Genomic DNA, 72,089 nt, shown 5'->3' on the forward strand with positions numbered 1-72,089 from the left:
TATAAATGAACCTTTGACATTTCATAATTTGAATGCCTTTGTGGAAGTATACTAGGATGGAGTTAAGGGAAAGTAACATTTTGTGTTCAAGTCTACTTTTTTGCCAGGCTCCTGAAGACGCTTCTAACCTCCCAGGCAATAAAACCTATCATAGGGTTGATAATAGGTGGTACATTCTTTTCTCTTTGAAAGTCTTCCCTGGACTGGGTATTGTAAATGGGATATCTATTATGATTGTTGTGCATGACATCTAACTATGGACACACACACACACATAGCTCCTTTGTCATTTTTAAAAAAGATTTTATTTATTCGAGAGAGAGACAGAGATAGAGCATGAGCAGGGAGGAGGAGGAGAAGCAGGCTTCCCACTGAGCAGGGAGCCCGACGTGGGGCTCAATCCCAGGACCCTGAGATCAGGACCTGAGCCGAAGGCAGACGCTTAACTGACTGAGCTACCCATGTGCCCCTCCTTTGTCATTTTTCTGAAGCTCTTCATCCTCAGCAGTCAGAAACTCCTCTTACCACTAACTCCCCAACTAAGCAAACAAAAAAAGATTGCTTTCTCCAACTTCTTCTCAGGTTTGCTGTGAATCAGAGAATCTGATAGAATTGCATTTTGCCTACACACCTAGCAACGTGCCAATGATTTCTGAACGCTGATCACTCTTTAATTTCATGATGTTTTGACCTAAAGCTAACATCAGCCACCTGGGAAGAGCTATTATTTAAACAAACATCACTCAGCCAATTGTGACCAAGGCATTGGATCATACTGAACTGCAAGATTTCTTCCAAGGATAAAAGAAAATGAGAAATCACAATAGTAAGGGACATACTTTGAGACCCAGCTTAGTTTTCTGAAAGGAGAAAAGGAAAGGCATTTATTTGAAACTCTGGGGCCTTAGGGTAGTTCACCAGAGCACACTAAGCCTTAGGAATTATGTCTAATTTATCTTAGAGCAGGCAGAACTCACAGCTTAAAAATTCAAAGCAAAGATAGCTCTATTCTCAATATATATAAAACAACTGAATGTGGGGATGACCTAAAGGATATTAGGCTGCACATAATCATGCATTCTGGTGCACTGTGGTATTAACTTGAAAAATAGAGAGCTTTGGGTTTTGTGGAAGGAAATAGAAGTTGGGATGTAAAATGAAACAAAGAAGGAGATGCCCTTGGAAATATGAATTGCTATAAAATGAAAGCAGTGTCTAATCAAATAAGTGCCTTCTACAGATAGACTATCCCTCACATCTGCTTATCTTGGCTATCTATCTCTTATCAGGAAAAAAAAAAAAAAAGAAAGTGGGTCAGGGAATTATACCAAAGCGATCTCTTTCAGCTGGACAAGCTTTAAAAGAAAAAAAATGGTCTCTTGCTTTTTTTCTAGTGCCTCTCAGTGGGTATCTTTTTTTTTTTTTTTAATATGCATCTACGAGCCATTTCCCCGCTATATACCTACTTGAATTTCATTCTGGTCTGTGTTCTACTCATGCTGTGTGTCTCATGCATCCATGCAAATTGGTGCCCAAACCAGGCATGTTATAAGTGCTGGAGTCCTGAAGCAGATTGGCCCTACCATTTATTCACTGATGGCTGGCACTAACACATATCCTCTTCTCAGTTTGATGGTAAAGCCGGGTTGAAAGTGAGGAGGAGACTGTTTTGCTTCCAAAAGGATTTGAGTATTGAAATGTTGTGCTTGGAACAAAAGTTTCCCCCTTTCTAGGACAATACACATGGATCTTTCCAGACATTGTTGGGGGGGGGGGGAGAGATGGGGAGATGTAGAGGCAATGTAAGAGAGTGGAGGAAGAACTGGGATTCAGGGGTTTAGGAAACCCAGAATCTTAGACTGTTTCTCACTGAATCTAGGACTTTGGCAACAATCCCTCTGAGCCTCAATTTTCCCATTCGCATAATAGTAATAATAGTAGCAGTTGAGAGGCAAGGTGGTATAGGGGGCAAGTGAACACATCCCAGCGAAAGGTTGCCGGGATTCAAATTCTGGCTCTGCTGTTATTACCTAAAACAGTCTGTGCCTCAGTTTCTTTCTTTTTTTCTTCTTTATTTTACATTTAGCTGAAGCTTGAACTCTTGCTGGTTGCAGAATGTATCATTGTACTTATTAAGAAATTAATAAACTTTAGTTTTTAGAGAAGTTTTAGGTTCACAGCAAAATTGGCGAAAGTACAGAGTTCTCATTTACCCCCTGGTCCCATACATACACACGCTCAGCCTCCCCCACTAACAACATTCCCCACCAGACTGGGACGTTTGTTACAATCAGTAAACCTATATTGACATATCATAATCACCCAAAGACCACATTTTACATTTGGGGTTCATTTTTGATATTGTACAGTCTATGGGTTTGGACAAATGTGTAATGACATTTATCCACAATTATAGTGTAATAACAGGATAGTTTCACTGCCCTAAAAATCCACTGTGCTCTCTTTATGCCTGTCTCCTTGCTAACCCCTGGCAACCACTGATCTTTTCACCATCTCCATAGTCTTGCCTTTTCCAGAATGTCATGTATTTGGATTCGCACAGTATGTAGCCTTTTCAGATTGGCTTCTTTCAATTAGTAGTATGCATTAAGTTTCCTCCATGTCTTCTCATGGCTTGATAGCTCATTTTTTTCTTTAGCACTGAATAATATTCTATTGTCTGGACATACTACAGTTTATCCATTTACCTTTTGAAGGACATTTTGATTGCTTCCAAGTTTTGGCAATAAATAATAATTTGGCAATTTATTAAAAATAAAAACCTGCCACAAACATCCATGTACAGGTTTTTGTGTGGATATAAGTTTCAAATTCATTTGGATAGATACTGAGGACCAATCATATGTTGAGTATTTTTAGCTATTTTTTTAAACAGTGTATCAAGTGCGAGTTTTAGCAGATTTTGTCTTTTTTTTTAAATATTTTTTTATTATGTTAGTCACCATACAGTACATCCCTGGTTTTTGATGTAAAGTTCGGTGATTCATTAGTTGCGTATAACACCCAGTGCACCATGCAATACGTGCCCTCCCTACCACCCGTCACCAACCTATCCCATTCCCCCACCCCCCTCCCCTCTGAAGACCATGAGAGACTATGGACTCTGAGAAACAAACTGAGGGCTTTAGATTTTGTCTTTTAAGGGATTGGTTTGTTTCATTTAGGTTATCAGGTTCCGGCGTAGAGTTGTCCATAATATCCTTTTATCTTCTTTTTAATGTCCATGAGATCTTTAAATGTCCTTTATCTTTGAGTGATGTCTCCTCTTTCATTTCTGATACTAGTAATTTGTGTCTACTCTCTTTTTTTCTTAGTTAGCCTGGCTCGAGGCTTATCGATTTTATTGATATTTTCAAAGAAACAGTTCTTGGTTTTGTTGATTTTCTTTATCGATTTCAGTTTCATTGATTTCTGCTTGAATTTTTGTTATTTCTTCTGCTTACTTTGGATTTAATTTGCTCTTTCTGGTTTTCTAAGGTGGAAGCTTAGGATTACTGATTTTAGATCTTTATGCTTTTGCAATATATGCATTTGATGCTATAGATAACCCTTAAAGCACTGTTTTCACTGTGTCCCACAAACTTTGATAAGTTGTATTTTCACTTTTATTTAATGCAAAATATTTTAAAATTTCTCTTGATTTCTTCTTTGAATCATGTGTTAATTAGAAGTGTATTGCTAATCTCCAAGTATTTTGGTATTTTCCAGCTATCTTTCTGTTACTGATTTTACTTTAATTCCATTGTGGTCTGAGAGCACACATTATATGATTTCTATTCTTTTAAACTTATTAAGGTACATTTTAAATTTATTGAGGTGCATTTTATGGCATATAATGTGGTCTATCTTGGTGAATGTTCCATGTGAGCCAGAGAAGAATTTGTACTCTGCTACTGTTGAATGAAGTCATCTATAGATGTCAATGAAATCCAGTTGATTGATGGTGCTGTTGAGTTCAACTATCTTTACTGATATTCTGCCTGCTGTATCTGTTTCTGATGGAGGAATGTTGAAGTCTCCACCTGCAATAGTGGATTTATCTATTTCTCCTTGCAGTTTTATCTGTTTTGCCCATGTGTTTTGATGCTCTGTTGTTAGTGCATACACATTGTCTTCTTACAGTACTGACCTTTTAATCATTATGAAATGCCCCTCTTTATCCCTGATAACTTTCCTTGCTCTAAAGTCTGCTTTGTCTGAAATTAATATAGCCACTCCTTTCTTTTGAGTAGGTTAGCATGGCATATCTTTCTCCATTCCTTTATATTTCATCTATATGTTGTTTATTTAAATATTTAATAATTTTAATTATATTAAATAAATATATTAATTATATTAAAGAAATAATATTTGATATATTATTTATTTATTTTTGAGAGAGAACGTGCTCATGCATGTGAGTGGTGGGGGGAGGCAGAGGGTGAGGGAGAGAGAGAATCTTAAGCAGGCTCCATGCTCAGTGGGGGGCCTGATGTGGGGCATGATTCCATGACCCTGAGATCATGACCCGAGCCAAAATCAAGAGTTGGTTGCTTAACTGACTGAGCCATCCAGGCGTTCCTGTGTTATTATATTTAAAGTAAGTTTCTTGTAGATGACATATAGTTGAATCCTGTTTTTTTGATCTACTCTGACAATCTCTGTCTTTTAATTGGTGTATTTAGACCATTGATGTTTAAAGTGATTATTGATGTAGTTGTATTGCTATCTACAATATTTGTTACTCTGTTGCCCTTATTTTTTGTTCCTGTTTTTGCCTTCCATACATTTTCTGCCTTTTGTGGTTTTAACTGAGCATTTTATATGATTTCATTTTGTCTCATTTTTTAGTATATCTACTAAATTTACTTTTATAGTGGCTGCTCTAGAGTTTGCAGTATACAAGTACAGTGAATCCATGTTCACTTTATTTTTTAATTTAATTGTATTTTTAAAGGTTTTATTTTTAACTTATCTCTGCATGCAGCATGGGGCTTGAACTCACAACCCTGAGATCAAGAGTCACATGCTCCACTGACAGAGCCAGCCAGGTGGCCCCAAGTCCACTTTAAAGTAATACTATACCACTTCATGGATAGTGCAAGTACCTTATAATAGCAAAGAATCCTAATTCCTCCCTCCCATCTCTTGAATCATTACTGTCATTCATTTCACTTATACATACATATAAGTAAGCATACATACATACATGTAAGCATATATAATCGCATACATTGTTGCCATTATATTTTGAGCAAATAATCTTAGAGCAATTAAGAATAAGAAAAATAAGTTTTTGCTTCTCTTATTTATTCTTTGATGTTCTTCCTTTCTTTATGTAGGTCCAAGTTTCTGACCTATACAATTTTCCTTTTCTCTGAGAAACTTTTTCTTTTTTTAGCATAGTTGACATAAAACATTACGCTAGTTTCACGTGTATAGCATAGTGATGCTATACATGCTGTGCTGTGCTCACTGCAGGTGTAGCTACCATCTATCTCAATACATTGTATTGTAGTGTCATTGACCATATTCCTTATGCTGTGACTTTTATTCCTGTGACTTACTCATTCTATAACGGGAAGCACTTTTAACATTTCTTGCAAGGTGGGTCTACTGGCAACAAATTCTCCTCATTTTTGTCTTAGAAAGTCTTTGTTTCTCCTTCACTTTTGAAGGATAATTTCAAATGGTACAGAGTTTTAGGTTGGTGGGTTTTTGTCTTCATACTTTATGTATTTCGTTTCGCTCTCTTGATTGAATGGTTTATGAGAAGTCAGATATAATTCTTATCCTTGTTTCTCTATTGGTAACATCTTTTTTCCTCTGGCTTCTTCTGAGATTTTTTTTTCTTTATCTTTGAATTTCTGCAGTTTGAATGTGATATGCTTAGGTGCAGTGATTTTTTTTTTTTTGGTTGTGTTTTGTTTTGTGTGTGTTTTTGTGTTTTGTGGGGTTGTTTTTTTTTTTTTTTTTGCATTTATCCTGCTTGGTGTTCTCTGAGCTTCTTGGTTCTGTGGTTTTGTGGCCAACATGTGCCTCAGTTAATCCATCTGCGAAGTAGGGATTATAATAGCTACTTCATGTCGTGGGAATTAAGGTTAATTCAATATGTGACAAGCACTTAGAAGAGTACCTGGAATGTAGTTAGTACTATGTAAGTGTTAGCTAATATTTAATCAACACTTGCTAAGCAACAGGCCAAGTGCTTTTCATACAGGATCTCATTTTTTCCTCACAGCAATCCTATCCTCAGGAGGTACCTATTATTACCCCTGTTTTACAGATGAGGAGATAGAGGCTTGTCTGCGATCACACAGATTGTTAAGTGGCTGGTCTGTAAGTCCTACGGAGGTCTGTCTGGCTGCCAAAACCATGCCTTAAATTACCAAGGAACAGCACCTCAGAAGAGGGTTGGATTTTGGTTAATCTCTGTGGTCCCTTACATAACTAAAACTCTATTGTATGCAGTTTGAAATAATGCCAGAATAATAATGTGGTAAAGTGTACAGGCTTGGGAGCTGGAAAGCCTGTGTTTAAGCAAGTCAGGCACACCCTGTGTTTCCCTGCTGTGGCATGAGGCTAATCCACCTACCTTTCCTATCAAATTGTTTTGAGGTTTGAATGGGCTACTGTCTGTAAAACATTTTGCACAGTGCTTTGTAACTGGTACTGGCATATTGTAGGTGCTCAAAAAAGTTAGATAATAAAATAATTGTTATTTTAAAATCTTCTCTACTAGTTATAGTATTGGAAAAAGTCATGAAATGTCTTGATTTAGAGGCCCCCAAGCTATCCAGGAAGGAGGGCATATGGTAGGAAGCTGTTGATGTGGAACTGGGCTAGAAGAGGTCAGACTAGCTGACATAATAGAACCCAGGCCTTGGGCTGCGCAGAAGTCTTCCTGGGCAAGAAGCTGAGATGACTCTGGTACGCGGAGGTTTTATTTCTAATGCTGGCACACATAAGAGAACTGGGACAGTCTCGGGCATTGTGGCAGGGCTCTTATTTATGGTCAGTCTCCTTCAGGGGAAGGATTAAGTTGGAGGGAGTATTCCCAACATGGTTGGTCCTGATTAGAGAAGGAGCAGATGACCTTTAATCTGGACATCAGCCATGCCAGTATTAGGACTACCTGTTTTCTGAGCTTTTCAGAGTAAAAGGGCTGGCCCACTGATATGACTTCGGTGTGACATTTCTTTGAACTGGGTGAAGGGATCTATGCTTGTTAGAATTAGAGGTGACACCTGCTCTGGGGACCATACCTATGGGACATGATAAAGTGGGCAAAATTCCTGTGACTCACATTTCACTGTGTGTGTGTGTGTGTGTGTGTGTGTATGTGTGTGTGTGTCTACAATTCTGGTACTGCTATTTCATTTTCCTCTGAGGAAACGGAGGGATTAAAAGTAGCGATTCTCCTCCCTTGCTTTGGCTGCCTGAGGAGCCCTCCCTCCAAAACCGTGAATTGTAATCTCAAAGCTCCTTGCCAGCTTCCTTCAGTAATCCCTGCTCATCACACATTATAGTCTACAGAGTCACTGATATGGTTTTCAGATATCTTCCCTCAGTTGGCATGGACAGAGGGCATATTATGAGCCTGGCGCTGTGTTATGATCTGAGGATACAGAAAAGAATGATATAAGGTCCTGGACCTCAGAGAGTTGAGAGCACTTAGGGTGATGGGACCTTTAAACAAATAAGTACAACACTGTGTATTGGGCTATCAGAAAAGTGTCTTCGTTTGGCTTTCCCCCAAAACAGGCTGTGGGAAAAGGATTTGCGTGTAAGTAGTTTATTTGGGAAGCGATCCCAGGAAGCGCTGGTAGAAGAGATCAGTGAATTGAGGAAGGGAACAGAAGAAAGCCTATCCAGGTAGTTACTACTATAGGTAACTCGGGTTCAACCTCCCCAGGGAGCTCTGGGCGCATAAAATATGCCTTGCTCTCCCCACCAAGAGGCCACACAGCTAGGCCAGTTAGCCATCACATCTCTCTCCGTCAGTGTTTGAAGACTGCCTCAAGGGAGATTACCTCCTTAGCACTACTCCACTGGGCCAAATACACTCTACTCTGGTGGGCAGATATATGGCCTCAGGTGCAGCCACTGGTGTTTAAAGTAAGCAGCCTTCCATGTAGAGGCAAAGGCTAAAGAGATGTGGCAAGGGCAACATCTGCTAAAAGAAGTATATTGGGCTTACAGTGAGTGCACACCGGGTTAGCCATTCCTGGCTTAGGTGATCAACAAAGACTTCAGAGAGAAGAGCTTTCCAGGCTGAAACAAAGGCATGGAGTGTTTGGAAGAATGTGATGAATTCAGTATGGCTGGCACTGGTGTCATAGGGGAGAGAGTGTTGGGTGTGGGAAAGTACTAGGCATAGGTGAGGATCAGCTCCAGTACTCCCCATGCCAAACTGCATTCCAGACTCGCTGGAGATGCATGGACACCCCAGAAGGGCTTTAAGAAGGCTTGTGACCCAGCCATGCTTGCTTTTTAGGAAGATCAGTCTGGCTGTGGTAGCCAGAACAGGTGGCTACTCCTTCCCCTTTGCTTCCTGGGGTTTCGTGTGTATTTCCTATTGCTCTGAGCATCAGCCCAGCCGAAGCAGTTCAAATCACACAGTTGGTGGTTTTCCCAACACTCTCATAATCAGCCTTATTATGTGCCTTCAGAGGTGGGTGATGCCTGTCTTTGGGGGTCTGGGTCACAGCCCCATGGGGTTCCTCTTCCAGGCTTCTAGGCTCTGATAACCCCAGTCTCTCCCTTCCATTACCCAACATCGCTGGGGTGGCCTCCGATTCCTACAGCTCCCATCTTTGTGTTATCTCAGCATCCCCTGTCTGCCTTTTGAGTCCAATACTCATTTCAGCAATTTTACCCACCTCCAATCCCTGGTTTAGCTCTGCAGAACTAACTGTGCTGCTTGTCTTTCTTCCTGGCCCAGGACCGATGCAGAGAGGCATAGACAACAGAGTATCTTGGGAGCGAGCTTAGCTGAGAGACCATGAGTTTGTAGTTTACACACTTGTTTGATTTTCCCCAAAGCTCTTGAGAGCCAAGGAATAGGCATGGAGAAGGCATGTGGTTGGGGTGATCTGTCCTTGATGGTTTGAAGAGGAGAATGTTCAAGAGGGCACATAAGCATCAGAGCCAGATGGACCAGATAATACCAACAGCAGTAGCCACGATGATAATAGAGAAACCTATGATTTTGCCTTTACTGTGTGCCAGGCATTATTGTAAGTGCTTTACATGTACTGTTAACTTAATCCTCATGACAACCCTAGGAAGTAGGTATGTACTTTTATTCTCCATTTCACAAATGAAGCCACCAAGGCACCAAGAGGCTAAGTAATGGGCCTAAGGTCAGATAACTAGTAAGGGACAAAGTTGATGTATGAACCTGGGCAGTTTCTCCCCTGTGGTTGGGGCTCATGGTCATTACAAGGGGTAATTTTCCTGCCTTACTGTTCTGTGAATCCACAGAAATATGACTTAATGTCTCCATGAAAATCTGTGGCTTAATGGTAAGGCTTTAGTGATGATGACACCTTTCTGAGAAGCCCTTGCAGAAAGTCAGAGAAAGTTGGGCTTAATCTATGAAGCTGAAGCTAAGAGAAAGCCAGAAGAGAAGGCATGGACTCCTAGGGCGTGGAGCTCCCCTTCTGCAGAGGCACGGATGGAAACGAGACAGAGGAGCTGAGGGTTTATCATTCTCTGAAAGCTTAATTAGGTCATTGGTGAGGACAGAATATTAAAAAAATCCCATCAGCTGAAGACCTATGGGATTTAATTTCCTCATTCCTGCTCCTTAGTCTTAGAATAAATGAAGCCTTTTCCTAGTTACAAAATGATGTTGAAAAATGATTGATTGTCCTAATGAGGAAAGAGAACAGCTGCCTGAACAGCAGATGTAACTTTTATAATCATTTCCTCCTCATTGGTTTTCTCCCTAATGACCCCGGCCCTGATGATAGTATTTAAGAAGGAGGGTGTGTGATGGGAAGAGGACTGGAATGATCAGGAAGCTTGGGTAAAGAGGGAAATGGTTGGCCTGACCCTCCTGATTGGCTGCATTTCTAACAAGCCCAAAGTCATGGCTGTTCTTCAGGCTGGTTAAAGGTGACAGAACCAGAGTCTGTGGCAACACGAAGTGCCAGGATTGAGGGCCAGACCTGACAGAAAAGCCACCCACAACTTTCACGTGTACTGAAATCTGTTGTAGCTTCACTGAGGCCCTAGGGTGAACCGGCATTTAGCAGCAAGTCGGCAAAGACACTGAAATGTGATAGCATATGCAGCGAGCCTGGTGGTTTGGAACATGGGTCCTGGCTGTAAATCCTGCATTCAGATCCCACATTCAAATCCCGACTCTACCACTTACCAGCTGTGTGACCAGCTGTACCTCTTTCCAGCTGTGTGACCTAGAGCCAATTTCTTAATCCCTCTGTGCCTTGGTTTCTAGCTGTGTGAACTTGGGCAAGTTTCTTAACCTCTCTGTGCCTCAGTTTGCTGATCTTTAAAATAAGGATGATAAGAATACCTGTTTCATGGGGTTGTTGAGGGGAATAAATAAACGTTTGTAAAGCACTCAGAACAGTGCCTGGTATGTAGCAGGTCTATTTATAGGTTTCTTAAATAACAGAAATGGCCTGCCATTCGCAAAAATGTGTCAGCCACATTTTTCTGCCATCTGCAAAAGTGTGATTCAGCAGTTGGTTTTCAATGCCTTCTACATTTTGGGATCTCTTTCTCTCTCCCTTCACCTTAGTGGCATGGGGACTCCCATTCCACTGTTCTTTTATTCCATACAAATATTCTACACAAATCTCAGTGGGGGCTAAAACCCCCAATTTGTGGTGAGATGCTAGTGACTCATAAACTTCATCATGTTCCTCTTCTAGGCCTTGAATCAAGGGGCTCATGGCATTTCGGGTACTGGCCGAAAGTGGTGGACCTCTCAGTGCCACTTCATACCCATTTTGATGACCAGTTTTCTGTGGACTTTCCTGCTACTCCCCACCACAGCTCAGAATTCCAGAACTTTTGGTTCTCCCATATGGAACCCCAGACCCACACTACCACATCCTGTCCAGGCACTCCCCAAAGCAGCTGTTTGTTTGGCCAATGGGCATAACCATTATTGGTTCTGGATATATTAGACCAGACCTGCGTGGTAATACCCTTGTCCATATTACAGGAGAGCTGTCCTAAATTTTGGTTTGGTTCAAGTAGATATAATTATCCCTAATGCTGTTGTTGTTTTAGATTTTATTTATTTATTTGACAGAGAGGGAGGGAGAAAGAGAGAGCACAAGTAGGGGCAGAGGCAGAGGGAGAGGGAGAAGCAGAGTCCCCACTGAGCAGGGAGCCCGACGCGGGGCTTCATCCCAGGACCCTGGGATCATGACCTGAGCTGAAGGCAGACACCCAACCAACTGAGCCACCCAGCACCCTAATTATCCCTAATGTTAAAGAGCAAAATTTCTTTTAGTTTTCAAAGCATTTGTCTTCATTTCTTTTTGCCTTATGATAGCTCCATTTTGCAAGTGGGAAAAATCAGTTTTGGCTTGGAAACTATGTTAAAATGGGTTCAAAAATATGGGAAGTTAATACCCCACATAGAGGAAGAGCCCAGTGGCAGGGTAGTGATCAGGCTTGGGTCTATCTCCTGAGAATCTCTCAGCTTTCCTCCACAGGGTGACTTGATTCTTGGGCTGCTAGAGGATACTGCAGCACCCCTGGGGGCTCAGATCCACACCCCAAAAAACCCAAGGAAGACAGGAACTGGCTCTCTTTTAAGAAGTGCCCCTAAAGTGTCGTTTCTGCCTCATTAGCCCAAAACTGGTTGTACACCAACCTCTGAATAATCCAGGAAGCTGGGAGAATACCGTGTGCTAACAGGCTGTCCAATCGCGGTCAAAGGGGCTGTAATTACATTTAGCCCAATTAGCCCCACCAGTAGTATTGGGGATCAGTCAACTTCCTTTCACGGGTGTAGGTGGGCTGGGGAGGAGAGACACCTAAACGGAAGTCTGCGGTATTGTCAGGAAGTGGGCATTGTCAGGAGAGTATTGTTAACATACAGTGTTATATTAGTTTTGGGTGTACAATATAGTGATTCAGCAAGTCTGTAAGTCACTCAGTGCTCATCAGGACATGTGCACTCCTTAATCCCCATCACCTCTTTTACCTGTCTTCCCCATCCACCTCTTCTGTGGTAACCATCAGTTTGTTCTCTATAGTTGAGAGTCTATTTCTTGGTTTGTTTCTCTCTCCTTTTTTCCCCTCTTTGTTTTGTTCTTCAGTTTCCACATATGAGTGAAATCATACGGTATTTTTCTTTCTCTGACTGACTGACTTTGCTAAGCATTATACTCTCTAGCTCCATCCATGTCATTGCAAATGGCAAGATTTCATTATTTTTTATGGCTGAGTAATATTTCTCTGTGTGTCTGTGTATGTGTATCTCCACATCTTCTTTACCCATTCATCTATTGATGGACACTTGGGCTGCTTCCATAATTTGGCTACTGCAAATAATGCTGCAATAAACATAGGGGTGCATGTAACCCTTTGAATTAGTATTTTTATATTCTTTGTGTACATACCCAGTAGTGAATTACAGAATCGATCATATGGTAATTCTATTTTTAATTTTTTGGGGAACCTCCATGCTGTCTTCCACAGTGGCCACACCAGTTTGCATTTCCACCAACAGTGCATGAGTGTTTGTATTTCTCCACATCCTCACCAACACTTGTTGTTTCTTGTGTTGTTGATTTTAGCCATTCCGAGAGGTGTGAAGTGCTATCTCATTGTGGCTTTGATTTGCATTTCCCTGGTGATGAATGATGTTAAGCATCTTTTCATGTGTCTGTTGGCTATCTGTATGTCTTCTTTGGCGAAATGTCTCTTCATGTCTTCTCCCCATTTTTTAATTGGATTATTTGTTTTTTGGGTGTTGTGTAAGTTCTTTCTATAATATGGATACTAACCCTTTGTCAGATATGCCATTTGCAAGTATCTTCTCCCAAATTGTAGGTTGTGTTTTAGTTAGGTTTATTCCTAGGTATCTTATTATTTTTGGTGCAGTTGTAAATGGGTTTGTTTTCTTAATTTCTCTTTCTGCTGCTTCATTATTGGTGTACAGAAATGCAATGGGTTTCTGTATATTGATTTTGTATCCTGTGACTTTACTGAATTCATTTATCAGTTCTAGTAGTTTTTGGGTGGAGCCTTCCGGGTTTTCTATATAGAGTATCATGTCATGTGCTTATAGTAAAAGTTTTACTTCTTCCTTACCAATTTTGATGCCATTTATTTGTTCTTGTTGTTGTTGTTTGATTGCTGTGGCTAGTTCTTCCAGTACTGTGTTGAATGAAAGTGGTAACAGTGGACATCCTTTTCTTGTTCCTGACCTTAGGGGAATAGCTCTCAGTTTTTCCCCATTAAGGATAATGTTAGCTGTGAGTTTTTCATATATGGCCTTTATTATGTTGAGATATGTTCTGTCTAAACCTACTTTGTTGAGAGTTTTTTTTTTTATCATGATTGGATGTTGTACTTTGTCAAATGATTTTTCTGCATCTTTTGAAATGATCATATATTTCTTACCCTTTCTTTTATTGATGTAATACATCACGTTGATTGATTGGCAAATTTTGAACCACCCTTGCATCCCAGGAATAAATCCTATTTAATATTTTGTTGAGGATTTTGGCATCTATGTCCATCTGAGATATTGGCCTTTATCTGGTTTTGATATCAGGGTAATGCTGGCCTCATGGAATGACTTTGGAAGTTTTCCGTCTTCTATTTTTTGGAATAATTTGAGAAGAATAGGTATTAACTCTTCTTTAAATGTTTGGTAGAATTCACCTGTGGAGCTGTCTGGCCCTGGATTTTTGTTTGTTGGGACTTTTTTGATTACTGATTCAATTTCATTGCTGGTAATTGGTCTGTGCACATTTTCTATTTCTTCCTGATTCAGTTTTGGTAGGCTATATGTTTCTAGGAATTTATCCATTTTTTTCTAGGTTGTCCAGTTTGTTGGCATATAGTTTTTCATAATATTCTCTTGCAGTTGTATTTCTCTGGTGTTGGTTGTTGTTTCTCCTCTCTCATTTGTGATTTTATTTTTTGAGTCCTTTCTCCTTTTTTTCCTTGATATGTCTGGCTAGAGGTTTATTCATTTTATTGATGTTTTTGAAGATCAGGCTCCTGGTTTCACTGATCTGTTCTATAGTTAGTTTTAGTTTCTATTAAATTTGTTTCTGGTCTAATCTTTGTTATTTCCTTCCTTCTGATGGTTTTATGTGTTTGTTGTTCTTTTTCTAGCTCCTTTAGATGTAAGGTTAGGCTGTTTATTTGTGATTTTTCTTTCTTTTTCAGGTAGGCCTGTATTGCTATAAACTTCCCTCTTAGACTGCTTTTGCTGCATCCCAAAGGTTTTGGACCATTGTGTTTTCATTTTCATTTGTTTCTATGTACTTTTCTTCTTTTATTTCCTGGTTGCCATTCATTGTTTAGTAGCATGTTATTTAACCTCCATGTATTTGTGTTCTTTCCAGATTTTTTCTTGTGGTCGACTTCTTGTTTCATAGGATTGGGGTCAGAGAAGATGCACGGTATGCCTTTGATCTTCTTGAATTTGTTGAGGTTTGTTTTGTGGGCAAATACATGATCTATTCTGGAGAATCTTCTGTGTACACTTGAAAAGAATGTGTTTTCTGCTATTTTAGGAGTTCTGAGTATATCTAATAAATCCCTTTGGTCCGGTGTGTCATTCAAAGCCACTGTTGCCTTGATACTCTGTTTAGATGATCTGTTCATTGATCAAGGGTCCGCTACTATTATTGTATTACTATCAATTAGTTCTTATATATTTGTTATTAGCTTTTTATGTATTTGAGTGCTCCTGTGTTGGGTGCATAAATATTTATAATTGTTATGTCTTCTTGTTGATTAATGATTATATAGTGTCCTCCTTTTCTCTTGGTACAGTCTTTGTTTAATTAAAAAAAATTTTTTTAAGTTTTTTATTTAAGTAATCTCTACACCCCATGTGGGACTCAAACTCACAACCCTGAGATCTAGAGTCGTGTGCTCTTTCGACTGAGTCAGCCAGGTACCCCTACAGTCTTTATTTTATTTTAATTAATTAATTTTTAAAGTAGGCTCCAATGCAGGGCTTGAACTCCTGACACAGAGATCAAGACCTGAGCTGAGATCAAGAGATGGACAGTTAACCGACTGAGCCACCCAGGGGCCCCTACAGTCTTTGTTTTGTCTGATCTCTATTTTGTCTGATGTAAGCATTGCCATTCCAGCTTTCTTTTCATATCCATTTGCATGATAAATATTTCTCCATCTCCTCACTTTCAGTCTGCATGTGTCTTTAGGTCTGAAGTGAGTCTCTTGCAGGCAGTATATAGATGGGTCTTGTTTTTTTTTTTTATCCATTCCATCACCCTGTGTATTTTGATTGAAGCATTTAGTCCATTTACATTCAAAGTAATTATTGACAGGTATATATTTATTGCCATTTTATTTGTTTTGTGTTTGTTTTTATGGATCTTCTCTATTCCTTTCTTTCCTTACTCTCTTCTTTCACCATAAGTTGGCTTTCTTTAGTGATATACTTGAATTGCTTTTTCTTTATTTTTTGCATATCTATTACTGGTTTTTGATTCATGGTTACCATTAGGTCTGTATATGACATCTTCTGCATATAGCAGTCTTTCTTATGTTGATGGTCACTTAAGTTTGAACCCATTTTTACTTCTCTCTTCCCCATGTTTTAGGTATATGGCGTCATACTTTTTAAAAAAATTTTTTATTATGTTATATTAGTCACCATACAGTACATCATTAGTTTTTGATGTAGTGTTCCATGATTCATTATTTACATATAATAACCAGTGCTCCATGCAATATGTGCTCTCCTTAAAACCCATCACTGGGCTAGCTCATCCCCCCACCCCCCCTCCCCTCTGAAACCCTCAGTTTTTTCCCAGAGTCCACAGTCTCTCGTGGTTCATTCCCCCTTCTGTTTAACCCCCTTCATTCTTCCCTTCCTTCTTGTACTGATCTCCCTGCTATTTCTTATGTTCCATAAATGAGTGAAACCATATGATAATTGTCTTTCTCTGCTTGACTTATTTCACTTAGCATTATCTCCTCCAGTCCTGTACATGTTGCTGCAAATGTTAGGTAATTGTTCTTTCTGATGGCTGAGTAATATTCCATTGTATATATGGACCACATCTTCTTTATCCATTGGTCTGTTGAAGGGCATCTCGGCTCCTTCCACAATTTAACTATTGTGGATAATGCTGCTATGAACATTGGGGTGCATATGGCCCTTCTCTTCACTACGTCTGTATCTTTGGGGTAAATACCCAGTAGTGCAATGGCTGGGTCATAGGGTAGCTCAATTTTTAACTTTTTAAGGGACCTCCACACTGTTTTCCAAAGTGGCTGTGCCAACTCGCATTCCCACCAACACTGTAAGAGGGTTCCCCTTTCTCCACATCCTCTCCAACATTTGCTGTTTCTTGCCTTGTCCATTTTTGCCATTCTAACTGGCGTAAGGTGGTATCTCAGTGTGGTTTTGATTTGAATTTCCCTGATGGCCAATGATTTTGAACATTTTTTTCGTGTGTCTGTTAGCCATTTGTATGTCTTCATTGGAAAAGTGTCTGTTCATATCTTCTGCCCATTTTTTGATTTGATTATTTGTTTCTCGTGTATTTAGTTTGAGAAGTTCTTTGTAGATCTTGGATACCAGTCTTTTATCTGTAGTATCATTTGCAAATATCTTCTCCCATTCCGTGGGCTGCCTCTTAGTTTTTCTGACTGTTTCCTTGGCTGTGCAGAAGCTTTTAATATTGATGAAGTCCCACAAGTTCATTTTATCTTTTGTTTCTGTTGCCTTTGGAGATGTGTCATGGAAAAAGTTGCTGTGACCGATGTTATAGAGGTTGCTGCCTATGCTCTCCTCTAGGATTTTGATGGATTCCTGTCTCACATCGAGATCTTTCATCCATTTGGAGTTTATCTTTGTGTATGGTGTGAGAGAGTGGTCAAGTTTCATTCTTTGGCATGTAGCTGTCCAATTTTCCCAGCGCCATTTATTGAAGAGACTTTCTTTTTTCCACTGAATGTTTTTTCCTGCTTTGTCAAAAATTAGTTGCCTGAAGAGCCAAGGGTCCATTTCTGGGTTCTCTATTCTGTTCCATTGGTCTATATGTCTGTTTTTGTGCCAGTACCTCTTTAAAGGCAGGGACTCAGCTTCTTATTGCCCTCTGGACTCTCACAGAGCTGAGCCTGATAATTTTGAAAGTTCTAGGCTTTAAGTCCCACTGGATGTAAGAACTCACAAAATTTGGCCTGTCTGATTTTCAAAGCCAGAAGCTATGGGATTTATTCCCCCCCCCCCACCCCAGGTGTGATAGTCTGTTTCTCACCCCTCTCCATGCCTGGGGCTCCCTCCCTCCAGTAGCCAGTCCCATGGAGTTAAGCTCCCCACTGCATCTCTGACCCTTCTTACCCTTTTAGATGTGGCCTCTTCTGTACATTTAGTTGTGGAGTTTGTTCTGCTGGTCTTTGGGTTGTTTTCTGGGTTATTTACACAGATATGAGCATATCTAGTTGTATCCATGGGACAAGGTGAGTTTAGGGTCCTCCTACTCCACCATCTTCCTTGCAAGTATCTTTTTCTCTGCTTTAAACTTAGAAACTTTGTTACCATATTGGTATGATTTAAGCATTTGTTTTAAAATTTGTGTTTCTTTTTTAATCATTAAGCCATTGAGAGATTATTTTTGTGGTATGAGCGAGGGGAGATAAGAATATAACTTTGGGGGGCATCTGGGTGGCTCAGTCATTAAGTGTCTGCCTTCGGCTCAGGGCGTGATCCTGGTGTTCTGGGATCGAGCCCCACATCAGGCTCCTCTGCTGGGAGCCTGCTTCTTCCTCTCCCGCTCCCCCTGCTTGTGGTCCCTCTCTCACTGGCTGTCTCTCTCTCTGTCAAATAAATAAATAAAATCTTAAAAAAAAAGAATTTAACTTTGGGGCTTTTTTTTTTTCTGATTTAGTCAACCCGTTGACCTGGGATAGTTTATTTAATTAATAACCCTTTAGTTCACCACTGATTAGTATGATCACTTTTGTTACATACCAGATTCTTATATGTATTTGTCTATCACCGTTCACTATAGCTTTAGGTGGGGTATGTTTAGATATAGATAAGGCCTCACTTCTTTTGATATGCAAAGTATTAACAAGGACTGACCAGACTCTACTGGACTCAAGTGTTTTCTAGAGAACAGAAACGGAATTGGTTTTCTACTAGCAAGTGAGATGGCACCTACAGTTCTCTTTGTGGAGGGGCTGGAAGCTAGATTGACCTATAGGCTTCTGGAGTTCCCAGGCAATTTAGTTAAAAGACAAAGATACTGCACATCTCACTAAACTGGGTCGGGGGGGAGTAGGATAATGGGGAATGACATGCGAAAGTTATTATTTCAAGATAACAAAGTCTAACCTCTTAGGAGTCTCTCTCTCCCTCTGCCACTCCCTCCCCTCTCTCTCCTTCTCTAAAATAAAAACAAAAACAAAACAAAACTTTTGCTGTATTAGCTAGGGAGATTCTAGATGCTATAAAAAGTATGCCCCCCAATTGTAGTGGCTTAACACAATAGAATTTGTTCTTGCATTCCTAACTATTCAAGGAAAAGTTCCTGGTCAGCAGATGGCGTTCCATGCAGTCATTCAGGGACCCAGGCTCCTTGCATCTTGTGTCCTTGCTGTCCCCAGGGCATCAGACTTAACTGTTCAGTCCTTTGCATTTAGCTAGTAGCCAAGTGGAAGAAAAGAAGATAGAAAGGCACACCTGCTTCATAATCCCCTGGGTTCAGAAGGGGCACACATCACTTCTGTTCACTTTCCTTTGTCAAAAACTAGCTATATTGCTCCACCTAGATGCTGGAAATACAGTATCTGGCTGAGAAGCCATTTCCTAGCAACAGTTCTATACCATGGAAGGGAGTGTATGATTTTTATTGTACAATTACCTGTCTCTGCCACATTTACTAAGCAAATTTTCAGGTATGTAATCCATGGGGTAGATGAGGAATTGTTATAATACAGAATGTCTCAACCTCTGCACTATTGACATTTTGGACTGAATGATTCTTTGTTGTGGGGGCTTGCCCTGTGCATTTTAGGATGTTTAGTAGCATGTCTAATCTCTTCTCATTGGATGCCAGTAGCATGCCTCTTGTTGTTACTGTTTTCTATTCATTGCCTTTGTTCTTTATTTGCTTGGTCTTCCACTTTTTTTCTGTCTTCTCTGGTTTTAATTGAGCATTCATATGATTCCATTTTCTCTCCTCTCAGTATATCAGCTATAATTTTTTTAAAGAACTTTTATTTAGTGGCTGCTCTAGAGCTTTCAGCATACATCCATAACTATTTCTAGTCCACTTTCAAATAACACTGTACTGCTTCATGGGTAGTGCGAGTCCCTTAGAGCAGAGTACTCCATTTCATCTGCCCAGTCCCTTGTAGCATTGCTCTCATTTATTTCACATATCCATAAGCTATATTTGCTAAGTATGTTGTTGCAATTATTATTTTGAACAAAGTGTTATCTGTTAGGTCAATTAAGAATTTAAAAAATAAAAGGTTTTATTTTACCTTTATTTATTCCTTCTGTGGCATCCTTTCTTTCCTTATGTAGATCTGACTTTCTGACCTATATCATTTTCCTTCTCTCTGAAGAACATCTTTTAACAATTCTTGCAAGACAGGTCTACTGGCTGTAAATTCCCTTAATTTTGTTTGTCTGGGAAAGCCTTTATTTCTCCTTCACTTTTGAAGGAAAGTTTTACTGGATACAGAAATCTAGGTTGGTGGGTTTTTTCGTTCAACACATTAAATATTTCACTCTGCTTTCTTCTTACTTGCATGATTTCTGAAGAAAAGTCAGATGCAATTCTTATCTTTGCTCCTCTATAAGTAAGGTGTTTTTTTTCTTTGTCTTCTTTCAGTATTTTTCTTTGTCTTTGATTTTCTGAAGTTTAAAAATGTATTTTGCTTGGTGTTCTCTGAATGCCTGGATCTGTGATTTTGGTGTCTGTCATTAATTTTAGAAAATTCTCAGTCATTATTATTTCAGATATTTCTTTTGTTTCTTCCTCTGTTTCTTCTCCCTCTGGTATTCCAGTATGTATATGGGACACTTTTGTAATTATCCCATAGTTCTGTTCTGTCTTTTCATTTTTTTCTCTTTGCATTTCAGTTTTAGAAGTTTCTGTTGATATATCTTCAAGCTCACTGATTCCTTCTTCAGCCATGTCTAACCTGTTGCTGAGCCCATCAAAGGCATTCTTCTTTCCTTGTAGTGTTTTTATCTCCAGCATTTCCTTTTGATTCTTAGAATTTCCATGTCTCTGCTTATATTATCTGTCTGCTTCTCTGTGTCGTCTACTGTTTCCATTAGAGCTCTTGGTATATTAATTCTAGTAGCTTTAAGTTCCCAGTCTAATAATTACAATATCTCTACCATATCTGAGTCTGGTTCTGATGCTTGGTTTATCTCTTCAGCCTGTGAGTTCTGCCTTTTGGTATGTCTTGTAATTTTTTGAAGAAAGCCAGACATGATATAATGGGTAAAAGGAACTGAGGTAAATAGGCCACTAACGTGAGGTTTTATGTTTTATCTGGCTAGGAGTTAGACTGTGTTTACTGTTTGCTGTAGCTGTAGCTGAAAAGGCTAAAATTTTCTCTGGTGTCCTTATTTTTGTACCACTGTTGCCTTTGGGTTTCCCTAGAGACTTCTTAAATAAGCTCTGAGATGTGCAGTTCTCTCAGTTGTATTCCTCTTATTATAGAAGAACCCTACTAATGTGGTGGTAAGGTGTCGGGAGTGAGACACATTTTATAATGCCATGATTAGGTCTTGGTCTTTTAGTGAGCTTGTGCCCCTGGGCTGTGACCTCCACAAGTGCTTTTCATCCCTCCCCACCCTTAGGTGAGACAGGAGGGGTAGAGGGGGCTAAAGTTGGGTGTTTCCCTTCTCCCAGGTCACATAAGCTCTAGTAGAACTCCAATTGGTTATGCTCTGACAAAATAGTTTTTCTTGAGGGTAGGACTTGTTAAGAAAAACAGAATGCTCTGGGCATATTTTTAAATGACCACTTTTCCCCTCCCCCTGCTAGAAGCAAATGGAGACCCCCCCCCCCCCCCGCTGCAGTGTTAACCGTGAGAACCTGATATGGCTCCTGAAGGTAAAACTCACAAAACTGTGGGCTCACCTTAGGGCTGGGCCCCCCCGGCATTTTAATTTAAACAACCTTGTCCGTACTTTGCCACCAACGTTTTATCAATTAAAGTGTATATTTTCCTGCCCTGGTACTGGTTCCAATAGTGGTTTCTGCTCCTGATAGTAAGCTGTGATTCTTTGTATCTGTCAGTTTGTTTCTCTGAATTTTTGGGTTTGCACTGTGACTTCAATTTTTGGATGGACTTAAGAGAAGTTGTTGATTTTCGGTTTCTTCAGGTTTTTTTTTTTCTTTTTTTTTAAAGATTTTATTTATTTATTTAACACAGATAGAGACAGCCAGCGAGAGAGGGAACACAAGCAGGGGGAGTGGGAGAGGAAGAAACAGGCTCATAGCAGAGGAGCCTGATGTGGGGCTCGATCCCACAACACCGGGATCATGCCCTGAGCCGAAGGCAGACGCTTAACCGCTGTGCCACCCAGGCGCCCCAGTTTTTTTTTTTTTCTTACTGTGACGATGGGAGTAGTGACTTCCAAGATCCTTACATGCTGGACAAAACCCAGAAATTTGCCATCCCCCAACTTGTGACATAAAAACTGCCAGGTTTTTTTTTCTGGAGAGAAATCGATCACCCTCAGTTGTGAATCATTGCTATAACACTATGTAGAATACTACATATAATGATATTTAATAATATATTTTGGTGGGAGAGAGCACTGTGGTTTCTCTTGGTGCATGGCATGGGGCTCTGACAGAGATTGGCTACATGCTCACCCAACCCATATGCTCTTCTTGGGCACTCAGTTAACTGCATTTCTCAACTCTTTCATCTCTATGTGGGGCCATGTCATCAGTTCTGGCTAGCTGAATGTGGGTGGAAGTTCTGTACATCACTTCTAAGTCTGGCCCCTAAATCATACCATGTGATCATTTGTATTCAGTCACTTTATTCATCAGCCAGCCAAATTCAGAGGAACCTAAGCATGTAGGAAGGATGGACTTATAAGGTAAGAGTCTGTACCCCTGAATCACTGCTTGAAGGAAAGCCACCTGGGAGAACCTGTCAACTAGAACACCCATGCTGGATTTTGTGTGAGAAGTAAGATATGTTAGAATTTGGAATTAATTACTGCAGCATAGTCTTGCTTAACCTTACTAGTTCAGGGGCTCAGAACACTTGATACTAAAGAATATGGCAACTCCAACTGCTGTTCAACATAGTACTGGAAGTCCTAGTCTCAACAATCAGACAACAAAAAGAAATAAAAGGCATCCAAATCGGCAAAGAAGAAGTGACACTTTCACTCTTTGCAGATGACATGATACTCTGTGTAGGAAATCTGAAAGCCCCCCCCCACACCAAAATTGCTGGAACCGATGCCAGAATTCAGCAAAGTCACAGGATATAAAAACAATGCACAGAAGTCTGTTGCATTTCTATACACCAACAATGAAGCAGCAGAAAGAGAAATCAAGGAATCAATCCCAATTACAATTGCACCAAAAGCTATAAGATACCTACAAGTAAACCTAATCAAGGAGGTAAAAATGTGTACTCTGAAAACTATAGATCACTTATGAAAGAAATTGAGGAAGATGCAAAGAAATGGAAAAACATTCCATGCTCATGGATCAGAAGAACAAATATTTTTAATATGTCTATACTATGCAAACCAATCTACACATTCAGTGCAATCCCTGTCAAAATAACACCAGCATTTTTCACAGAGCTGGAACAAACAATTCTAAAATTTGTTTGGAACCAGGAAAGACCCCAAATAGCCACAGTAATGTTGAAAAAGAAAACCAAAGCTGGAGGCATCACTATTCCGGACTTCAAGCTCTATTACAAAGCTGTAATCATCAAGACAGTATAGTCCTAGCACAAAAACAGACACAAAGATCCATGGAATAGAACGGAGAACCCAGAAATTGACCCTCAACTCTGTCATCAACTAATCTTCAACAAAGCAGGAAAGAATATACAATGGAGAAAAAGACAGTCTCTTCAACAAATGGTGCTGGGAATATTGGACAGCCACATGCAGAAGAATGAAGCTGGACCACTTTCTTATACCATACACAAAAATAAATTCAAAATGGATGAAAATCTGAATATGAGATAGGAGTCCATCAAAATCCTAGAGAAGAACACAGGCAGCAATGTCTTTGACCTTGGCCGCAGCAACTTCTTGCTAGACACATCTCCAGAGGCAAGGAAAACAAAAGCAAAAATGAACTACTGGGACTTCATCAGGATAAAAAGCTTTTGCACAGCAAAGGAAACAGTCAACAAAACTAAAAGACAACCTACGAAATGGGAGAAGATATTTGCAAATGACTTATCAGATAAAGGGCTGGTATCCAAAACCCATAGAGAACTTAGCAAACTCAACACCCAAAAAAACAAAAAAATCCAGTCAAGAAATGAGTAGAAGACATGAACAGACATTTTTCCAAAAAAGACATACAAATGGCTAATAGACACATGAAAAAATGCTCAACATCACTCAGCATCAGGGAAATACAAATCAAAACCACAATGAGATACCACCTCACACCTGTCAGAATGGTTACAGTGAACAACTCAGGAAACAACAGATGTTGGCGAGGACACAGAGAAAGGGGAACTCTCCTACACTGTTGGTGGGAATACAAACTGGTGCAGCAACTCTGGAAACCAGGATGGAAGTTCCTCAAAAAGTTAAAAATAGAGCTACCCTATGACCCAGCAATTATACTACTTGGTATTTATCCAAAGGATACAAACATAGTGCTCCAAAGGCACACCTGCTCCCCAATGTTTATAGCAGCAATGTCCACAATAGCCAAACTGTGGAAAGAGCCCCGCTGTCCATCGACAGATGAATGGATAAAGAAGAATAGAATAGTCCATATTGTGGAATATTGCTCAGCCATCAAAAAGAATGAAATCTTGCCTTTTGCCACAATGTGGATGGAACTAGAGGGTATTTTGCTAAGTGAAATGAGTCAGAGAAAGACAAATACTATATGATTCCACTCATACGTAGAATTTAAGAAACAAAACAGATGGAGAAAGGGAAAGGGAAGGAAAAAGAAGGTAAAACCAGAGGGAGGCAAACCATAAGAGACTCTTAACTCTAGGAAACAAACTGTGGGTTGCTGGAGGGGGAGGGAAAGGCAAATGTGAAAAAATGTGGACTAAAGAAGTGTTCTCCAAAGTGATGAGGTAGGTTTTCTAAGAATATGTCCTCCACTCAAAGTCAGGTACCTTGATTTATAAATCTGCACACAGAAGAACTTGACCAACAAAAAGGAGAAAGAATGTCCTTCCTTTCAGGCTTTTTTTTTCCTGTGTAGCTGAAGATTTAAATTTATCTGTCATTTGTGATTTAACATTCCTTCACATGATTTAAGTAAAAGGCAGGTGCTATTCTTTTTTTTTTTTTTTAAGATTTATTTATTTATTTATTTGACAGAGATAGAGACAGCCAGCGAGAGAGGGAACACAAGCAGGGGGAGTGGGAGAGGAAGAAGCAGGCTCATAGCAGAGGAGCCCGATGTGGGACTCGATTCCAGAACGCTGGGATCACGCCCTGAGCTGAAGGCAGACGCTTAACCACTGTGCCACCCAGGCGCCCCGGCAGGTGCTATTCTAAAAGACAAAATCAAAAAAACCCAAAGCATAAAACCAGTTCTTCCTTTTTTTCTTAAAGAATTTGATATTAGATGGAAAGAAATTCTTAAAACCTAGAGCTATCTTTTTGTGCATATCACAAGTCTACCCACTTTTTCTTCTAGAATGAATTTTCCTTGCGTTGTGTCTATTCAGGCAGGCAAAGACACTGTAACAGACCATATATATAGTTCTCCTGATCAAATGTGCATGGATTATAGAATGTGCCCGTTATGGAGTGCACTTTGTGTGAACTTTAAACTCATTTCAGTCCCCAGGTTTTATTATTGTTTTTTTCTCCATATAATTTTCTCTAAGTTTCTACTCTGTTCAGGGAACAACTGAGAAGGAATGTGCAGGTAAAATTAAAACCTGCCACTTCCCATATAAAATACGTAATTGGTACAACACAGTTTGGCATTTTTAAAGGCAGCAACTTCAAATTCTCTTAAGTAGTCTAAGAAAAAACAAGGATTAATTTAACCCTGTGACCTCCAACCCTTCACATTCCACAGGATTTTTATTCTAATTAATGGGAAGGATTAAACATCTGGATGTTTGGCCTCCATCTAACATCTGCCATTCAGTTGACTTAGTTTATTATCTGCATATGTCTGAATGAGTTCCTGAATCTCATTCTTCAACTTCTATGAAAAGCAACCAAAATAAAAAATCTCTTCTGGCTCCTGCCTTGAAAAAGAATGTACTGGTCAGCATTATCAGAATCAGACTATGGGGAAGTATGGTGCACACTGCCTTATAGCTAGATACCTGCATTCGTAGGTGTCTAACCGACACGCTGGAGCCTTACAGAAACTCCAAAGAACTGAGGACTGTTGAAGGATTGGAGTTTGCTGATATGTTTTTTGAAATTGTAATTATTTACAATACATAGTTTTACAGTAGTGGGAATAAATGCACATTGTTAATTGATATACATAAACCCTGATGCCTGTCCCTGCATTTCCTCAGCTCTTCCAGATTTCTGGAGTTGCCTTTTCTTTATTTAAATTCAATTTTGTTAACATGTAGTGTATTATTAGGTTCAGGGGTAGAATTCAGTGATTCATCAGTTGTATATAACATCCAGTGCTCATTACATCACATGCCCTCCTAAACGCCCGTCACCCAGTTACCCCTTCCCCTCCCCTCCCTCCCCCTCCAGCAACCCTCAGTTTGTTTCCTAGAGTTAAGAGTCTCTTATGGTTTGCCTCCCTCTGGTTTTACCTTCTTTTTCCTTCCCTTTCTCCATCTGTTTTGTTTCTTAAATTCTACGTATGAGTGGAATCATATGGTATTTGTCTTTCTCTGACTCATTTCACTTAGCAAAATACCCTCTAGTTCCATCCACATTGTGGCAAAAGGCAAGATTTCATTCTTTTTGATGGCTGAGCAATATTCCACAATATGGACTATTCTATTCTTCTTTATCCATTCATCTGTCGATGGACAGCGGGGCTCTTTCCACAGTTTGGCTATTGTGGACATTGCTGCTATAAACATTGGGGAGCAGGTGTGCCTTTGGAGCACTATGTTTGTATCCTTTGGATAAATACCAAGTAGTATAATTGCTGGGTCATAGGGTAGCTCTATTTTTAACTTTTTGAGGAACTTCCATCCTGGTTTCCAGACTTGCTGCACCAGTTTGTATTCCCACCAACAGTGTAGGAGGGTTCCCCTTTCTCTGTGTCCTCGCCAACATCTGTTGTTTCCTGAGTTGTTCACTGTAACCATTCTGACAGGTGTGAGGTGGTATCTCATTGTGGTTTTGATTTGTATTTCCCTGATGCTCAGGTTTGTTCAAGCTCTGTGAAAAATGCTGGTGTTATTTTAATAGAGATTGCATTGAATGTGTAGATTGGTTTGGGTAGCATAGACGTTTTAACAATATTTGTTCTTCCAATCCATGAACATGGAATAATGGGTTGATATCTGAAATGTGTTAAGAACTCATACAACTCAAAATAATCCAATGAAAAATGGGCAGAGGACCTGAATAGACATTTTTGCTTTACTTTTAATTAGAAAAAATATTGTATTAAAATATTTATTTTGATTACTGAGCTTTTTATTTTTTTATTTTTTATTTTTATTTATTTTTTATAATTTTTATTTTGTTATATTAGTCACCATACAGTACATCCCCAGTTTTTGATGCAGTGTTCCATGATTCATTATTTGCATATAACACCCAGTGCACCATGTAATATGTCCCCTCCTTAATACCCATTACCGGCCTCTCCCAGTCCCCCACCCCCGTCCCCTCTGAAGCCCTCAGTTTGGTTCCCAGAGTCCACAGTCTCTTGTGGTTCATTTCCCCTTCTGTTTAACCCCCTTCATTCTTCCCTTCATTCTTGTACTGATCTCCCTGCTATTTCTTATGTTCCATAAATAAGTGAAACCATATGATAATTGTCCTTCTCTGCTTGACTTATTTCACTTAGCATAATCTCCTCCAGTCCCGTCCATGTTGCTGCAAATGTTGGGTAATCGTTCTTTCTGATGGCTTAGTAATATTCCATTATATATATCGACCGCATCTTCTTAATCCAGTCATCTGTTGAAGGGCATCTCAGCTCCTTTCACAATTTAGCTGTTGTGGACAATGCTGCTATGAACTTTGGGGTGCATATGGCCCTTCTCTTCACTACATCTGTATCTTTGGGGTAAATACCCAGTAGTGCAATGGCTGGGTCATAGGGTAGCTCAATTTTTAACTTTTTGAGGGACCTCCACACTGTTTTCCAAAGTGGCTGTAGCAACTGGCATTCCCACCAACAGTGTAAGAGGGATCCCCTTTCTCCACATCCTCTCCAACATTTGTTGTTTCTTGCCTTGTCAATTTTTGCCATTCTAACAGGTGTAAGGTGGTATCTTAGTGTGGTTTTGATTTGAATTTCCCTGATGGCGAATGATTTTGAACATTTTTTCATGTGTCTGTTAGCCATTTGTATTTCTTCATTGGAAAAGTGTCTGTTCATATCTTCTGCCCATTTTTTTATTTGATTATTTGTTTCTCGCGTATTTAGTTTGAGACGTTCTTTGTAGCTCTTGGATACTAGTCTTTTATCTGTAGTTTCATTTGCAATATCTTCTCCCATTCTGTGGGCTGCCTCTTAGTTTTTTTGACTGTTTCCTTGGCTTTTCAGAAGATTTTATCTTGATGAAGTCCCACAAGTTCATTTTTTCTTTTGTTTCTCTTGCCTTTGGAGATGTGTCATGAAAAATTTGCTGTGGCCTATGTCGTAGAGGTTGCTGCCTATGTTCTCCTCTAGGATTTTGATGGATTCCTGTCTCACATCGAGGTCTTTCATCCATTTGGAGTTTATCTTTGTGTATGGTGTGAGAGAGTGGTCAAGTTTCATTCTTTTGCATATAGCTGTCCAATTTTCCCAGCACCATTTATTGAAGAGACGGTCTTTTTTCCACTGGATGTTTTTTCCTGCTTTGTCAAAGATTAGTTGCCTGAAGAGCCGAGGGTCCATTTCTGGGTTCTCTATTCTGTTCCATTGGTCTATGTGTCTGTTTTTGTGCCAGTACCATGCTGTCTTTGTGATCACAGCTTTGTAGTATAGCTTGAAATCAGGCAATGTGATGCCCCCAGCTTTGTTTTTCCTTTTCAACAATTCCTTGGTGATTCAGGGCCTTTTCTGGTTCCACACAAATTTAAGGGTTGTTTGTTCCAGTTCTTTGAAAAATGTCATTGGTATTTTGATTGGGATGGCATTGAAAGTGTAGATTGCTCTGGGTAGCATAGACTTTTTTTTTTTTTTAGATTTTATTTATTTATTTGACAGAGACAGCCAGCGAGAGAGGGAACACAAGCAGGGAGAGTGGGAGAGGAAGAAGCAGGCTCCTAGTGGAGGAGCCCCATATGGGGCTCGATCCCAGAACGCTGGGATCACGCCCTGAGCCAAAGGCAGACGCTTTAACGACTGTGCCACCCAGGCACCCCAGCATAGACATTTTAACTATGTTTATTCTTCTGATCCATGAGCATGGAATATTTTTCCATCTTTTTCTGTCTTCTTCAATGTCTTTCAGGAGTGATTTGTAGTTTCTAGACTATAGGTCCTTTATGTCTCTGGTTAAGTTAATTCCAAGATAACGTATGATTTTTGGTGCTATTGTAAATGGAATGGATTCCCTAATTTCTCTTTCTTCAGTCTCATTGTTCGTGTATAGAAATGCAACTGATTTCTGAGCATTGATTTTGTATCCTGCCACATTACTGAATTGTTCTATAAGTTCTAGTAGTTTGGGGGTGGAGTCTTTTGGGTTTTCCATATAGAGTATCATGTCATCTATGAAGAGAGACAGTTTGACTTCTTCTTTGCCGATTTGGATACCTTCTATCCCTTTTTGTTCTGATTGCTGTTGCAAGGACTTCTAGTACTATGTTGAATAATAGTGGCGAGAGTGGGCATCCCTGTCGTGTTCCTGATCTTAAGGGAAAGGCTTTCAGCTTTTCCCCATTGAGAATGATATTTGCTGTAGGCTTTTCATAGGTGGTTTTTATGAAAGTGAGGAATGTACCCTCTATCCCTACACTCTGAAGGGTTTTAATCAGGAAAGGATGCTGTGTTTTGTCACATGCCTTTTCTGCATCAATTGAGAGGATCATATGGTTCTTGACTCTTTTCTTGTTGATATGATGTATCACGCTGATTGATTTGCAAATGTTGAACCACCCTTGCATCCCAGGGATGAATCCCACTTGGTCTTGATGGATAATCCTTTTAATGTACTGTTGGATCCTGTTAGCTAGGATCTTGTTGAGAATTTTGGCGTCCATATTCATCAGGGAAATCGGTCTGTAATTCTCCTTTTTGATGGGGTCTTTGCCTGGTTTGGGGATCAAGGTAATACTGGCCTCATAGAACGAGTTTGGTAGTTTTCCTTCTGTTTCTATTTTTTGAAACAGCTTCAGGAGAATAGGTATTATTTCTTCTTTGACTGTTTGGTAGAATTCCCCAGGGAATCTGTCAGGCCCTGGACTCTTGTTTTTGGGGAGGTTTTTGATCACTGCTTCAATCTCTTCATAATTAATCGGTCTGTTTAAATAATCAATTTCTTCCTGTTTCAGTCTTGGTAGTTTATAGGTTTCCAGGAAGGCATCCATTTCTTCTAGGTTGTTTAATTTATTGGCGTAAAGCTGTTGATAAAAGTTTCTAATGATCCTTCCTATTTCATGGGAGTTGGTTGTGATCTCTCCCCTTTCATTCATAATTTTATTAATTTGGGTCCTTCCTCTATTCTTTTGAATAAGTCTGGCCAGTGGCTTATCGACCTTATTTATTCTTTCAAAGAACCAGCTTCTAGTTCTGTTGATCTGCTCTACTGTGCTCCTGGTTTCTAATTCATTGATCTCTGCTCTAATCTTGATCACCTGCCTTCTTGTGCGTGGGTTAGGCCTGTTCTTGTCTTCCAGCTCCAGCTTCTTGAGGTGAGAATATAAAAACTGCATTTTAGATTTTTCTATTCTTTTGACTGAGGCTTGGATGGCTATGTATTTTCCCCTTAGGACTGCCTTTGCAGTGTCCCATAGGTTTTGGACCGATGTGTTTTCATTCTCATTGGTTTCCAAAAATTGCTTAAAATCTCATTTTTAATTCCCTGGTTTACCCAGTCATTCTTAAGCAGGATGGTTCTTAGTTTCCAAGTGTTTGAGTTTCTTCCAAATTTTTCCTTGTGATTGAGTTCCAGTTTCAAAGCGTTGTGATCTGAGAATATGCAGGGAATAATCTCAGTCTTTTGGTATCGGTTGTGACCCAGTATATGGTCTATTCTGGAGAAGGTTCCACGTGCATTCGAGAAGAATGAGTATTCTGTTGTTCTGGGTGTAGTGTTCTGTATATATCTATGAGGTCCATTGGTCCAATATGTCATTCAAAGCTCTTGTTTCTTTGTTGATTTTCTGCTTAGGTGATCTGTTGCTGAGAGTGCAGTGTTGAGGTCCCCTACTATTAATGTATTATTATCTATATGTCTCTTTATTCTGGTTAAGAGTTGGCTTGTGTATCTAGCTGCTCCACTGTTGGGGGCATAGATATTTATAATTGTCATATCCACTTGTTGGATACATCCTTTCAGAATAATATAGTATCCTTCTGTATCTCTCACTACAGTCTTTAGTTTAAAATCTAATCTGTCTGATATGGGAATTGCTACCCCAGCTTTCTTTTGAGGTCCATTGGCATGATAAATGGTTTTCCATCCCTTCACTTTCAGTCTGGATGTATCTTTAGGTTCAAAATGAGTCTCTTGTAGACAGCAAATGGATGGGTCATGTCTTTTTATCCAATCTGCAACCTTGTGGCATTATGGGAGCATTTAGGCCATTCACATTGAGTGATTATTGAGAGATATGATTTTAATGATGTTACGTTGCCTGTGAAGTCTTTGTTTGTATAGATTGTAAATTTCTGTTCTGTATCACTCTTAGAGCCTTTTTACTTTTATAGAACCGCTGTTAATGTCTCATGTGGGGCTGGTTTGCTGGTTACGAATTCTTTCAGTTTCTGCCGATCTTGGAAGGTCCTTATCTCTCCATCAATTCTGAATGGCATCCTTGCTGGATAAGGGATCCTTGGCTGCATGTTCTTCTCACTTAGTGCTCTGAATATGTCTTGCCAGCTTTTTCTGGCTTGCCAGGTCTCTGTAGACAGGTCTGACGTTATTCTGATGTTCCTCCCTCTGTAGGTGAGGATTCTCTTCCCCCTGGCTTCTTTCAAGATTATATCCTTTTATCTAATATTTGTGAATTGTACTATTATGTGTCGTGGTGTAGGTCTGTTCTCATTGATCTTGGGAGGGGTCCTCTCTGCCTCTTGGACACGAATGCTTGTTTCCTTTGCCAGATTAGGGAAGTTCTCAGCTACAGTTTGTTCAAATATGACTTCTAGACCTCTCTCTTTCTCCATCCCCTCGGGGATGCAGATGATTCTGACATTGGAATGTTTCATTGAGTCAGTAATCTCCCGTAATCTACATTCTTGAGATTGGATTTTTTGGAGCCATGTTTCTGTTTTAACTTTCTCCTTACTATCCCATCCTCCAATTCACGAATTCTTTCTTCTGCCTCATTTACCCTGGCCGTCAGAGCATACAGTTTAGAGTGCATTTGATTCATAGCATTTTTAATTTCTGCCAGATTTGCTGTGATTTCCACCCTTCGAGATTCTATATTCTCATTAATATTTTCATTAATATTTTTTTTCAAGCCTACACATCATCTTGACCATTGTTACTCTGATCTCCATTTCTGACAATTTGGTTATATCCATATCCATCAGTTTTGTGGCAGAGGCCACAGACTCATTATCTTTTCTTGATGGGGGGATTTCTCCTCCAAATTATTGACCAGGACCCAGGCAGTGTGCACTTTTTTTATAGGGACCTTAGGGATGTGGGCTTCTTGATTTTTCAGCCTGCCTCCTGGGGGAGGGGCCTGTTGCGCTGATATTCAGGCAACCCTGTTTGGGTAGAGTCTCCGTGTCCCCTGCGAGGGGGGATGGGGATGGGTACGATGTGAGCTGGTATTTCCGGGCTTTTGTTCTCTTGCGGCTTTCCCTGGTGGTTTTCTGTGCCTCTTCTGAGAGTCAGAGCAGCAGTGGGCGTATCCTAGCCTCTGTCTCAGAACAGAGAGATCGCATTCCCCTCTCCAGTGAGCTCTCTTGGCCACTTTAACTCTGTTTCTGTAGGTGCTGCTAAAAACCCTGCAGCGTCCCGGGTTGTGCGCCCCACACCCGGTGTCCCAGCCCTCACTTCCAGGGCTGGCACGTCTCTGTTCTTTGTGCTTCTAACACCGCCAGCTGCCCCCGGTTCCCGCACGCGCTCCTGAGCTCCCTGTTTCAGTGTAGTTAGCGCGAGCGCTCCAGAGCTCCGGTTTTCAGTCTGGTCTTGCACGCGTTCCAAGGCTCATGGTCTCAGTCTGCTCTCTCACGGGTACCGGTCCGTGAGTCCGGCCTGCTCCCCCGTGCAGGTGGCTACTGCTTCCTGTCGCCCGAGCGCAGCGGCTCCCTCCCCCTTACGTTTATCTTCCGATATCTGTGCAGGGATTCATGGCTTCCCGCTTTGTACGTCAATACTCAGCGCTGGAGATGTTCGTTTTTAGAGATCCAGATGTATCTTCCTGCGTCTCAGGCTGATTCCGTGGGTGTTCAGGATGGTCTGGTAGATATCCAGCTTGACTCAGGGGACCAGCTGAGAAAGCGTTCCCCTACTCCTCCGCCATCTTTTCTCCTCATTGCAGAAAGTGGTCGCTTTTCTGTTCATAGAATTTGTGCTAGTCTTTTCTTTGTTCTCCAATTGCGTTCATAGGTATTCAGAATGGTTTGGTAGCTCTCTAGCTGAATTCCTGGGACCAGACGAACTTTAGGTCTCCTGCTCCTCTGCCATCTCCTAGCACCCGTGGCGGTGGCCCTGCGCTCCTCCGCACCTCTCCACCTCCAGGAGCCCTGTGCTGCCGCCGCTGCCACTGCCGCGACCTGCACCCCTGATTACTGAGTTTTTTTTAAAAAGATTTTATTCATTTATTAGAGACACACAGGTATAGTGAGAGAGATCACAATCAGGGGGGAGAGGGAGAAGCAGGCTCCCCGCTGAGCAGGGAGCCCAGTGCGCACTCAGTCCCAGGACCCTGGGATCATGACCTGAGCCAAAGGCAGATGCTTAACTGACTGAACCAACCAGGCGCCCTAGTTACTGAATTTTTTGACATCCTTTAAATTTTCCACCTGAAATGAGTACCTCACTTGCCTCCCCCTTGTCCCTAGCCCATTAGCAGCAGGTGAGAGTAGAGAGGGAAGAGGATTATAGACTGCTCAGGGAGCCAGGATGACTGAGGACCATGAGTGAGAAACTTAACAACTCACTCAACTCCTAAACAGAATTGCACAGTGCTTCTTAATTACAGCGCAGTGTAGAACACACGTTCTCTGAAGGGCTGCTGCAGTCACATGTGTGGCAGGTGGCTTGCAGCTGAAGAGGAGGAGAGCACAGCATGAGCGTTATCATCCCAAAGGAAGTGTCTGCACTGTCCAGTATGGGAGCCACCAGCCACATGTGGCTCTTGAAGCATGGTCGGCTCAAACTGTGATACACTGTGAGTATAAAGTTCATAATGGATTTTGAAGAGGCAGTATGAAATAAAAGAGGGTCGTATATTTTATTCAAAATTTGTTTATATTGATTTCTGTTGAAATGATAATATTTTGGATACGTTACATTGAATAAAATATTAAAATGAATTTTACTGGTTTCTTTTGTCCTTTTTTAAAAATGTAGTGACAAGGAAACTTAAATTACATGTGTGGCTTGTGGTTGTGGCTCAAAGTTTATATATATTTTTTATTATGTTCAGTTCGCCACCGTATAGTACATTCCTAGTTTTTGGTGGTGTAAAGTTCGATGATTCATTAGTTGCGTGTAACACCCGGTGCACCATGTAATAGGTGCCCTCCTTACTACCCATCACCTGGCTATCCCATCCCCCACCCCCTCCCCTCTGAAACCCTCGGTTTGTTTCCTGGAGTCCATAGTCTCTCGTGGTTCCTCTCCCTCTCTGATTTCTTCCCCTTTAGTTTTCCTTCCTGTCCCCTATGGTCCTCCGTGGTATTCCTTATGTTACACATATGAGTGAAATCAACAATCCTAAAATTTGTATGGAACCAGAAAGACCCCGGATTGCCAGGGGAATGTTGAAAAAGAAAAACAAAGCTGGGGGCATCACAATGCCTGACTTTAAGCTGTACTACAAAGCTGTGATCACAAAGACAGCATGGTGCTGGCACAAAAACAGACACATAGACCAATGGAACAGAATAGAAAACCCAGAAATGGACCCTCGGCTCTTGGGGCAACTAATCTTTGACAAACCAGGAAAAAATATCCCATGGAAAAAAGACCGTCTCTTCAATAAGTGGTGCTGGGAAAATTGGACAGCTACATGCAAAAGAATGAAACTGAACCATTCACTTACAGCATACACAACGATAAACCCAAAATGGATGAAAGACTTCAATGTGAGACAGGAATCCATCCGAATCCTAGAGGAAACTGTATTTTTATTGGACAGCCCTGGTGTATGTGGTAGCCGGGATGTATACTTGAACTCATGCAGGGGCCCTGATCACAGAGCCTCCCCGCCCAGGGAATTTCATTCCCATTGAGGCTCTTCCTCTGACCTCTGCTTTCTGACTAGGTAACCTGTGTCAGGGGGTTCCAGCTAGGCCGATGTATGTTGGAACTCACAGGGAGGCAGGGATGGGAACTGGCCTTACGGCAGTGGGGGAGGGTGCTGGAGAATGACGGATGAAGAAGTACAGTGGCCATCCTTTTGACCTAGCATCTCTGAACACCTTTCTTATATTTGGAGAATGCCCCCAAATGGGGGAAAGAGTCTCATCTTCCCAGTCTCCTTTGCGGGTAGAGATCAGAGCTCACACAGAAGTTGGCATTTAACACAGAAGCAGCTGTTGTTAACGTGTGGAATCCATGAGGGTGAGGGTGGCAGCACCATCTTCCAGCAGCAGTGAGAAGCAGAGGGTCAGCATGAATGGGTGGGTGGTGCCAGCTATTGTGATGATGCCCGGGAAGTGGCAGGGGTGTGTCCACACCAGGCCAGTTCTTGGTGAAATTTGTGGCATTATTCTTCACTGCATAGTCTTAAACTGGTTTTATGGACTTTCAGAGATTCTCTATATTCTTCAGTTTTTTTTTCTAGCTAGAATGGATTCTGTCATTTGCAACTAAAATCCTGACTGATATAGAGTTTTCTTTTTTTTTTTTAAAGGATTTTATTTATGAGAGAGAGAGAGAGAGAGAGAGTGCATGAGCAGTAGGGAGGGGCAAAGGGAGAAGCAGATTCTCCACTGAGCAGGGAGCCTGATGTGGAGCTTGATCCCGGGACCCGGAGATCATGATCTGAGCTGAAGACAGACGCTTAACTGACTGAGCCACCCAGGCACCCCGCCCCCCTTTTAAGGGTAGGGTTTTCTAAACTTGCTGTATAGTAGTCCCCAAATACCCAGTGTTTCAAGCAGCCACTGACTCTTGCTTGAAGAGCCACTTTTCGTTTAGCACCGTGATAGTAGCTAGGGGGATTCTGAAAAATATGAGCCTTGGTTGCCTTATTCCAATAACTCACAGAGATGATGTATAGTAATTAGCATCCTGGTGCCAAGGTCTTCCCCAGGGCAGAGGAGAATAGGTTCTGATTCCTCTCCTACTTAGAGCTACATTTAACTCTTCAATTCTCTAACATAATTAGCTGCCTTCTCTCTTTCCTGGCATCTGATCTCAAATCAGCCTCGAGGCCAAGGCTGTTCTGGGGACATACACACTCACAAAACCCCACTTACATCATTGCCTCTAAGTGAATTTGCCGGTCTACTTCCTGCCTTCAGGAATTAAAATGAGGGAGAGTATGTTCCTTGTAAAAAAGGAGGTTATATTTTCAAATCATACACCTATAATTTTGCAATCATCAACTCTGGTATTTGGGTTCCCCTAAAAGTAGACTGAGACGAGAACTTAGGTGCATGTGGTTGATTTGGAAGGTGATCCCAGGAAGCTGAAGGGAGGGAATAAGGAAAAGAGGGTGTGCTGATGAACAGGTTACTGCTGTGGGCGTACTGGGCTCAGTCTTATTGAGGATTCTCTGAAAAATCATAAAGACCATAACTCAGCGGGGTGAGGAAGCTGGGGTATTTATTTACCAATTCCCAGCCCTCATTGTCTGAGAGTTACTCTTAGGGCTGTTAGCTCCCTAGCACTTCTGATTCGCCCTCTACGGACAGAGAATGCTACTGTGGCCAGATAAAGTCCTCAGGCAGAGAGACCCAGGTGCTTGAGGCTAGAATCTGCCAGTGTGTGCAGAAACTGTCCACCAAAGCTGTGGTTGACCTTAAGATTGGACAAAGGGATATTGGCAGGGCACCACCAGCTACATTGGTTGGCTACCCTAAGCTAATAAAATTTTCTCCCCATGAATTATTTCTTGCATTCAACATATATTTAGAAAGCTCCCAGTATGTTCCCAGCATGCATTTTGGCATGGTGATATAACAGTGAATAAAACAGATGCAGAGTCCTCCCTTAATAGCTTATTCGTGACTATTCTCAGGAGTGTTAAATTCTACCAATCACAAATGCTTATTAGATTTTCAATAATATATGCATTCATTTAATACTATTATATCTTTGATATTATACTAATTGGATAAAATATGACACTCTTTTTGCTTTCTTTCTTGTTTAGAAAACAGTTTCAAAGAATGTTAGAGCTTGAAGTGTTCCTAAAGATAACTCACTTTCCCAAAGACACAAAGCAGGAGTAAGACCTCAGGCTTCTTCTCGCATTTCCACAATAGCACCACATTGACTGAGACTGGCTGTTTGTTTGTTTGTTTGTTTGTTTTAAAGCAAAAGCCAAAAAGTGTTGTTTGAGTGCACCCTTATACAAAGTGGTAGGAATGTAAATTGGTGCGAAGACATGTTTTTAAAGACTATATTGGAAAAATACAATATCTAGTGACAAGATGTACATATACAAGTTCATATACTGGAAGGTCTCATTTTCCTGAAAGATCCACACACAAGAAAATACAGCAAAGCAGCAGTGATATCGGGGTGGCGGGACTGCATGAAATATTTGTTCCTTCTTATATACTTGTATTTTCTACAATGGACATGAATTACTTTTATAATCAGAGAAAAAGCCTAGCAATTCTTTTGTCTCATTTTTTTTTAACCTCTAGGCATTTTGATAAGTGCAGGGTAAGTGCTCAGCAGATACTTATGTGTGCCCCCATCTTGGAAAAAAAATCATACTGTTTCAAACAAGACCGCAAATGTTCAGAAGCCTTGTAGCCATTGTGACTGTGGCGAGGGTACATTTTGAAATGCCTTCCCTGGAGGTCCTGCTCCCCCCCCTGCATCTTTATCTTGCTCCGCTGAAGCACTTCCCTTCTCCCCGTGGGCGTCCCACGGACATGGGTCCCTCCTCTGCATCCTGCTAATGGATTCCTGCTTTGTGGCTTCTAGTCCTTTGTTTCCTTCCTCTCCATCAGCAACTCCCTCATTGTGTTCCTTTCAATTCTTATAGAAGCAGGAGCCCATGCTGCCAGTTTTCAGCCTTTCTCCCCACTCATTTCAGCAGCAGAGTCTGCCGGGGGGCTTCATCTCCTCTTACCTGCTGTGTCTTGCTTTTAAAAACTGCCTTTGGGATTAAACGCTTACTGTGAAGATGAAAGAAAATAAGCCGCCTATTAAATATATCACCTTTGGACTTTCCAGAGATCCCAACTTTGCCAAACACCACAGGAGCCCATGGCCCCCCGTGGCAACACTTCCTGAAATGCATGCTGTCTTCCAAAGCAACTGAAGAACACAAACCCCCTGCCGTCCCCCAAGCAAAGCTGTTGTTTTTATGTCCCAGGTTGCTATCACGTGAGAATGTTGTGGTGTGAGAAAATATCAGCACTGAAAATGCACATTGCACTTGCTTTCCGTCAACTCTGAAGGGGCCATTAATCATTCTCCATCCTCCCATCTTTCTCCTCTTTATTACATAGAAACTGTTCTTGTCGTTTCTGAGGAGTATCTGTGGGTGGTGACTAACCTTTGGCCTTGTCCATGTGGTCTGACAGGAATGCTCGAGAGTCTCCTAGCATCAGCCTGGAGAGTTCAAGGGCATCAGTGGAGGCCCCGTGGCAAGGTGCAGCCGAGCAGAAGGAAGCAAAGATGTTGGGACAGGAGCAGCCTGATGCCGGCTTCCGTAGGCCTGGCGGTGATACATTCTTCCTTCTTTGCTGAGTGAAGTTCTGAAAGGATTTGCTTGTTTTGTCCCTGGCTCAGCTGAGTAAAGAATGCCGTCTAGGCAGCATTCATCAGAAAACCTCTGCTCACAGGGATACATCAAGTATCGTTCTTTTTCAAAAATGCATGCTACTTACCTTGGTGCTACTGTAGTTCAAGCCCAGGAGAGAAACCATGTTGTATCTATTGGATTTCAGCGCTGGGGCAGAAACCCCTTTAGATATTAAAATGGAAAGGTCTTGAATTCAGAGAATTAGGTGCTTACCATATTGTTGGAAGGGCTGGACAAACAGGAATGATTGCCAGAACATCACAGAACTGACTAACCCAAAGAAATCCCATCTCTGTCACAATTTGGGAAGTGGGCAGAGACTGCCACTGGAGTATGGACCAGAGAGTCACCATTGGTGCATCTTTTAACATCCCAGAGGGGCAAATTAAGCCCTGGAAATATGCTTCACAAATACTCCACATCTCTGCTTAAGGCAGAAAAACAGCAAGAAGATGGTCTTTGCCTTACGTACAGTAGCCTAGCTGCGAGGGAGTCTGCGAAATATAGTATTGAGTTTTCCAGATTTATTAATACAGCAAGATATGATGGAAGGAAGTAAGACTGGATGCTGAATACCAATAGACCATATCCAACACACACACTTTATAAAATGGCACTGGCCTTAGAGCATGCACGGGGCCCAGCTGGGGTTGGGTGAGTTTCAACAGGGTCTGAGGCAAAAAAAATGGGTAAAACACAAAATATGGTCGAGTCTCTTCAGGGAAGAGAGAGTTCATCACAGAATTATCCCTGCTCTGGGGTGCCTGGGTGGCTTGTCGGTTGGGTGTCTGCCTTTGGCTCAGGTCGTGATCTTGGGGTCCTGCGATGGAGCCCCGCATCAGGCTCCCCGCTCAGTGGGGAGTCTGCTTCTCCTTCTCCCTCTGCCCCTACCCCTGGTTGTGCCCCCCCATCAGATAAATAAAATCTATAAAAGAAAGAATTATCCCCGATTTTTAGGAATATGTAGGAGAGAAATAGACTGTACCCCGGCTGGGGAAGTGGCTTGGCTTTCAGCATATGGGCATTGCTGATACGGTTAAGTGCACATAGCATAATTATCTGGGATTTCAATTAGATGAGAGGTGGAGTGAATCAGAAGCAAAGGTGTAGTCTTTGAAAAGAGTGGACGAGGGGGTCAGGTTTCTGGCAGCTAACTTCCCAGGCACAGAAAGAACTGTGGAAATAGAGTTTAGGCAAAGGCATAGCAGGAATCCCCAAGTTCTGACAAGACACAAGCAGAGTGAGGCCAGATTGGATGTACTTGGGGACCCAAGGAAGCAGATGGGGGACTGTGAAAGAGTAGATTTTTAGCCCCAATTCTGTATCCTATCCTGTATCCATGCCCTTTGCCTTGTTAACTTTGCATCTTCTCTTATAAAAGGTAAAATGGACTTCCCTATCCCTTGATTTTGGGTTTGCCCTTGAGAATTACTTTGAACAACGAATGGGGAAAGAAGTATCACAAGTCCAGTTTTGAACTGAAGCCTTAAAAGGCCTCACCTGTTTCTATTTTCCCTCTCATGCTTTTGCCGTATTTGTGGGAAGAGCTTCCCCGGAGTAGCACTGCTCCTTCAGCCTAGGTCCAAGAATTAACCCGCGTGAAAGGGACTTGGGCCCAGCCCATTGCAAGGAACCACTCCCAGCGGGGTCCTATACAGCTTGAAAGAGGGCCTCCCATCTGACCTCGAGCTAATTTATCTGAGCTCCAGGCAACCTAATGATGTGTGAGAAATAAATGTTTATTGTGAACCCTTAAATTTTTGTGATTGATAGCTGACACTGAATACCAGGGGATTATTATTTCCAGGTGTTTCAATGAAGAGTATCAAGAGAACATCTGCAAATTCCAGACTGGTGTCTGTGAGTTCTGAGGATGGTGGAATGACCCGCTGTGTCTTGGTGCCCTTTGGAGATAGCTGGGACAGAGCCCTAATGAGGCAGTGACTGACACCAACTCATAGCTCATCTTTTCCAGGTAGGCTTCCCCAAGCGGCCACGCCCACAGAGACCTTTGTATTCTCTACTCTCTGCACTTCCTGCCTGTATTTCTCCTTCTGCTCTGATCATATGCCGTCACATTTAGAGTGGCCTAGTTCCAAATCTTTCCAGATAAATGTGTCCACCTCACTGTATTTTTTATCTATGTGGTCATATCTGTATTTTGTCCGTGTGGTTATAATGAAGGATTTGGTCAAGCATCTTGTTGCGATCCACATGTATTATGTTTAAAGCAGTGATTTTTGAGATTCAGTCACTTCTGGACCATCTTCATGAGGTTCGTCCATTTCCACGTACAAGTAAGAGCGTTGAGGGGGTGAGAGACTTTAGGCAGGCTGACGCCACCATGACTGGCTGTGACTCATAAAGGACTATGGAATGCTGAGAGAAGAGTCTTGGAAGGAGCTGTGTAGGGGAGAAAGGAAGGCTGGAGGAGGCAGAGGGCTAGGCTGGATTGAAAGCGCAGTACTGGTTAAAGAAGTTGTTGAGAAGGAAGCCATTGGAGGGCATTGCTAAGGGCCAGGAGTGGGCACTGGCATGGGGTAGAGATGGGAGGCTGTGGTGGAGGGAACGGAGTGAATGCTGAGGAGTTTCTACCTTCAGGACAGGGTGAAGGCCAGGTGGTGGTGTAGAGGAGGCAGGGTAAATGTTGGGCAACTAAAGTCGATGGACCATAATTGTGCCATGTAAACTTACCTTGTTTTCCATGAGAGGAGATGTCTATGTACCACACTACAGGAAACTGGTGTAAATCAGTGGTCTTCCAAATCTCTTTTGCCTGCATATCTCCTCAAAGGATTTTGAAAAACTACATACTCCTTCACACTTTTAAAGTTGATATCTAAAAATCCTTCGTAAGTTTAAATATTGCCATCCCAAAGGATGTAATAGCTGGTGTATTGTAAATATCGATATTTAAAAATAAAACCCTTATATGGTACCTACTAGAATAGCAATATCCTTATGATATGACAGCCATCATCATCCATTTTAGATGTGCAAGACAAGCTCTTTAACTGTCAGAAATTTTACATCATTTCTTTTACCCTTTGAAATTATATTTCCATCCCACTTCCCCCACAGAATTTTATCCTGATGTAATGTATTTTTATGCTTGATGGTCTTTTATTGATCATTCTATCAGATATCTCAGCAGCAAAACATGTATACAAATTTAAAGTTTACTTTCTATAACCATAAATAATAGTATTTATTAAATATAAGAAGAAACATCTTGTTAGAAAAGCATCTCAATGAGTTGAATGGAGTAGGGCAGGTAGGTTATGACACCCCCATTAAAGGAGACTTGGCCAACACTGGTATCTTGAACTCTCCCTTCCCTTAGCATCTTGGAGGTTTTTACACCCTAAGGCAATGTGCCTTGGTAAGGTTGGAACCTTGGGTACCAGACTTCGATGTACTACCTGTACTGAGATGATGGTGATGGTAGCTGATATCGTGGTAAATGGAAGATGCCCCTTGTCTGTTTCCTGGGTACCAGAAGCCCTCAGATCTTTGTGTGACTCCAGGGCAGGGGAGGGAACCCAGTAATGCCAAAGATTAGACTTCCTACAAATATGACAGAATGGGTACTTAGAGCCTGATTTACTTTGATTCAAAGAATACAAGGAAGTGAGGCATTTCTGGTATAGTTGAATTCCTCACATTAAGATTCATGCCTGCTATGTGGGAAGAGGGGAGAGAGAGCATTGGATTGTGTGATCTTCGAGGGTGAGGTCAGCTGCCTGTTTTCACCATCACTAAGCACCTGGGTGACCTGGGCAACTGGTCATCTGCATATCATTGTCCACGTGTACAGTGGGGTTGAAATCTGTCTTGTGCCCCCTCCTGTGTTATTGCGGGGCTCATAGGAGATCAAATGATGCTCGTGACATCATTTTGTAAATTGTCAAGAACTCTTTCTTATTTTTATTTGTAAACTTTTTATTTGGAAATAATTATACCATATATATATATATATATATTTCTATATATATTTATATATATATAAAGTTGCAAATACATGTACCGGAAGGTCCTATGCATCCTACACTCTACCTCCAGCATCCATACTCAACTATAGCACAGTATCAAAATCAGAGCTTATTCAGATATTGCAGGTTATACTGTGTGTGTGTGTGTGTGTGTGTGTGTGTGTGTGTGTGTGTGTAGCTTCGTGTAATTACCATCACAATAATGATACAGAACTCTTGCATCATCACTAGGCTCCCTCATGCTACCTCTTTATAGCCACAAACCCCTCCCTTACCATCCCTAACCCCTGGCATCCACTCTGTTCTTTATCTCTATAGTTTTATTTGGCAAGTGTTATATACATCAAGCTGTGGTATGTATTCTTTTGAGATTGGCTTTTTCACTTTGCATAATTCCTTTGAGGTCCATCCAAGTTGTTAACTGTATCAACAGTTCATTCCTGAGTACAATGTGAATATTAGCTTCTATGAATATTTGTGTACAGATTTTTGAGTAAACATGAGTTTCCGTTTCTTTGGAATATGGGCAGTTCTGGGTTGTATGGTAAATGCCTGTCTATATTTACAAGAATCTGCCAAACTGTTTTCCATTTTCCATTTCTACCAGTAATGTATGAGTGCTCAGTTTCTTTGTATCCTCAGCAGCGTTTAGTGTTTTCACTATTTTTTATTTTTGACATTCTGATAGATGGCTTTAATTTACATTTCTCTAGCAGCTAATGACGTTGAACGTCCTTACATGTGCATGTATGTCACATGTCAGTCCTCTTTGCTGAAATGTCTGGTCATGTCTTTTGCCCATTTTCTAATCGAGTTGTTTGTTTTTTTAATGTTGAATTGTGGAAGTTCTTTATATAGTCTAGATACAAATCTTTTGTTGGATCTGTGGTTTGCAAGTATTTCCTCCCAGTATGTAGTTTGTCTTTTTATCTTTTTTAAAAAAGATTTATCTATTTTAGAGAAAGAGAGAGTGTGCACATGCATGTGTGTGGGGAGAGGGGCAGAGGGAGAGAATCTCCAAGCAGACTCCCTGGTGAGCAAGGAGCGGATGTGGGGCCTGATTCCACGACCCAGGAGATCATGACCTGAGCCAAAAATAGGAGCTGGATGCTTAACTGACTGAGCCACCCAGGTGCCCCCTTTTTATCCTTTTAGTAGGCTTTCACAGGGCAAAATTTTTTAATTTTATGAGGTCCAATTTATACATTTTTTGTTTTATGGATTGTGCTTTTGTTGCTAAGTGTGCAAACTCTTTGCCTGGGCCTGAATCCCAAATATTGTTCTAATTTTTTTCTGAAAGTTTTATAGCTTTATTTTTTACATTTAAGTCCATGATCCATTTTGAGTTAATTTTTGTCTGTGGTGTGAAACTTAGGTGCAAGTTCGTTTTTTTTTTTCTGCCTGTGGTTGTTTAATTTCTCTAACATGATGTGTTGAAAAGTCGATCTTTTCTTCATTGAATTGCTTTTGCACCTTTGTCAGAAATCAGTTGGCACGTTTGTGTGGCTCTGTTTCTGGGTTTTCTTTTTTCTTCTATTGATCTATGTGTCTGTCCCTCTGCCAGTGTGATGCTGTCTTGATTACTATAGCAATATAGGAAGTCTTAATATCCGGTACAACGATTCCTCCCATTTTATTCTTTTTAAAAATTGCTTTAGCTTTCTAGGTCCTTTGCCTTTTCATATAAATTTTATAATAGTCTTATCTATGTCTATAAGAAAAACCTTGCTGAGATTTTGATTGTAATTGCACTGAGACTAAATTTCAGTTTGGGGGGATTTACATCTTTATTATGTTTAGTATTCAAATCTATGAGCATCATGTGTCTCCATTTATTTAGGTCTTCTTTGATTTTTTTTCATCAGCATTTTGTAATTTTCAGGATACAGATCCTGCACATGTTATTCGAAGATTGTACTTAAGTATTTCATTTTCTTTGTAGTGAATGTAAATGGTATTGAGTTTTAAATTTTGGTTTCCATATGTTTACTGTTAGTTTGTAGAAGTGGTATGATTATTTTTGTGAGTTTATCTTGTACGTTCAACCTTGTTGAATTCACTTATTAATTCTGGGATTTTTTTTTTGTAGACTCCTTGGAATTTTTTTATTTACACGATTGTGTCATTTGCAAACTGACACTGGTTTTTTCTTTCTTTCCAAACTGTAAGCATCTTATTTCCTTTTCTTGCCTTATTGTGCTTACTAGGACTCCCAGTACTATGTTGAGTAAGAATGGTGAGAATGGACATCCTTTTCTTGTTCCCGATCTTAGAGGAAAAGCATTCAGTCTTTCACCGTTAGGTATGATGTCAGTTGTAGGATTTTTGTAGATGTTCTTTACCAAGTTAAGGACCTTTTCCTCTATTCCTAGTTTTTTTACCTTTAAAAAAAGTCATGAATGGGAGTTTTCAAGAACTTTTAAAATATTATTTTCTTTCAATATTTTTTAAATAATACTCATAGAGGCCACTTTTAGGCAAACAGACTTGAGCAATGGAATGTAGAAAAATCTGTAGTGACCCCCTGGCTGAATACAGACAGACCCATCAGGCGACCTACCTCAGAATATCTGTAGGCCCGAACTAGCCAATGGGCTACTTAAAGCTAGGCACAGTTACCAAAAAAGGGAGAATTCTGTATGTCACCATACCTCCCCATCTTTGTCCTTTAAAAACAGCCTCCACCCACTGCCTCACTGCACATACCCTCTCTGCTCTCCAGCCTGCGCTCCCTCGCAGTGTATTCAGTAAACTTCTATCTCCTTTGTTCTGCTTCGGGTGAATCCTTTCACCTCCTGCACCACTGGCTTCTATCTGATTGTTTCCCCACATTTGGGGCCCCCATCCAATTGGACAGACACCCCCTTTAGACTCTACAATACTTAATTGATACCTTGGCTCTGTGTGAAGTTCTAATATGAGGACACATCATTCTCTCTGTCACCTCTATCCCTCCTGGGTGGGTGGGAGGACCCAGCTGAGGGTAGGACTTTTTGTTGGGTGGGACTGAGGAAAATAGAAGAGATCTTGGGGCTCTGCCGAGGGGGAACTGTTACCAAGTTATCCAACCAAACACCATGGTACTGAGAAGGTTATTAGTTTCCTATTGCTGCTATGACACATTAGCACAAATGTCGTGGCTTAAACAAATTTATTCTCTTGCAACTCTGGACTAAAATCAAGGTGTTAGCAGGGTTTTCCTTCTGGAGGATTCAGGGGACAACCTTGTTCCTTGCCTTTTCCAGCTTCTAGAAGCTGCCTACATTCCTTGGCTATATTCCTCCATCTTTGAAGCACATCACTCCACCCTCTGGTCCCATTACTACATCTCCTTTTTTCTCTTTGACCTCAACTCTACTGCCACCTTCTTGTAACGATCCTTGTGATTGCATTGGTCCCACCTGGATAATCTAGAGTAATCTCCTTAAGATCCTTAATTTAGGGTAGCTCAGTCAGTTAAGCCTCTGACTTCAGTTCAGGTCATGATTTCAGGGTTTTTAGACTGAGCCCTGCCTCAGGCTCCCCGCTCAGCAGGGAGTCTGCAGGAGATTCTCTCTTCCTCTCTCTCCCCCTCTGCCCCTTCCCCCGCTTGTGCACGCACGCGCTCGCTCTCTCTCTCAAAAAATAAACAAATAAATCTTTTTTGAAAAGATCCTTTTTTTAATTTAAATTCAATTAGCCAACACATAGTACATCATTAGTTTCAGATGTAGTGTTCAACGATTCATCAGTTTTAAAAAAAGATCCTTAATCACATCTGCAAAGTCCCTTTTGCCATGTAAACTAATATGGTCACAGGTTCCAGGGATTAGGATGTGGACAGCTTTTGAGGGAGGAGACATTACTCAGCCTAACACAGAGCGTGACTGTGGACATGAGGATGAGGTGTTCTAAAGAGAGGGGTATGGAGTTAGACTGTGGTTTGAATTCCCCATCCAGCTTTATAAGTGGTGTGATGTCCACTTTTTAATCTGGGAATTTTTTAATCTGGGTAAACCTTTCTTCATCTGCAAAACTGTAACGTCTGCTGTGGTAGAGATGTCAGCTGCCCATCAAAATTTTATACTATCATTCCAAAGTATGCAGTTGTGAGTAGGAAGCAACTTTGCAGTCAAGGACTACATTGCCCAGTACCAGTTGCATCTAGGTGAGGCCCACGTGACTACCAGTGCGATGTGAGTGGAAGTGTTATGTGTCACTTCCTGGCTGAGCCACGTGTGAAGAGGGGGTGTATTCTCCATGCTCTCCGCTCTTACCTGCTGCCTCCATGTTGACTCCCAGGTGACCTTGGAAGCCTAGTGATGAAGGTGGTAAAGCTTCCATTAGCCTGCATCCCTCAATGACTGCATGGAGGAGAGTCTCTCCTGTCACTGCCAAAATGGACAACTGTCTGGGACTATAATGCAGACCAGAAATAAATTGTGTTAAGCTACAGAAATTTGAGGCTTATTCATGACAACAGCTAGCACTGTCTTCAGCAATACATCCACCTTGCAGGCTATTGTTACCCCTGGGACTGTAAAGTGAAATAATGTGTGTAAAGCCCGTGTTAAGGGACTAAGGGACTCGAGATTGGAAAGTCATGAACTCTCCTGCCTAGAGCAGTGGTTCTCAAACTGGAGCAGGCATCAGAATCCTGAAGGGCTTGTTAAAATACAGATCCAAGGCCCTACTTTAAGAGGGTCTTGATTTTGGCGTGGGCCTCTTGGCACCCTGAACCTCTCCTGAGGTCTCTCTCTCTTGCCTGTCTTTTCTGCTTGGCTGTGACTTCCAGGAGGGCAGGCACTGGGTCTAACTTGTTGGCAGCTCCATCCCAGAAGTAGCATAGTATGTGACAAATAGAAGTCCCCCGACCGGTACTGGAGGAAGAAGAACAAGTTGGCAGTCTTCAGCTGCAAGGGCTGAGTTAGAAGCAGTAGGCTTCAGTTAAAGGGTTTGATGATTTCCTCATTCCTAAATAGCTTTGATTGGGGTTCTTTGTTCCTCCGTGATCCTGTTAAAGTGAGGAGAAGGTACAGCAGTAAAAGCCTGGGCTGTTGTCTGCCAAGTAGATTTTCACTTTTCACTTTTGCGGCTGTCTCTTTAGAAGAGCTCCTGGGGGTGATGAAATAGTTTGCGTCCCAGAAAGTATATCTATTCTCCTATCAGGCAACGTTTATTTTGCCTTTGCATGTTGGGGGTTTAATCTCTGAATGAAGGTATTCACTTGATCGTGCTGGAGGATTTCATTTCAGAGAGTTGCTGTCCATTTGAGAAAGTGCCCGGGCTGTATTTCTGCTCAGCGGGACTTCCCTGCACAATGTGAAGCCCTGGGCTCCAGCAATCAGCAATCACGGCTCCAGCGCCGGCCCCGTGGGGAGGCGGAGGAGCTAGCCTCTCCCGGTGTGAGGGGACGTCCTGAGGGGAAGGGGAGGTCGACGCTTCGGGAGCTGCCATTAAAACGCAAATGTTATCTGGAAAGGGGGAGAGGGGTTGAAAGCAATTTTGCCTGTGGCAGCCCCCGAATTCTCTCTCTCTTTGAAGGAAGAAGTTTGGCATTAGCAATTCCAAAGAGTCATTCTGATTTTAGGGGCTGAAAGCTGCTTGGGGGCCGAGAGGGTGGCAGCCCAGGGCAGGAGCACCCTTTCATCTAGACTGGTGGCCGTGGCACTGGTGTGGGGCTGCCAGAGGCCCAGGAGGAGGCTGGAGGCGGCTGCACTTGGGTTAGTCTGCCCCTGCGCCCAAGCCCTCCCGGAATTCTGACAAGACAGGGCAGCCTTTCCCAGATCACCACCCACTTGGGTCGCCTTTAGAGGCCTGAGCTATATCCGATTTCAATTTCTTGGGTTAATTTATACTCCACTATAAACAAACTCTTGTAAAAGCTAAGAACCGGCAAGGATAAAGAAGCTGTTTTTCCATTACAGTCTCTTTCTTCTGATTGGTAGTGAAGTGAGTTTTTCAATAACCGAGACTCCAGATTTTGCCCCCAGGGGATCAGGAAGGTGGGTATTGGGGAGGAGGTGCTGGGCAATTCATCAGGAACCCCTCCATGCTTGGCTCTGTGTTGGGGGCCTTCGCTTGTATTGAAGCAGGGGAAGGGGAGAGTTGTGCCCCCCCCCAGACCTGGGGTTTAACCATAACTCACAGCGTGGTGCAATGTGGGAAAATGTAAACAGGGCTATGTGGCCAGCCTAAGCCTCTCAAACTCGAGCTAATTGCTGCCTAAATCTCCTCGGTCAGCCCGTGTTTCAGTATCAAGCTCTTTTCTAACTGAGGTTTTTAATTTTACTTTGGGTTTTCAGGGAGATGTGGTGTTTTATGTGGTAATTTTCTGAGAGCTCTATTTTCCCCCGTTTCAAATCGTAGCTAATGCAGCGTATTTGGGACCCTGTACATTTTTACCCATTAACCTCATCTAAGCTGCTAAAAGAAGCTTGATCCCGGATCACCTCCACCCCTCTGTGTTTCGTTTTTATTTTCTCGTTTGCTTTCTGAAACCTTTAGAATTGGTTTCCTGCTCTGGGTTTTGAGTACCAGGCCTGCCAACGATTTGGTTCATTTGTAGGTTCATTTCTTTATGTCACCATCTAGTGTCTGCCCATGTCTTGAATTTGGGAGGGGACTTGCGGCTCAAAGGCTTATAACGAGTTGCTTATGTTTTAATTTCAGGCTCTTTCTTCCAGACGTGGTAGTAAAATGAGAGGTTATTGAATAAGCCCTCACGATTTTTAGTACGTATGCATATAAATTCTTTGTTTATGATTGCTGAGAGATTACTTTTAAACTTTCACTCTAAGTCTCTAGTTAAATGTAGTTTATAAATGGTTGCTATGGATTTGGCACCTTAAAAAAATTCAAGTTTGAGCTGACATTATTCTTCAGCTTTATTGAGGTATAATTGACAAAATTGTATCATGTTTAAAGTGTACGTCGAGACGATTTGATATATGCATCCATTGTGAAAGCCCCCCCTTGTTTAGTTAATTACCGTATGCATCACCTCACATATTTATCTCTTTAAATGGGTTTTTTTTGAGAGCATTTAAGTTCTCCTCTCTAATTTCAATCATGCAATACAGTGTTATCAACTATAATTACCGTGCTGTACGTTAGATCCTCAGGTCTTGTTCATTTTTATAGCTGAAAGTTCGTACCCTTTTACCAACCTTTCCGTCTTTCTCGCACCTGCAGCTCATGGCAACCACTTGTGTACTGTTTTGTGAGTTCAACTTTGTTTTTGATTCTACGTGTAAGGGATACCATGCAATATTTATTTGTCTTTCTCTGACTTATTTCACTTAGCAAAATGTCCTCAAGGTCCATCCATGTTGTCACGAAGGGCAGGATTTCCTTCTTTCTCATGGCTCAATAATATTCTAATTTTATGTGTATCATATATACTTTATATACATTACCTATATTATATATACATATGTATAATATACATACCACATCTTTGTTTTCTTTGTGCTGATCACTTCCTTTATTTAGCACCTCCAATGCACAAAGGATAGTACTAGGTGTTATGAAGTTTCAGAGAAGGATAACACTAAGCTTAGGAAGCTCACAATATAGTGATTATGTGACTCCAATAATAACTAGTAATAATAACATCTAATATTTCTGAGCTTAAAAAATGCCAGTATACTAAAAATCATTGAATTGTGCACCTAAAAATATGTGCCAAGCCTTTCACATACCTTGCTTATCTATGTATCTATTTTTATCTATTTATTCATACCTTTTAAAAAAAATTTAGATATAATTGACCTGCAACATTATATTAAATTCAGGTGTACAATAGAATGATTTGACACTTGAATATTTTACAAAATGGTCACCACAATAAATTTGGTTGATATCCATCACCATGCATACTTAGAAAATTTCTTTTTTCCTTGCGATGAAAACTTCAAGGTCTACTCTCTCAGCAACGTTCAAATATACAACGCGATATTATTAACTCTAGTTCCCATGCTCTATATTTCATCCTCAGGACTTATTTATTGTATAGCTGGGATGCCACATCTTTTTAATCCATTTATCCATTGGCAGACTCTTAGGGGGCTGAGATTATTATTTTTTTTAAAGATTTTATTTATTTATTCAACAGAGATAGAGACAGCCAGCGAGAGAGGGAACACAAGCAGGGGGAGTGGGAGAGGAAGAAGCAGGCTCCCAGCAGAGGAGCCTGATGTGGGGCTCGATCCCATAACGCCGGGATCACGCCCTGAGCCGAAGGCAGACGCTTAACCGCTGTGCCACCCAGGCGCCCCACGAGTTAGTAAGTTTTAATGTAAGTTTTAACCCAGGGTTTATTCTAAACCAATTTCAAGATGATCAATCTCCTTTTAACGTCCATTGTTTTGGTCCTTTTGCTTGTATTTTGAGAAGATTTTAAGGCAAAAAGAGAAAGTGTAAGACTTTGATTTGTTAGGAGTTTTTTTTTTAAAGATTTTATTTATTTATTTGACAGAGATAGAGACAGCCAGCGAGAGAGGGAACACAGGCAGGGGGAGTGGGAGAGGAAGAAGCAGGCTCATAGCGGAGGAGCCTGATGTGGGGCTCGATCCCATAACGCCGGGATCACGCCCTGAGCCGAAGGCAGACACTTAACCGCTGTGCCACCCAGGCGCCCCTGAGATTATTTTTAATTCTAGACTTTATGTTGGTAGCAAATTGTCACAGGGATAGTTTCCTATGGGGGCACTGAATGTACATTACAGTTTTTACACAATCTAGGAAGATGGAAAAGTTGAGGGCAGTGAGTGTCTATTCTGCCTCTGGCTCATTATTCCCACCCAGCACACCCATCTGCCACTTGTGGATAAAGACCAATCATAGTCTGTTTGTAGTCCCTTTTTCTGGGTCCTTTTCACCTGTTTCTGAGTTTGCCAGACCTGAAACTTGACACAGGTCCTGACCCTTCTTGGAGTTTCCCTTCAGATCCCTACCCTCCATGTCATCTGCCATGCTAGGAAACGGAGCCTGGTCTGGTTCCTCGTGTCAGGCCTGCACCAGTCTCTTGGCTAGTGCCGCACTTAATGCAGCACAGGGACATAGCTCTTTTCCCAAAGGAATAAGCCGCCAGGGAAATTTTGGGTCACAAGGGCCTGGGCTACTGGAAGGCAGACCCTTATTCCTGTGGCCAAGGCTCAAGGGACCATGAAGATAACCCATTTTGGGGGCCAGAACAGTCAGGGAAGGGGGCCTGAGCCATATCTGGTTGAGGGAGAGGGACTCAGAGCTGGGAGGTACCCGATTCCATTGTAAGTAAAACTTCAGGGTGAGTGTATACTTTAAAAAAATAAATAAAATATTTAAAGAAGCAGCTGGCTGGCTTAGTCGGTGGAGCACGCAACTCTTAATCCTTGGGTTGTGAGTTTGAGCCCCATCTTGGGTGTGGAGCCTATGTTAAGAAATAAAGAAGATTTTTTTTTTCCTTAATGAAGACTTCAGGGCAAGTGTGAAAGAACTGTTATACTTGATGGTGGCGATAAACTGGGTCACATAGGATGTTTTTATGCAGTAACTGCACCCAGCTAGGAATTTTGAAAAGGGTGCCAAATTGACCTAGAGATATATAATTTAAAAACATGTTAATTTTTAGCTGACTGAAACACTTCATTAGAAAAGCATGTTCTATGACCTTGTTACTCAAAGGAAGGTTCGTGAGAAGTATAGGCCTCCCCTGGGAGCTTGTTAAAAAATGCAATCTCAGACCCTGCCCGAGCCCTACTGGATCTGAATCTGCATTGTAATAAATTCCCCAGGTGATTTATATGCACATTAAAGTTTGGGTGTTACCTCTCCCTCTCCCTGTTCCTCACTCTCCCCCTTCCTCTCCCCCCTCCCCCCTCTCTTTTTTGCTTTTGAAAAACTTCTTAATTGGAAATAATTGTAGATTTACAGGAATTTACAAAGCTAGTGTAGAAAGGTCCCATTACACTCTTCACTCAGTTTCCCCCAGTGGTTACATCTTACATAATTGTACTGTTGCATCACTTCTCCATAAGACCGCAAAACCATTATGCTTTCTTACTGAAAGCTAGTATACCTGGCGGTGCTTATTACTTGGGTTGCAGGCCACTGTCGTGCCTTGTTCTACCTGGCAGGATTCTGTAGGTAAAGGAGATGGTGCTGCCAGGTGCAAGAGGAGACAGCATTGCCAGCAGGGTGATGGGTGCTGGTGCTGTCTAGCTGTCCTTTTGTGGGTGCTGTCGTGGAGCTTCAAATGGTCAATGCCAAGAGAGGAGTAATGGGGCTGGACATAGGGAATGGGCTGAGGTCAGATACCAGAGCTGGAGTGACAGGAAGGCCAAGCCAAGTCATTGGACCCTAGATAAGCATAAATGAGGAACCTTAACTTTGAATGTGAGAGAAGCAAGGTCTTTGGGACAAAATCTGGAATCAACATTGACATGGATGGAGATGGGGGAGAAGGAATTGACAGGGCCATCCCAGTAAATCTGTGTATACCATTTTGTGTTTTACATGGATTCTCTTTTGAAGGCTCTAAGGGTCTCTGTTGGCCTTATAGGCATAGAACTCTGAACGTGACTTTGTCATTCAATTAAAACAAGGTGCGTTTGGGAAGAGAGAATCTGGGTTTGATGGGCTGTGGTTGGTGGCAGCTTGAAAAACCAGGAAAGGAGTGAGCTCAACAGAGTCAGGCAGAAGCAGAAGCAGAAGCACAAAAACAGGAGGCCAAACAGCATTGAGGACAAGGCAAAGGAGGTTGGGCCAAAAACCTGACTCAGTCCAAAGTGATCAGGGCCAAAGGCAGAAAAAAAGGCTTCTTGAGTCTGGTTCTGGGGCACGCAGGAGCAGAAACGACTGGAGGAAGCTAAGTTACGTGGGGCCCAGAAGCAAATGGACAAGGGCAGAATTCCTGCCCTACCTTGCTTCAGAGGCCCTGCACCCTTAAAGTGCTAGGGGTTGCCAAATTCCTAGGAGGAAATAAGGAGCCCGAGGGTGCTTAACTTGGAAAGCGAATTATGCACTGGGGATGACATCCGTGTCACTCACCATCACTGTGTCTCTCTGATTCTGAAAGCCACGTAGCTTATTACCTTGCTACTCAGAGTATGGTGGGGGAGGAACAGCACCAGCACCACGGGCAGCTTGTGAGAAATGCAGGGTCTCAGATTCCACCCAGACCTAGTGCATCACGGTCTGCGTGTAGCCTCCAGCTGCAGTTACTCCTGTGCACCTCTAAGTTAGAGAAGTGCTAGCTTATTGTTTAGCACATGCCAGGGCCTCGAGATCTGAGTTCGCCATCCTGTTAACAATTGTCTCTTTGTGGAACAGTCTGTTTCCTGGCTCTCGAGAGTGACCTATAGGCAGTGATTCTCAACCCTGGCTGCCCATTAGAATAACTTGAGGGGTTTCTTAAAATACAGATGCTTTGGCCCCACCTTGCGGCATTTGAATCTGACTGAGAAGCTGGGATGAGATTCTGATTCAGTTGGTCTGGGGTGGGGCCCAGGTATCAAGAGTTTTAAAAGCTTCTTAGGTGATTCTAGTAGGTAGCCTGCTGGAAACCTGGAAACTGGGGTGGTGGGGGGGGGGAGAGAAGGCAGCAGAGGGTTCTCTCGGTGTGAAAGGGAGAAATGAAGGTTCCTGAGGCCTCAGAGTGGCCAGCAGTGAAAGGATCCTGCAGCAGTGAAAGGATCCTTAGGAGTTCTGTGAAGAGGGCTCAGTGCTGAGTAGTTCTCAAATGTGAACACATCCCACCAACCCACCGACCAAGGGTCTTGGGCCCTTGTTATCCCCCAAATAGCAGGTTATAGATTTTGGCCACATTGGCTTGGTATGAGGCATGAAGGGAAAAAGCCTTTTCTCTGAAGCAAGGAGGACCTGCTCAGAACCAGTTGGAAGCCTGCCATTACTACTGTCACAAAAAAATGGGGGACGACCCAGAGGGGAGGCAGGGAAATGAGTTGGGAGACTCACTGCTGAGGTTCAAGCCAGAGTTGATGGTGACTGGGCTAGAGTGGTGGCCCTGGAGACCTGGATCATGGGACGGTCAGGGCCTTGCCCAGTCTAGGCCCTGACTTGCCTCCTTCCTCCCCATAATTTGGCTGGACCCCACTGGCAGGTGCAGCCCAGGAAGGCCAGAAGACAACATGAGTGCTTGGCCATCAGTACTCTGTGGCTAAGTGGCAGACCAGCCTTGTGGCTTGCCATCCAGCTTTGACCTGATGTCTTTCATCTGTCTTTCTGTCTTGATTCCATCTTCCAACATGCTGAATGAATCATGCTCAGGACTTGTGTTGCCTCTGAGGACAAGAGCTGTGCCTTGCTTGCACTTGTCCTTCTCTCAGTTTATTTACCTCCTTCCCCAGCATCCCAGCCTTTCCACATCAAATAAAGAAATATATGTATAGAAACTGCAAATTGTCCCCAGTATCCACTCTCCTTTTCTTCTGTAAAAAGACTACTCTTGATTTTTAGTGAGGTACCTTTCCCAGCCTACCATAGAGCTAAGTGTGGCCATATGAGTAAGTTGTGGCAGATGGGGTATGAACAGAAATGACTTCCCACTTGCTAAAACGTGGTGAGGAGCCATCTTGGAGATGGATCAAAAAGAGAGATGAAGCCTGCGTCCTATGATGACTTTTATGTGAGTCAGGAATAAACTTTTGTCTTATTTAAGCCACTGTCATTTAAAGAACTCATTTCTTCCCGTGCGCTTTCTGAGTGCATGTATGTGCCGACACTTTACATGTTCGAGATCACAACACACTAAAGCCTTGAGGTAGACACTTGTCACCACCATATTTACATATGATGAGTTAGTCTCAGGTGTCAATGAAAGGATCTAAGATTTCGCCCTGGTCTGTGTGATCCCAGATCTTCAGCCTTTCTGCATTAAGCCTTACAGTAGTTGATACAAATTTAGGCATTTTGAGTATTATTAAGGATATACAGTTGACCCTTAAACAACATAGGTTTGAATAGCACAGGTCCACTTATATGTGGATTTTTTACAGTACAGGACTGTAAATGTACTTTCCTTACGATTTTCTTAACGTTTTCTTTTCTTTAGCTTTCTTTATTGTAAGAATACAGTAATATATAGAGCATACAAAATATGTGTTAATTGACTGTTATGTTATTGGTAAGGCTTCTGGGCACCAGTAGGCTATTAGTGATTAAGTTTTTGGGGAGTCAAAAGTTATATGTGGATCAAGGGTCAACTGTAATAGTGGGTAGAAGCCAAATGGAAATCTGGGCTCCCAGAGGTGAACCCGAGGAGGGCATGTCAAACTTGTAAGTGCATAGGATTCTTTTGGGGATTATTTCACTTCTGCCTAAAAGTACAGGGGGCAAAACAAAAAATGTGTGAGCTCAATCATTTCAGCCCCTGGCATTGGCCTGAATAGCCCACAGCCAATTTAATAATAAAACCTCGTTTTGTGATATTACTATCACTTTACAGAATTTCCTGGGATGGGGTTAATTTGACTGGATTGGTGTAGAGCAGGGGTTCTCAAAGTGTGGTACCTGGACCAGAAGCATCAGCATCACCTGGGAACTTAGAACTGCGGATTCTCAGGCCCTGCCCCAGAGCTGCTCAATCAGAGACTCTAAGAGTGGGGCCCAGGGATACTGAGGATTTCTCCATAGGATTCTGATGCACGCTCAAGTTTGAGAACACTGGTGTAGAAGAAAAAGCCTGGAAGGAGGCAGTTGCATGATGGAATAAAAGCCTTCAGCTGGAGATTGAAAAATCTGCAGTCCAATCCTAGCTGCCTTAAATGGAGATGGAAGCACGAGCCTTGCTAAATACTTTGCAGAATTAAGCACATTAATATTTTTGCTATATACCAATTAAGAACACAGACTAGAGCATGGTCTGCCTTCAAATCCCAGCTCTGCAATTACTAGCTTAGACAAGTTCTGTTAACATGTGTACGATAATTAGTATGCCTAGCTCGTATTAGTACAAAGATTAAATGAGTTAACTTTTCTAAAGCACATGGAAGAGTATCTGGCATTAAGCGTTGTAGAAGTGTTTGTTAAGTAACAAGAACAATAACAATATATGCAGTACTTGGTACGCACAGTGACTGCTTGGAAATATCTTTAGTTTAAGAAAGAAAATGGAGCCAACTGGGATTATGGGGGAAAGACAGTAGAAGGACCCCAAGGAATCAGTATTCCTGAAATAAGAGCAGGATGGCAACTGCTTGAGACCAAAAGAACCCCCCCCCACGTGAGTCCCATCCCCACCCCCAGGATGCCTGTCCCAGTGTAACCCAGAGATGTGTAAGAGCTGTCTGTCTGCCATGGTGGGATTCAGCAGGCATTTGGTGGAAATAGTCCCCTGGATGGCCCGGCATCTCTGCAAAGTGTCCATTCAGTTTCAAGAGTGGTGGGAACCTGGCCAGTGAGGCTGATGGTACCCCTGCCACCCCTCTGGGGAAATGATTGGATCCTCCACAAGGAGGGGTTGGTGTTGTATAAAATGTGACTCTTTAAATTTTTTTATTTCTTATTTTACTATTATTTTAAATATTTTATTATTTTAAAATAACTGTATTGAGGTATTCTTTACATACCATAAAATTCACCCATTTTAAGTGTACAAGTTAATGATGTTTCAGTTGATTTACCAAGTTGTACAATCATGACCATAATCCAGTTTTGGAACATTTCTAGCACCCCCATAAGATCCTTTGTGCCCATTTACAGTTCATCTGTCTTCTCACTCCCAGCCCCAGGCAACCACTAATCTACTTTCTATCTCTATAGAGTTGCCTTTTCTGGACATTTTGTATAAATGGAGTGGCCTTTTGCATCATACTTTTGAGCTTCATTCATGTTGTAGCATATACCATTATTTCTTTTTTTTTTTAAGATTTTATTTATTTAACAGAGAGAGAAAACAGGAGAGCACAAGCAGGGGGAGTGGAAGAGGGAGAGAAGCAGGCTCCCCACTGAGCAGGGAGCCCGATGCGGGGCTTGATCCCAGGACCTGAGCCGAAGGCAGTTGCTTAACTAACTGAGCCACCCAGGCGCCCCTTTTTCCTTTTTATTGCTGAATATGTTCTGTTGTTTGCCTGCACCCCATTTCATCTGTCCATTCATGAGTCGGTAGGCATTTGGGTTGTTTCTGCATTTTGGCCATTGTGGGTAATGCTTTATGAACATCTCCATGCACAAGGTGTGCATGGAGATGTTCGTATGTGAGAACATATGTTTTCAGTTCTCTTGAGTGAATTTCTATGGGAGTGGAATTGTTGGGTTGTGGGGTAAATTTAGATTTCAAGTTTGAAGAAATTGCTGAACTGTTTTATACCTTGGCTGTACGATTTTACAATGTACCAGCAATGTAATGAAGGCTTCAGTTTTTCCACATCCTTATCATTGTTTGATATTGTCTGTTTTTTTTTATTATAGCCATTTTAGTAGGCGTGAAATGGTGTCTCATTGTGGAGTTGATTTGTATTTTCCTGGTGACTAATCACGTTGAGCATTTTTTCATGTGCTTATTGGCCATTCATATATCCTCTTTGTGAAAATGTCTATTCGTATCTCTAGAATTTTTGTGTTTAAAGGTAGATATGAAATGGCTAACACCTCACCCTGTCCCTGGGCACCCAGACAGGAGGACTCTTTCCACAGTGAGTCTGGATCCCTCAGATCGATGGTAGGCTGGGGTTTCCGGGACACTAGCTGTTGTATCAGTCACTTAAAACCATTTCACCTAAGGATTAGGGAGCATTTCTGTAAACTGCTGAACTAGAAGAATAGTGTGTTGATTAAAATATATCCTTGATTTGTTTTCTGTAAATTATATTTTTCCTTTTTTTTTCTTGAAGCAAGTTAACCTTCTGTGGAAAAAAAATCACCAAGCTAATCTTGGATTTATTTAGCTGTTATTAAGATATGTGCATATTTTAGAAGATGGAGATTTCAATTGTTTTCTATTTATACCTTGTTTTCCTTTACATTGTGAATACCCACATCACCAAGTGAATTGGCACATTCCAAGCAATATTCATCTGTGTGAATCTGATTAACAAACGATGCCACTAAGAAGGGCCCTGCCACTTTCTTGGATAAGGAGTATAGATGGCACATAGTAAGAATACCTTGCTGACTAGCAAGTAGCATAAGATCATTAGTGGGATGGCATATAGAGCAAATGGCCTTAGGGATAATGGAGAAAGGGTGATGAATGGGAGCCAACATATGTCCTAGGGCTTTGAAGTATGGCCCTAATATACTCAGTAGGAAAGGCTATATTACTGAAAAGTCCAAACCGTTCCCCAGTGCTTGTGGAGAACCACTGCAGAGTTTATACCTGAGGTGGACTCTAAGGTCTGATGGCCAGGCCTTCCAGAATGGCCTGTAGCATGTTCTAGAAATGTTGCTCCCAAATCTGGCTAGCTCAGGGGCTCAGAATGTGGTAGGGAGGAGAAACTATGGTTCCAAGAACTATTGATACCAGGAAAATGCAGAGTGCCGCTATTATTTGTGTCAAAGCTACCTTTAGTAGCCAACAGTGGCCACTGGTCAGCAGGAGGATGCTAGAAAGAGCCATAGGAATAGGCTGAGAAGGGCTGGAAGATTTTTTCCTTATTCTAGGCATCTTACCCCAAAGGTGTTGAGGAATATCATTCAATGGGCCACAAAGGAGAGGACCCCAGCCACTAGGGATTTCTACATAACTTGGTTTATTCATTTTTAAAATGAACATAGTAATAATTATGTAGTAGAGTTGATATGAGATAAAATGTATGCATCATGCCAGCAGAAAGTAGGTAGTCAGTAAACAGAGGCTGTTATTATGCTGGGTTCATATGTGTTGAGTGTTTCGCTTGTGCGCGAGACAGTGCATATAGCTGTAATTTCTTCATCTGTTGATTGCTTCGTTGATTGAGTCATTCCTTCAAGCCACATTTTTTTAACCTTCTATGGAGCATTTGTTGTTCTGGGTGCAGAGAATGCAGATGTATAAAACAGGGCCTCTATCCCCAAGTTGTTAAAAATCTAGTTGGGAAGTTAATTCCAGAAGAGTGTGTCAATGACAATGACAAAAGATTCAATAAGGTACCATTGGAGGACAGAAAAGGAAGTGATTCATTGTGCCTGGGAAAAAGGAAGGAGGAAGAGTCTTGGAAGGTGTTCCAGAAGAGGTAGTATTTGAGCTGAGCTTTGAAGGATGAAATAAAAGCTCATAAGGTAGAGATGGCAGGGGGAGCATTTCCAGAAGCCCAAGTAGGAAACAGCAAGGACCTAGTCACAAGGTTATGATGTGTTCGGAGAACTTTAAGTATCCTAGTGACTACAGTGTGGCTGTGGTATTAGGTGGTAGCAGGGTTGAGGGGATATGGACTGGAAGTATACTTCAGGGTGAGGTTTCAAAAGGCTGTAAATGGCATTTTAAGTACTTCAAGCTAAACATTGCAAGCAAAAAGAAAACAGAATGGGTTCTGGCAGGATGGAGTGACTATTTTCCCAAATTAATGAATTTTTTCAACTTGCTGGGTACATGTCAACTAGTAAACATAACCCAGTTGGTCTAGTCTCTTTAGAAAAATGACTTATGGAAGGAGAAATCCAAAATTCAGTAGGAAAGCTGGTAGATCACCTGACCTCTGACCATTGATTAAAAAAAATTCCATTACGATAAAAACCATTATAAAGACTGCCTGATACACAGCTATTTCTCCCTCTATGCAGATGGCTTAGAAACATGGTATTCTTTTTATCTGGTCACAATAACTTATATGCAATGGCTAACCCAGTGCAATAAATTCCATCTTTGTTCCCTGCGCACATAACGGTCCCCTTTTACAGGGAAAGCAACTGCTGTTGGACCACAGGCAGGAAGAGGAGGCTGAGTTGAACTGTAGCTGAACTCCGTCTAGTTTTTCTCTTCAACTATCAATCCCCAGCTATTCCTTGACTCCCTTTCCCATCTCCCCCACAAACATTCTAATCCCTTGATCCAGAAAGGTCATTGAGACTCCCAAACCACCCACCCAACTTTCCAAAAAAACACTAACCCCAAATATATGGAGCTCAAAGAGGAACCCCTGCTGATTTCCAAATAAGGTGCATTCTTGGCATCTGAAGATTCAACAACTGCCATTCCAACTCTTTGTGAGTGACCCTGACCGTCATTTCTGTTTTTGGTGGGGTGTGAGTTTCAAGAGGCAGCAAGCCTCTTACTGAGGGAAGTCCAGCCAGTTGCCAGCATCCGCATCTGAAGGTGGCTTTGTTTTCTCTGCCTGTCGCATACACGTTCTTGCTCAGGAAGTTACGTTTTACTGCATTTGATACGGGATGCTATGTTCTGTGGATATTAACCAGTTTGAGAATTCAAGAAGGTCTTATGGTTAATATCTTTGGAATATTAAAGACATTTTCTGCTCCTCAACACTTGCCGATACTGCATGGGGATGTGGTTGTTAGGTGTATGCACGTGCGTGTCTTTTTGTTTTTATAATATTTTTTTATTATGTTATGTTAGTCACCGTACAGTATATCCTTAGTTTTTGATGTAATGTCCCATGATTCATTATTTGCGTATATTTGGAAAAAAGTTTAAACCTACATAAAAATGGTAAAAACAGTATAATGAATTTCCATAAATTGTCACCTAGATTTACTTGCCATTTCTCAGTAGATAAGACAATAAAGCCAAGTAATTGGTGAGACAATCTTAGTAAGGTAACACTAGCTACTCTCTGGCTACTCTAACAGACCTCCAAACCTCTCTTTCTCCCCCCCATATATATACATACACACACACGTATATACACATATATGTATATTTATATATGTCATTTATTTACTGAACCATTTGAGACTAACTTGCAGACATTATGACCCTTTACCTCTAAATATTTCAGTATGTAATGGCATTCTCTTGCAAAACCACAGCGCAATTATCCAATTCAGGAAATTGAGAATTGATACACCACCATTAGCTAGTATAGAGTCCACATTCAAATTTTGCTGATTGTTTCGATACTGTCCTGTTTATTTTTTATTTTTTTTTTAAAGATTTTATTTATTTATTTGACAGAGAGAGACAGCCAGCGCGAGAGAGAACACAAGCAGGGGGAGTGGGAGAGGAAGAAGCAGGCTCCTATTGGGGGAGCCTGATGTGGGGCTCGATCCCAGAGCACCGGGATCACGCCCTGAGCCGAAGGCAGACGCTTAACAACTGTGCCACCCAGGCACCCCTGTTTTTTTTTTTTTTAAACAGTCGATGTTCCAGTCCAGGATCAAGCATTGCATTCAGTAGTCTTATCTTTAGTCCCCTTTTTTGTCTTTGTGAAGTTTCATGACACTGACTTATTTTGAAGAGTACAGTCCCATTGTTTCATAGAATGGTCCTTGATTTGGATTTGTCTGATACTTCCTCATGATTGGAATCAGGTTATGCATTTTGGGTTAGAATTTTACTTGGATTTTAATTTTTACTCTTGTTAATTAAGAACGTGATTTTCAAACGTTGTAATCATTATCAAAAAAAATTCTCCTGCCACAAAATATCCTAGGCGAGTTCCAAGGAGACTCATTTTAGTGGAATTTTTACCCCTGCCCCTTTATTAGCACAGATTATGAACATCACATCTCAGCTTGCTGATATGGAGTAGAAGTCGATATAGCAAATAGTCCTCCTGGTGGGTCACTTTCTTCCAACATTGCTGGTCTGTCCATGGAGTCTTTGGCTCCAGTATTTTCCTTTCGCCTTACCACACTGTTGTCCCTCAGTAAGCATCTGAAAGTCAGTGACAGAGGGGATGTGCACACACGGAACAGCGTTTACCAGCAAGCAGCTGGCAGTGACTCATATTACTAAATCTTTATTACTTTTACAAAATACACCATGAAATGTAATAAATAATTTACATTAAACTGCACTTATCAAAACATGAAAAGTTCATTTTGTAATACAGCATCATTGACTTGAATCACTGTTAATTCTCAGTTATTCATTAAATGGGCATGGATGGTACCCAATCACTGACACTATTCACAGTTCAAGAGCTTTCACTGATTCAAACATGGGGTGTTGGGCCTCACAAGATGGGATGTGGAAGCAAAATAAACTTAAATGTGTACTTCATTCTTTCTTCTTTCATTCATTCAACAAAATGCTGTTGAGAAGCTACTTCATGTCAAGCTCTGTGCAAAGTGTTTAAGTTTTAGGGATGAAAGACCTATTCCTAATTTAAGTGGTGATACACACACACACACACACACACACACACACACACACACACGCCTATGTATTAAATCCCTGAGATTTTGGTGTCTCTTAGAGTAGCTACTGTTACCTTAACAAATACCCTGCCACGCCAATACCTTTGACTCGTGGTCTCACCTTCTGTCTACCCTTGGGCAAGTCACTTAAGGGCCCAGAGTCTCTATAATCTCCTCTTGTCAATGGGGATAAGATAGGCATTGTAGGCTCCATTTTACAGATAAAGGGATTAAATTGAATTAAATGAGGCAACATTTGCAAAGATATTTTGTAGACAATTATACAGATATAAGGTGGTGCTGTTACTATTGGATCTTGCTCCATTAGGTAGCAACTATAATGCTTTCCGTTCAGGTGCCTCAGTTCCTTCCCTAACCAAGCAACATTTCCTGCCAGGTGTATAGCTCGGGCTCTGGAGCACCTGACTGTTTGGCATATAAGTCAGGGCAAAGGAGCACTCAGACCATGCCGACTCCCTCTGACTTGCCAGTCTGCCGACCATGCCTACCTCAGCGGGGCCACTGACTTCCTAGGCGATGTTCTAAAACACAGCTTCCTGACCAACTAATTCCAGCGACTATCCAGGGCCCAATCATAGGTGTCAGAACTGTGAGCTTCCCAAGCCTTTCCTGGATCCCCAAAGGTCTCAAAATAGCAAACATCACATTGAGTGCTCAGAATCTACCCTTTCTGAATGCATTACTACAGGTGGTCTTCACAACCACCTAGGGAAGGAGATTCTTTCTCATCGTCATTTTCTAGATGATAAAACTGAGGCTTAGAGAGGCTCATAAATTCACTGGACATTACTCAGTGCAGACAAATTCAAACTCGTGTCTCTAAAAGCCCTACGCTCTTAACCTCCGTGTAGCCACCAGTTAACTGCTTCACAGCCTAGCATCACCCATTTCCTTCTAAGAGTCTCATTGCTGAGAAAGCCAAGACTTCTTGTAGGAGAAAAGGATATTCCTTTTTTAAAGGAGCCAGCAGCAGTCATCCCTTTGGATGTTTCCACTGGACATTAACATTCCTGTACACTTCCTCCAAATTTATTTTTTATTTATCTTATTTATTACACCTTAACTTGCCTGAAGATTTTACTAATGTGAGCTTTTAAATGTTAGAATTCTCTGCGGGAAAATGCACAACAACACTGTAACATCAATGTTCAGCATCTGAGAGAAAGGGCAGTGGTGGGTAGTCTTCCTACTTGCATGGGGCTGGCTGCCTTCAATGCGTTCAGTGTTGGGCCATGAACCTAAGTTTATCCCAAAGTGCTTGTCATCGTAGTACATAAGGGAATGCCCAGGACATTTTCCATTCTGCTAGTTGTAATTACCTGACAAAAGGCAAAGTCATTGGGTTATTTTGTTTGATATCTGACTGGGACTTGATATTCTGGATTACATGTGTCTATCTGTACTGAATCAACATCCCATGGAATCTTTCTATACTGATTCCCAGCCTTTGCCCCATCTTCTACAGAAGCCGAAACATTTGGTTGCTAAGCAAATATGTCCTGTTTTAAGGAAAGGCAGTATGTGACAATTTGCTCTTATAAAATGGATAAAGTCAGGAATAAGCTAGCTCTTAGTTGAACTCTTGAAATTTCACAATATTTAAGTCCCTCTGAAATTTGGAGGCTGAATCTCATCTTGACATCTTTGCTATCAAAAGTTTCGATTCATGAGTAAGGGGACACTTCCCATGGGACAGTATCACTGACTTCATCATTGAAGTCAAAAGGAAAGCAGTATTTGATTGGCCAATACTGCACAAATATCTTTTCTCATTTCCCAGCCACTTTGCAGGGTAGGCCTTCTTTGTCTTACAGATGAAGAAGCTAAGCTAAGCAGACCTAAATAACTGGCCCAAGACACACAACTAACAAGTGGCAGATCCTAATTCTGAAACCAGACAATCTTGACCTCAGGGCCCATACCCAATGACCTCTCTGCTTGGAACACGTCTGTTTCCTGAATAAGGAATTCCTGTAATCTAAACATCCATAGGAAGTTGTCATGAAGACTGGGAAGCAAGAAACAGAAGGCCTGCTTTGTCAGAGGCTTTCTGGTCAGTATGTGGTGAGCCTGCCCTCTTCACTGTGCATTCCCTGCGGAAGAACTTCTGCTGACGCCAGAGGCCTCCCCGCCAGGGAATGAAAGAGGACCAAGCAGGGGAGATCTTGGTGAATAGTGGGAAGATGGAGCCAAAGAGACCCATGCACTTCCAATTAAACGACATGCCTTCCATGGCCCACTCATCATCCTGCTCCTTCTCAAAGTGTACCCAGAGAGTTTCAGCTTTGGCAAAGACCTATGAGATTTCATGCTCCTTTTCCCCATGTAATAAGAAAGTCATTTTTGCCTCAAGCTAAGGAAAAAACTGGCATTTTTTACTTTAAAATGTTTGGGTGAGGTTTTTTTTTTTTTTAATATATTAGATTTATTGTTGCTGTTGTTTAGAAATCTTGTGGACATTTGCAGTTTTTGGTCCTGTTGCTGAGCTTCTCTAGAAACTTCTGTGGAACGAAGGGTTAAAAGCAGAGGCACAAGGTTGGTTCTAAAATTCTAAGTCTGAAGGGTGGGTAGAAGATTTTAAAAACTGTGCTTGCTGCGTTTCAAATGGCGTACAACTTAGTCCTGGCCTGAGTGGAGAGCAGAGGACTGGCAAGGATGCCATCTTGTAAAAACTAGAATAAGATGCCCCATTCTTTGTTCACTGACCAGCCTGGGGAGGTTTTACCCATGTGCACATCTTCCTCTGCTTATTAATTCCTTCTAAAATGAAAGCAGGAAAGAAAGATCCAACCCTTCGTAATCTGAACCATATGGAGAAGAGGCAAAGCAGAGTTTTACCAAGAATTCAGATGTTCAGTATGGTGGTCAGACACCACCTCACAGGCTCCAAGTTCCAAGCGAGCTCTGACAGTTCCCCATTTTCTCTTTCACCATCTTAGTTCTACATCAAAACGCGTTGCGCTTGGCATTTTGCAGCCCACACAATTGCCTCATACAGCCCCACCCTCTAACAGTATCTCCTTTCTGCTCTAAGGGTTGGGGAACTGACCCTAAAGTGATACCCGCCTTTATTTACTTATTTTAATTTTTTTGAAGATTTTATTTTTAGGGAATCTCTACACCCAACGTGGGGCTCGAACTTACAACCCTGAGAACAAGAGTCACATGACCGACTAAGCCACCCAGATGAGATACCTTCTTTAAAAACTGCCCACGCTGTCCTTCTTATCCCAGTCCAATGGGACCTTCTGGTTTTTCCCTCTTCCTCTGAGTTTCTGAGAGTAGAAAATACTCCATTTTCCTCTTTTGTTTTGGTGACTTGAACATCTCAGAGGTTGTTTATGGGAGAGTCATGCATTTCCCCACTCGGTTTCTTACGCATGTTTCCAGATCCTAGGAGGTTTCTTTGGCAGGAGAACATCTGCCCCATTTCCCAAATCTTAGAGCCTTGGGACCTGGATGAAGGGAGTGTCATTCAATCCATCAACAAATATTTATGGGGTGCCCACCACATACTAGGCCCTGGAGATGCAGCGAGGGAAAGACATAGTCCTGCTCTCATGGGGACTTCTCGGGTAAGGGGCAGGCTTTCCACATTCTAGTTTCTTTTGTCAACCCCACCCTAATCCCAGCCCCAGAGGGAACATATGTAGGTGCTGCCAGAGCCTTCCATCCAAACAGCAGCTCTTCATCCACCACCACTAAGCACTTCTGTCACTTTCCCAATGCTCTCCACCTCACTGCACACCTACTTTTGAGGGTGATCACAAACACCTCCAATTCCTAGAGCCAGGTATCTAAGCATTCTTCCAGCCTCCTTCTTACACATGTAGTTTAACAAGCACATTTTGGCTCTGTCAGATCCACATTCCTGGCAGTTCTCCCCAAGTTTACTACATGAGCCAGATAAGTGACTTCTAGTAAAGGGCAGGTCACTATATACTTAATTTCCACAAAATCTCTCTCCACACATTCTCCTTTGATTTAGGGGTAGACTAGAAAGAAAATAATTATCTTAAATCTTGTTTTATGTGTCACAATATGAAGATTTATCTCAGACACAAGCATGCATTCTTAATTATAATCATAGCATTGATCTGAGCAAGTATAAGATATATGGCCGCAAGTTGCTGGTGGTTTTGCATTACCGTTTTAGTGCAATTAACGTCTACCACTAAAGCACCATCTTACGCATAAGACGAAATTAAAAAGAAGCTTTAAATGTTAAATTCTATCCAGGAAATGTTGTTACTATTGCATTTTAAAGATGAGGAGTTAAGGTTTTCATTTTTAATTACATTACTGAGTGATTCTTCTTAAGGGAACCTAATTGTGAAGAATATAAATTGCAATTTTATGGTGAGGGACTAGTAATCCTTTGGGAAGCAAACAAACAAGCAAATTCGAATTCAGCAACATTCAATAGTAAAGTTTAAAATTTCTGTCTGGTTGTAACTCTTTTAAAAAGCCTTTATACAAGAATATTATAATCGATAATTTAATCATTAAGCATTTTTGCTGCAATTCGTGGGAGAGATAAAAAGGCAGAAAGCTTGTCCCAGTTCAAGGTTGCTTCCCTTCCCTTCCTAGGCCTACCTTCTTCCCTGAAGTTTCCCCTCCCCTCTCACAGAGACCCAGTCCTCCTCGAGCCTTCCTTGGAGTGGCTGCTCAGACTGGCACTGTTGCCCTCTCCAGGGCAGTGCCCCGGGATGGCAAATTCACCTTTCCTCTGCTACCATCAGAATTGTTATTCTTTTCTTCCAAGCCACACAGCTGGCTGTTAGGGGAAAGCAGCTGCTTAAACAAAGTCATGCTCCAGTGTTGATGACTAAAAGCACTTAATGCTCCCTGGGGTGTCTGTAGCTTAGACCAGGAGCCTGTCATGGTGGAATTTCAGGTGGTGCGACAGGCTGGGCGGGGGCAGATATAATTTTTGGTGTGTTTTGATGCAGCTCAAATCATACCACATGTAGATGTTAAAGGAGCTTGTATAAAGGATTTCATAAAATGACATGTTTTCTAAGGCCTTTCTTCCTAGGCTTTAAATGGTTAGGAAGGGGTCTTAGAGCTCTCCTGGTCCCAAGAAAGTTTTGTTCAGGGCCACATCCATCTGCCCCTTCTTTGAACTACTGAATGAACTTCAACCATAGATTGCCGCCTTGTAGAGATGTAGAAATGTCTCTTGTGTTGATTTATTGTCACGGACTGGAATCCCAACTTTGGTAGAAATATAGCAAATTTTCAGCATTTGCCAAGGAGGCGTTCCCACGCCTTTCATGTTCTCCATAGAAGAAAGTAAAGCAGAGCTTTCCAGGTGTTAACGCACGTGAGGATAACAGCAGACGTTTTACTATGTTTCCAGCACTGTTCCATGTGCTTCCCGCATACACACAACGAATTCACAAAACTAAAGAAGTGTAAAATACATTTAAATAATTTCACTTTTAAATGATGGTTTTTGGGAGTTTGTAGCATTTATGTTTCCGAAGTTATTAAAGCTTCGAACGGCACTAACACTTTCAGATCATCCTGTGTTAACTCATTTAATCTTAACAACCTTAACCTGTAAGGTAGCTCCTGCAGGTACTCCGTGTCATGGATGAGAAAACAAAGGCACTGGGAGGTTCATTTGCCTAATGTTACATAGGTAGTAAGTAGCACAACTGGGATTATAAACTCAGGCAGTGTAACCCCAGTGTTCCTGCCCTTAGCCACTATGCCATACTGCCTCTTGGCAGTCACTAGGCGACAGCAGAGATGCTGCCATGTCTGATGGACAGCTAGGCTTAGTCACTAGTCAAATGTCTCACTCTTGACACCAGCCTCAAGTGGCCATAATTCAATTTCAGCCCTTAGCAAGATCGCACTTTTCCACACGTCATGGATTGTCAGGGTTCTCGTAAGGATCAAAACCATGAATGATAAATCTAGGAATGCTGCATCCCCTGTGTCCCCTACACTTTTACCTAGCATGAACAACTTACACTTGCCGAATTAAACTACATGGGATTACCAAGACCCTTTGACATTCTGTGGGCAATTTGGACAGGTCTTCCTGTCTTGCCCTCCACTTAATTCCAGACCTGTTGGATGGCCTTGGGATAGCCCCATTTCCTTCCTACATTCTCTTTGTCCTCCAGCTCTTTCCTCCATAAATCTACCACACCTGCCCCAGTCCAGAGAGGGCTACATAATTGCCCCCAAGCCTGCTGCCTTCTCTAATGTTTTAGGGGGGAGCCAGTTCTGATTAGGCCAGAACTAGACCTGAAGTTGGATTATACCTGTAGAAGGCTGTCAGTCCATCGGCCTCCTCTGACTCCTTCCAGGGACCTCATTTGTTCTTCCCAGACCACCTGTGTCTCCTTTCCCAGACTCACTGGCCTCCAACTGACCTTGGCTGGGGAGCTCTGGTCTCCCCACCCTGTTTTCTTAGCAGTCCCAACCCTCAGGACCCTGGCAAGTGGGAGGCATTAACACCTAAGATCTACAGAGTTGTGTCTGTCTTTCATGACCCACAGACAGAGGGCCTACTTGTTGACCTAACTTTATGACACTGTCCCTGGCACCTGGAGCCCCTGGAGACTGACCTGGTCCCATTAGCCAAGGCTGGATCAACGGTACTTTATTTCTTGCTTGGCATTTCTGAAAACTGAGAGGTTGCTCAGGGATTTCTGAGCCTTGAGTTGATTAGCAGTTAATGATGTGTGTTTTGATGAGAAAATAAAAGATTTTGTTTATCCACTTGAGAGGAGGAAAATTAGCAGTAAAAGGAGAGAAGGAAAAACACAAATTCTCAGCTTTTCAATGGGGTTTTAAGTGGTTTGGGTCTGCTGAGTTCTCAGCCATTTCAAGAAAATTCTCTGTCTGTTGATTTTATGTATTGGCTCTCAGAAAAATTCATGGAGTGTTCGGCTCCACCTACCGCTGTCAGGAGACACACAGAAGGCCAGAAGGGCTGCTGGACAAGTCATTGTACTATTGAGAGAATGCGTGGGTACAACCAAGAGGTGCATTTATACTTCTGCCTGGAACAGGGAGAGAGGAGCCCATAGGAATGAGAGGCAATTTCCAACATTGGGTCCTCCAACCAGAATCATGGTCCACAAGGATGCCCCCAACTGGGTCAACATGAATAGAAACAGTGTTTTCTAAACTCATTCTTGGTCTACCACTTTTGAAATCGTGGGGAACATGTAGAGGGACTCCATAAAACCAGCATGTTGTAATCTAAAAGGGATAGGCTTTGGAGTCAAACTAACCTGGGTTTGAATTTCACTTAGCTATTTCAGATTCCTCAACCTCTTTGAGTGTCAGTTCTCATTTATAAAATGGACCGGTACTATTTGACTTGCAGAGTGGCCATGAAGATTAAACAGTTCAATAACTGAAATTAATGAGTGCAGATCAGGGTGCCCAGTGAATGTTATTTACCCTTCCCACCACTTCCCTTTTTTCCTATAGAAAGTCTGTACTCTTCACTTTCCAGGCTGCACATGGCCTTTAATGGCTGGCGTTCAAAGCAGATAGACCAAGGTGGTTAATATCTTCTGGGGGTTTGGGTTTAAAAAAAAAAAAAACTCCTCACCAGGGAAATAGTAACTCATAATCTCCCTTTCAGGCACCCCCTGATCAGATCAACAAAATGTCCTTTATAAAATACTGATGTTGGAATTTGACAGGTGGCTTGGGCCAATGAACTCACTTGGTTGGGGTTAGTCAGTCAAAGCCTTGATTTCCGTACAGGCCAGTAGAAGCAATGTTCTTTGATGTTAGGTAGTGCTGCTCAGGCCAGTTTAGCCAGTCACATCACAATGAGTATTTATGGTTACAAGTAGGCATAGATGAGAGTCTGGGGGTCTTTTTCTATCACTATTCCTAAAATGATAACTCGAAGTGCATATTAATGGCCAGCAGCATTGTCTTTGCTTGGCAAGAACAGTCCATGTGGTAGGAAGTAACTGTGGGTGAGCCTCTGCTCTGAAGATTTCACTGATGCTCATGGGTAGTCCTAAGTCTGAGAGTGAGTGAGAACATTAGAACACCTCACCATCTCACCTATTCTAGAACGGTCTCCTTTCACTGAACTCCCTTTGCCTCTGGGATTGTAAGAGACAAATTGTGACTTGGGTCATCTGGGAAGGAGTTATCAAGGGGGCAGCTTGTAAGTGAGGTTACACACTATAAAGATATTCCCACTGTCCAGTGGAAGATACTCCAAGATCATAGACACATTTAACAGAAGATCAGAAAAGAAAGCCCGAGACTTTAGTCTACATGTTCTGTATTTCGAATTCTTCTTTATTTCTGCCCTTTGGAACACATCAAAATTGTGTTCTTTCCAATTGGAGGGAATTTTTTGGGGGGAGTTTTTCATTCAATGTAAGGGGCTTATCAGAATTTCCTTTTCATTCTGACACCAATTTAATTCTGTAGGGTTATTTTAATGGAGGAGTTTATTTCCCAGTTAAGCAACAATTTTCAGAAACATCTCTGGGTTTCAGGTAGATTTATTATGCCCAGAAAAAGCCAAGAGCCATTCAAAGCAGCTGGTTATGAATTCCTCATGAGATGGGCGATAGTTCATAACTGAGAATGGCAATTTTTTTAAATGTGAAGAAATGCACCTTGGAATTGCTCCAAGTCCTAGAAGGGTAAAAGAATATTCAAGTTTTACCATGTAAGGATGGTGGTGGTAATGCAGGTGAGGGGGTTGTCACCTGCAAACCAAAGGACATAAGCTAATTGAGAAGTCATTTGGGCATGTGGCTGAGGTCAAAACCACATGGGGAAACTCAATGGGATGTTTTATTTCTTTTGGGGGGAGAAAAGGACAAGAAGATTCTCCAGTAAAAGCTAAGCCCCTCCACATTCCCTAAAAGCTTAGAAATATCTTCTTTAAACAATCCCAAGCCAGGAAATAGAACAACAGACATTCCTGGTATCCAAAGGCCTGGCCCTTGGATTTGTCCGGTGAGATAATTGCCTCCTGCACACAACTGTGTGAACTGATATTCCTGCAGCATGTTTGACCTTTCCAC

Source organism: Ursus americanus, chromosome X (assembly GCF_024610735.1).
Source record: "Ursus americanus isolate L20-20 chromosome X, mUrsAme1.1.p, whole genome shotgun sequence".
Classification (NCBI taxonomy): domain Eukaryota; kingdom Metazoa; phylum Chordata; class Mammalia; order Carnivora; family Ursidae; genus Ursus; species Ursus americanus.